At 39.3% G+C, this 72,089-nt stretch overlaps 2 protein-coding genes and 1 non-coding gene across 3 annotated transcripts; all 3 read right to left on the bottom strand.

Moving 5' to 3' along the window:
* Window positions 1-2,204: 2,204 nt before the first annotated feature.
* Window positions 2,205-9,242, bottom strand: LOC112730022 (DNA repair protein RAD5B). The gene is made up of 18 exons (XM_025780143.3): window positions 7,648-9,242; window positions 7,092-7,225; window positions 6,831-6,966; window positions 6,689-6,739; window positions 6,388-6,552; window positions 6,154-6,305; window positions 5,994-6,072; window positions 5,707-5,886; window positions 5,459-5,602; window positions 5,220-5,372; window positions 4,990-5,057; window positions 4,737-4,859; window positions 4,557-4,656; window positions 4,238-4,350; window positions 3,482-4,133; window positions 3,301-3,372; window positions 3,105-3,203; window positions 2,205-2,591 (listed from the first exon to the last, which is right to left on the bottom strand). The coding sequence occupies exons 1-18, from the start codon at window positions 8,434-8,436 to the stop codon at window positions 2,469-2,471; spliced, it is 3,333 nt and encodes a 1,110-aa protein (XP_025635928.1). The 5' UTR covers window positions 8,437-9,242; the 3' UTR covers window positions 2,205-2,468.
* A 15,613-nt stretch (window positions 9,243-24,855) lies between these two features.
* Window positions 24,856-27,007, bottom strand: LOC112730024 (uncharacterized). The gene is made up of 4 exons (XM_025780144.1): window positions 26,209-27,007; window positions 25,293-26,112; window positions 25,108-25,171; window positions 24,856-25,053 (listed from the first exon to the last, which is right to left on the bottom strand). The coding sequence occupies exons 1-4, from the start codon at window positions 27,005-27,007 to the stop codon at window positions 24,856-24,858; spliced, it is 1,881 nt and encodes a 626-aa protein (XP_025635929.1).
* Window positions 27,008-54,060: 27,053 nt separating this feature from the next.
* Window positions 54,061-54,168, bottom strand: LOC112731107 (small nucleolar RNA R71). Its single transcript, XR_003166899.1, has one exon. It is a non-coding gene; the product is annotated as a small nucleolar RNA R71 (small nucleolar RNA).
* Window positions 54,169-72,089: the final 17,921 nt, after the last annotated feature.

Genomic DNA, 72,089 nt, shown 5'->3' on the forward strand with positions numbered 1-72,089 from the left:
TCAAATCTAACATGAAAAAGTTCATAAGCCAATTTGGCAACATAAGTAATTAACAAGTAAAAGCATTAGAGTAACTAAAAGTAGAAGAGAACATAAAATTAAGGTAAACATTGAACCTGGAATGGAGTAATAACCATAGAGAAAAAGAAATCCTAATTTTAAAACTTAAGAGAGAGGAGAGAACCTCTCTCTCTCTCTCTAAAGCTACATCTAAAACCTAAAATTCTCTATTCTGAATGTTGTATCCATCGTTCTTCAATCGTCCCCGTTGATTTCCCCATTCTCTGGCTTATATTCTGTGTTTCTGGGCTTGGATTTGGGCCGAAAAAGGGTCCAGAAATCGCTGGGGGCGACTTCTGCAATTTTCTGCACGTAACGTCCGTCACGCGTGCGCGTGGGTCACGCATGCGCGTGGGTCACGCGTTCGCGTCATTTGGAGTTTTTCCTTGTCACGCGTACGCGTCAGTCACGCGTCCGCGTCGTTTGTGTTCTGCGCCAAGCACGCGTCCACGTCGTCCACGCGTGCGCGTCGCTGCCTTGTCTTCAAAACTCCATTTTTGTGCTTTCCTTCCATTTTTGTATGTTTCCTTTCTGTCCTCTAAGCCCTCGAGCCCTATAAAGCCTGAAATTACTTTAACACACAGATCACGGCATCGAATGGTAATAAAGGATAATTAAATTTAACATTTTTAAAGTATAGGAAACATGTTTTCACATATATCATAAAATAAGGAAGGAATTATAAAATCATGCAAATCCTATGAATAAGCGGGACAAGAATTGATAAAAACACTTAATTGAGTACAAGATGAATCATAAAATAGGGTTTATCAGTGACAATATCAAAGATAGAGTTAGAGCTTATGGAGAGAAAAAAGATTTATAATTGTTTGCTTTTTTTTTCTTTTGTAATAGAAAAAAGAAGAAAAGCGAAACACTCTTTTGATATTTGATAAAATGCACGAGGAAATTTTGAGCCAAACTGAGTAAGAGTATAACCAGTTAAAAATAGACACGACACGAAGCATATAGATCCAATAATTAAAGGGAAAATCCAACATGTGAACCACCAATTTCCCCTCTTAACGAGTGATTAGTTAGGCTAGGGTGCTTTTCTTGTTTTGATGTTATACTAATTGAGAATCCTGCAGGTATTCTTAATTTATCTAACTTTATTATCTTATATATAAACTTAGTCGCCCAGTTCTCACTTTCACTTTCTAATCTTACCTTATAAGTTCTAAAAAGCTAGGTTGATTAAATTATTTGTCTATGCAAGCAGAAGTACACAATAAAAGGCTTAGATTTCCTTGGCATCAAGGTATCTAGTTTTAGTCAAATTGGTAAAAAGAATCGAAATCAAACAACCTATGCCACGAGCTTTTTGACCAATAGCCATGGCCAATGGTGGTGTGGCATCATATTCCCCTTTAATCACAAACCTAACAATGTAACAACTTTCGACCCCAAAAATAATCTCTAATTATTAAATCGTTAATAGAACTATCTACTGATTTTATTAAAGATAAAAATATTTTCAAATATGATAAAAATAACAAAGATTACAATTTTTTTATAAATAATAAATCACTAATAAATTTAACAAATTATTTATATATTTGATTTAAAATTTTATAAAAATATTTTAAAAACCATATATATATATAAACGAGATCAAAATTTAAACTTCAGATTTTTTATTTTTTAAAATATTTTTGGATATTTACACCAAAAAAGCATAAAAAGTTCACTTATTATAAAATAACTAAATTTTAAGATAAAATATATGAATTTTATAACCATGCTTACAAAACATTTAATCAAAATCTGGTTTTTAAAATCTCTTAAAAACATATACTTAAGAGAGATATTTTAAAATATTTTAAAAATACTTTAGTCATTAACAAATTTATAAATTTAAAAGATATTTTTATTAGTTTAATAATTTAAGATAATTTTCGTATGTTTATCTTGCTCCACTATTTGAATTTAACAAGTTCATTTTTGAGGATTAGTGTTGTATTTTTTATTAATTAAATAAATTTTAATTTTCTATTTATTATATACTTAATAATTCAGATTTAAAATTTAATATTTAAGATTTAAAATTTATAATATTTTATTTATTTCCTTTTTTTTACTTTATAAAAGTTAATTTTGAGAAAATATCCCACTCCTTTGACGAAAGAGAAAAGCACCAAACATACTGCTAAATGCTAATAATACCTCAAGATTTGGGAAACAGCTTGCTTTTTTCTTTTTCGGTACAGACTTTTCTTTAGGTCATCCAATTCAGACTAACATATGAGAAAGAAGCTCCAATAATGGTTATACGACCCTACTCAACTATACAAAAAAATGTGCTTCATTTGAAGATGTAAAGCACTGAATTATAATAGTACCCCCGGAATATAAAATAGATAATAGACAATATTGACTCGAGTCATCTACCCCAAAATAATAAATTCTCATGTGAATAGCATTTTGAGATCTTGAATCCTAGCAGTCCGAACATCATCATCAGTAAGGGCACCCGCTATCATTCTCTCTTTTCTGGCCTGCAATTGTTGCAAGCGGTCTTCCACTGTGCCCTGTTCACAGTAACCAGAATCCATAAATCAACCAAAACGCTCCGGGAGGAGGGAATAAACTACAAAAGAATGTGCAAATTGAATCCTGGTGCAGAAAAGTTCAAGACACAATCTGACATGACATAAGAATTGGACGAAATAACTTGAAAAAAAAACGTGAAAAATGTGAAGGCGTCTTTTTGTCAATTAAGATACCAATGCTAAACCAAAAATTAAGGGAAAGAAATCAAAAGCAAAAATAGTTATTCTTGCATAAAGTTTGACTTTAAGTAGCTATCATTGTTTAGTAGTGTCAAAGGGGTCACCCTAATTAAAAATAAAAAAAAGGTGCAATACTGTTTAGGGTTAATATGCTATTGAGTAGCAATTTTGAAGATTCAAAGTCCAAAGCCAAAATCAGAACATTTGACTCATGACAAATTGGATTCTGGGTTTTTAAGCAGTTCAAGATAAAATGTAGTATTTGCTAACGTCTAACAGTTCTAAGGTAGGTGAGAAAATGCATTAGCTAACCTTGACAATGAATCTTCTAACAACAACCCTTCGCTTCTGTCCAATGCGATAAATTCTCATTATTGCTTGTTCCTCAACTGCTGGATTCCACCATGGATCCTATGTAAACATTAGAAAGAGTTAACACACTGAAAAGATACATGTTACATATATTGAGTAGAGGGGGAAGAAAGGGGAGCCGGTTTAGGCTATATACCATAATAAAAACATTTGAGGCTGCAGTTAAGTTTAAGCCAACCCCACCAGCTTTTAATGACATCAACAAGACCTGAAAACAAAAAACAAAAGGAATACGTAAAAATGAGTGTTGATATTCAGGCCTTCAGGAGTAATATTTTATCATTGTAAATGTTGTTTCAAATAGAGATTTCAGTTACCCTTATCTCTTTTGTATTGAATTCACTCAGAACATTCTCCCTCTGTTTCTGGGTCAATTTGCCATCGTATCTCAGAAAATCAATTCCTCTCCTTCTCAGTGGATTCTCCAACAGATCAAAGAACGATGTCCATTGACTGAACACAATACTTTTTTCACCAGGGGATGACTTCTGAATGTTTTGCAAGTAATCCAAGAGCTTTGAAACCTTTGAAGACTCTGTCATATTGTTTGCAATATCAACCTTGAACGTGCTTTCAGATGGACAAATAATGAGATCACTTTTCCTGAGTTGCTGACGACAGATTGCACATTTACCACCCTCAGATGTCCCCCAGTGACTGAATAGGCATTCTCTACAGAACCTATGTGCACAAGGAGTAAACACAGGATCATCTGGTGCCTCCATGCATATAGGGCATTCCAAGATTTCACCCTTTTGAATAAGCTCCAAGACCTCCTCAATGTATGCACGAGATTGCATGGAGCTCGAAGTAGAATCAGTATCGATAAGGAATTTTCTAGCGAGTTTATTCAACTCTGCTTGTTTCTGTGGATCATTTTGACTACTGCACATGTTAAGTGACTCAGCACTTGATTGCAAGAATTTTCTTGCAAGTCTGCTCAAGTCTGCATATTTCTCTGAGTTACCGCTGCATAAATAAGGCAATTCATCATTAAATAGACAGTATATGAGAGGAATGGATATTGGGAAGACAAAAAAGGTAGGGAGAAATTTAATGATTGCCTCACTCACCACATAACCAAAAATGGATGGTTACAACACCGTCTCAATTGCAATAGCAGGTCAAGGATATTTGCATAGTTGTGTAAAACCTTTCCTTGTGCAACATAATGATCAAATTGAACCTGTTTGATTGCATAAAAATGTTTAAGATTCATGACACAGATCCCAGACAAGAATATACTTAACAAATATCCAAACTGCTTAAGCAGAGGATCAATTTCAGGCATAAATTATAAAACAGTGAACAATTACTAATTTACTAAAAAGAATGTAAAACATATCAAAAGATAATCTCAATCACCATCAAGAGCCATTGCACAAAACTTACCTTAGATCTAGTGAAGAGGGCTTCATAGAAATCACGTTCAGATTCTGACTGTTCACACTCAACAAAATGAGTATCAACTGGTGGCAGGAGAAGAATGGGCCTGGAAAAATATTGCAATATAAGTATCATGATAAAAATGATTTTAGATGGCAAAAGAGAGAATTTAAGGGAAATGAGTACCTCCCGTGCTTATCCTTAGTTTCCTTAGTTCTTCTTAACATCATTGTCCTTAAGATGGCCTTTACCAATTTCAAGGCTGTTGGCTCGTTGTTCTCGTAAGGCCTTTGAATCAATTTATTCCACCTACACAGTTGCAAATTATAAAACAACGAATGAACCATTAAAAACCAGTACAGTTTCCACTAAAAGGCCTCTACCTAGAACAAACATTATCAACTTATATCAACTAGTAGGCCATATGTTCTTTACATACCATGCCCAGTTGCACCAAGGTTCAACACGCAAGAAGCACAACAGGCTGAATAGGTCTTCCAAGCTATTCTGAAATAGATAAAAACAAAAGCATAAGCAATGTGCCTGAAGGTGAGTCATTTCACATTTCAAAGAAAGACATAAAGTTTATTTCCACATGGAAGAATATCTCAACTTGAACTACAATGTAAATGGAAACATAATGTTCAACAGATAATCAGAAAGACAAACCTGAAGAGGGGTTCCAGTTAGACACCAGCGGCAGTGTGAGGTCAAAGCAAATGCAGCCATGGCACCCTGGCTTTTATGGGCTTTAATAGTATGAGCTTCATCTAGCACAACCCTGTACCACTGGACCCCGTGGTAGATACTATTCTCTCCATCCTGGTTTCAACAGTCACGGAGCACACAATATGAGAAAGCTTACTGTGCTTTTAAAGAAATGCAAGTATAAAGGAAAATATCCTTACATTTTTATATGCTCCTGACAGGACATTATATGTTGTTAAGACAACATCATGCCTTGCAAGCAACTCAGGATCAGTGGTTCTACCCCCACCATAATGAACAAATATGGAGAGACTGTCTTCTTTTGAATGTGTTTCAAGCTCATCCTGTATAAATTGAAAGCTTAAGAACTACTTTTGTAAATTATAAGATGATGCTGAAAATCAGTGGTGGTGATTTTTCCCTTGATGCTGAAAACAAGGATACTCACCTTCCATTGACCTAATAATGCCACCGGACAAACAATAAGAGTGCCACCATTAGGCCTATATATGCTCCTCCTCCTACAAGTGATAAGACTATCATTTTCTGAGTTAACCCTGCCTGTGTTAGTGAGAATCAGAGCAATTGTCATGACCGTCTTTCCAAGTCCCATTGAATCTGCTAGAATCTATATAAATAAAAAGTGTTTATAACATTATTTCATAATTAACACACTCCTCAAACTGTATAATATGTAGAAATCTGATAAGGCTGATAGTCTTGAAACAAACTAACCCCTCCTCTTGCCATCTGTGTAGCTCTTGGAATTGTGGTTGTTGCTTCTCCAGTGAAGATATTCACATAAATCATTCTTCTGTTAAGGATAATGTCAGGATTTGTTCCCCACTGATATTCATCGAAAGGATTTCATTTAGATTATTATTAGAGAACATACCCCTCACATATTTTGTAGGCAGACCAGCAAGGATTAAGATTACTCTCAGCACTATCGGCCCTATTCCCATTTTCTATCTCTGACATCCAATAGAGAGCTTGTTTCTGGTAAGGCTTTAGAACACACGTCAGTGTTCGTGGCGCATCCTTCTCCTATAGGTACAAGAATTGGACACACGTTGATAAGATGTGAAATATAAGTAACTGAAAATTTAAAAGCTGAAGAGCTTTTTACCTCCAGGTCATAGATTTCTGAAGCTCCAATGAGCTTATTCAAAGCCGACTCTGAAAGAGATTGTTCATTCTCATTCTGCTCCGGAATCTGTTGGACACCCTTTCCTGATTCAGCCACCTTTCTTTGCTTGATCATATGTAAGGCTACAGCTTCACCTGGGTCAACCTGGCAGCTTCAACAGAATTAGACTTCCGGGGAAGCATTTATTTCAAATGCATTTAAATAATTTTCTTAACAATTATTATGAAAAGTAGAAATAGTTAAAAAGGAAGGAACAGATTGTGTAGCATCTAGCAAATACCTCAGTATTTCTCGACCGCTTTTTGGAAACATCATCAGGGGTGAAATAGGCCTGGGAGAGGTTGGGGGAAATACCCTCGTTATAAATGCAAAATAAAGAAACTACCAAAACGAATGAAATATATAGGTCTATAATCTATTACCTTCTGATATGGTTTAATCTCTAGCATTTTGAACAGTTGAGGAAGTGGCTTGATGGTAGAGCTACGGTTGCGACAAGCTTCTATGCTCCACGAGTTTTCAACACATTCTGTGAATACAGATTGGTGAATATAAAAGCTGCAAACAAAAACAGGGGGTAAATTAACTATCTAGCTTCGTCTACAAAATACCGTATCAAGTTAAAGATAATCAAAAGGAAATAAATAAGGGATTATATGAACAATCAAGATTTTTTCACATACCTCACTAACAGCATGATTTCTTGCATCATTTTGAGGCTATGTGGTACACCTATGCATCGCCCTCGAACCTGAACAAACCCAGATTGCACAAGAGGAACTACAGTGTTCGCCCACTCCATTGGAAGCCTCCCAACCTACAGAATAGAATTCCAACCACACAACAAACGCAACACCGTCAGCTTCCAAATAATTTCACACCATAAACAGCTCTCAAAAAAAACAAAGCTAAAATGCACCAAAACTTGCCCAACAATTGTCATGTCAAGTAACGACTCGTTTTTAGCCAAGTTACAAATAAAATTCTACAAAATCATAAATTTCAATTATATCAATTTTGCTACATACGCCACATTGCAATGTCAACACATTTACACAAGTCTTGATGGGTTTAGTTCTAATAAAAATCGGATAAAAAAACCCTAAATTATTCTACTAAAAAACCGGTATTAATTCTTCATTTAAAAGGCCAAATTAACTAATAAAAAATGAATTTTAAAACTACAAACATCAGATGAAGATGTATTTATCTAATCAAACAATTAATATCAAATTTTACCAATCCGGAACGCTTAGTTGAGATGCGAACGAGGGATTGAGACTTGCGAGACGAATTAGATCGAGGGAAATCGAAGTGAACGATCTCATTATCTACCAATCGCCGCACTCCCTTCGCCATCGAAAGAGCAATCTCCACCTTTCTTCCCATCAGCAACCACCCTTGCGGCACATCGAACTCACCGTCCTCGAGTCCTGGAATCCTCTCTTCAACCTTCTCCTTCTTCACTTCAGCATTACGCGCTTGATTTAAACTCAGAATCGCTAGGTCGCCATCGTCGGCGACTACCGGTTCCTCCTTGACGCGAACAACAACGCTCTCAGCAACTGGTTTCATAGCCTCCTCTTCCGACGCAACTTTCGTGTTCGTAGCCTTTAGAAACTCCTCAAATGACATCATAGAGCGTTTACCTTCGCCTTCGGGCTCTTGTTGCACAATCTGCGTTTCCATCACCACCTCCGAAGTAGAATCTCCGTCGTCCTCGAAACGCGTTTCTTCTTGTATTTCAGAAGAAACGTGTTTCGAATCTGCTTCCTGTTCTTGCGGCTTTTCCTCATTCGCGTTGTTTCCGGTGGTTGTTTCGCTTCCTCTGGGTTGATTCGGCGAGTCGGCAGGGTTGTGAGGGGCAAGGACACGGGTGCTAGTGAGGGCGCGGACCACTGTGAGGGGCTGGGCGACAATGACAGGCTTGCCGTTGAAGGATACGACGTCGTCGCTTTTGGAAGGGGTTAGAACCTTCTGGAAGGCTCCTCCTCCTTCTTTTCCTTCAGTTACTGAATGTTCCTCCATTGGTTAAATTGTATAAGAGCCTTAAAAGGAAAAAAATGAAAATGGAGAAGTTTAAAAGAACAAAGCGGAGAGGTTATGACTTATGAAGACCATGAAAGTAGAGAGTAGAGAGTGGAAATGAGACTGTATAAAGGTGTTTCGCGTTTGAGGTTTATAAAGGAAGAATAGAATATGAAGTGGGCGGGATTTTAGAGAGTGAACGTGGCGCCAAATCCGTTTAACCTTTTGCCGCTGTTTTTAATTCTTTTTTTCCTTGGTTTATTTGCAAGATTTTACCGCAAAGGCGCAAATCCAATTTATCATTGCCTACCTTCGGGCGCAGTTTTGTGTGTGCGTGTGCGCTTTTTATTTTCTATGTGGAGGGCTGGAATGAGTTGAAGGTAGTTATGGAGGAGGAGGAGGGGGAGTTTTACTTTAATGTGGTATCAATGCAAAAGGAAATCAGACTGTGCGAATGGAGGACGGGAACTTGGATCCTCCGATTTGCATGCACTTAAGCGGACCGTCCGATTTTTGCATAGGCAAGCCATGTGTCGCTGAGTGCTTGCTCCTCACAAACGGTGCCCCTTTAACCCAACCAAATCCGGTGCATGCGTACTAAACGAGTTCAGTTTCATTTCCTCCCCCACCAACACACACAACTCCATCTTCTTTCTCCCTCAACGTTTTGGGCAGCTGCTGTGTGAGGAAACAAAGCTAAAATGTCAAGAAAAATTAAATTTAAAAATGTTGATCGTCCGGAACTCCACATTATAAAATATTTGAGCTACTCTGATTATGTATGTTTTTTTTTTAAATTTTAATTATTTTCTGCAGATTTTTAATTTTTTTTTAAATTTAGTTATATTTATGTTTGGTTGTTAGGATATTTATGGTTGTTAGGAGTTGATCTGAAGAATATATATATACGAATTAGTGTATAGATTTATTGATAGAAATTTAAAATTAATTATTTAAATAAATAAGGGGTAAGTGTAGTAGTTTATGGTTGTTAGTTGAGCTGAAGAACATATGTATGAATTAGTGTATAGATTTATTGATAGAAATTTAAAAATAAATGTTTAAATAAATAAGGTGTGTAATAGTTATTATAATTTGGTCAGAGTAATTTGTAATATAATAAGTTATAAAAAAATAATTTTTAAAAAATTTTGGAATAATTTTAGAAGTTATGGTTATTTATAGAAATTTAGGAACATATGATTAAATAATAGTTAGAATATATATATGTTTAGACGTGGTTAGTTGTTGTTTAGATTTTTTTTAATAACAGATTAGAAATAAAAAAATTAATATTAGAAATTTTTGTAATAATATTAGAAATTAGAGTTGTTAACTGTTGCAATTAAATTCAGAAATTTAGAAATATGTATTTAAATAATAGTTAGATAAGTGGGTTTAAATATAATTAATTCTTGTTTATAAATTTTTGGAATAATTTTTGTAATTAGAGTTAAGAATTTAACTGTAATGTTTAACTTTAAAATTTATGGTTATATGTTTAAATAATGGTTAGCAATATGTGTATTTAAAAATAAGTAATTGTTGTTTAGACGTTTATCCAATATAATAGATTAGTATTAAGAATGACATGTTTATAATTTTTTATAATAGTTTTAGATTTAATAATTAATTAGGTAACTGTTATAATTAATTAGGTAACCATTCTAATTAATTATAGTTTTAGTTGAGGTTTTTTTATTATTACATTAGAACAGTATTAATTACATAGAAAGTGAACCTATGTATTAGTAGTTATTATCTGCAGCAGCTTAGATATAGGTTCTATGTACATTAATTAATATTTGAGATAAAAATGTTATTACTTAGTAATTCGGATTCAATATAATTATATTCTTTAATTAGCTTTTTAAAATTATGTATGATAGTTGTGTAATTTGATTCGTGCTTTTGCTATGCTTTTGTAGGCCTCACGGATGATGACATGTGATCACCATGTCCCTCCGGATCGGTACGATGAGAGAGTGGAGGAGCATCTACGATCAACTGGGTTTTACCATGTTAGTCAGATTGGAGTAGTTTAATGCCAGAAAGCACTGGTAAATGCTTTAGTGGAAAGGTGGCACCCGGAGACACATACCTTCCACCTTCCAGTTGGTGAATGTGCCGTGTCACTGGAAGACGTGGCTATGATCTTTGGTCTTTCGATCGAAGGCCTTCCAGTGACTGGCATGACTTTGAGTAGTTTTGAGGCATTAGAGGCGGAGTGTCTGCATCAATTTGGGGTGGCGCCGAGAAAGTCGGATTGTCGAGGAAGTGGCATAAAACTGACGTGGCTACGGGATTTAAAAGAACGGTCACAGTTGACCGATGAGAACAGTATACAGGTGTACGTTAAGTGCCACATCATGTTGTTGATCGGTACGATCTTGTTTGGAGACAAGTCTGGGGCATCTGTCCACTGGAAGTATCTGCCTCTGCTGAGTGATTTTGCTAGTATTGGACAGTATAGCTGGGGTTCAGCCTGCCTAGCACACCTGTACAGGAGCTTATGCAGGGCCTCACGTTTTGATTGTAAGAAAATCGATGGGCCGCTGACACTTCTACTATGTTGGGCATGGATGCGCCTACCATATCTAGCACCGGTTCCTAGGGAACCTTGCAGTTTTTCGCTTGCCAATAGGTTAGACTATCTTACGTTTACTTGGTATCTTCATGTTTAGAAACCAATTGTGTTAATGAGATGCGTTATATTAGGTGGCGAAACTGGGAGCGTGGAGATCGAGTCTATAGATATCATAAGCTTGCTCATTTTCGGAAGGCCTTGGATGAACTCCAGGAGGCCAGGTGTGTTTGATATTTACATTATATGTGGGTCAGGTCTAGTGATTTACTTATTTGGATTTTAATTATTTGCTTGCTTTACTTTTACCAGTTTTTGTGGGTTGCATATTCTGGGATCGTGTTGATCCGGACATAATTCCTGCTGAGATCTACATGCACTCAGTGATTTGGAGTGCAACGGTGCCACTGGTATCTTCTGAGTGTATTGAATGACATGCTACCGACAGGTTTAGACGTTAGTTCGGTTTCGTTCAGGGAGTTTCTCATCAGGAACGGAGTCTAGACCGCGCACACGGAGAAGTATTAACTGGTCCTAAGAATCTGAACTGGGCCACAGCCACGTCTCATTCATTTTGGGTGATGCAGTGGACAAACAGGTATAATCACGTTCTTACGGATGAACCCATGATGCCACAGCAGCCATTAGATACTTATATGTACTGGTACCGTTCAAAGTATGGTGATCACTTGAACTTGTCGGATCTTGCGGTCCAAGAGGATGTTGAGGGTGACCAAGTTATGGATGATGATAATGAAGAGTGGTGCACGAAATTGTGATCTCTGGTAATGGCTCCAAAAACTTGGTGCTCTAATCTCAATTCATAATTTGTCACAACTTCGATACAACTAACCAGCAAGTGCACTAGGTCGTCCAAGTAATAAACCTTACGTGAGTAAGGGTCGATCACACGGAGATTGTTGGTATGAAGCAAGCTATGGTCACCTTGTAAATCTCAGTCAGGCGGATATAAAATAATTATGGAGTTTTCGAAATTAAATAATAAAAGAAGGATAGAAATACTTATGTAAATCATTGGTGAGAAATTCAGATAAGCGCATAGAGATGCTTTCGTTCCTCTAAGCCTTTGCTTTCCTGCTGCCTTCATCCAATCAATCCTACTCCTTTCCATGGCTGGCTTTATGTAAGGACATCACCGTTGTCAATGGCTACTTTGTATCCTCTCTGGAAAATGGTCCGATGCGCTGTCACTGCATGGCTAATCGTCTGGAGGCATCACCCTTGCCAATGGCTGCAATCCATCCTCTTGTGAAAATGGTCCAAATGCTCTGTCACAGCACGGCTAATCATCTGAGGTTCTCGATCATACTGGAATAGGATTCACTATCCTTTTGCGTCTGTCACTACGCCCAGCACTCGCGAGTTTGAAGTTTGTCACAGTCATTCAATCCCAGAGTCCTACTCGGAATACCATAGACAAGGATTAGACTTTTCGGACTCTCATGAATGCCGCCATCAATCTAGCTTATACCACGAAGATTCTGATTAAGAGATCTAAGAGATACTCATTCAATCTAAGGTAGAACGGAAGTGGTTGTCAGGCACGCGTTCCTAGGGAATGATGATGATTGTCACGTTCATCACATTCAGGTTGAAGTGCGAATGAATATCTTAGAAGCGGAATAAGTTGAATTGAATAGAAAACAGTAGTACTTTGCATTAATCTTTGAGGAACAGCAGAGCTCCACACCTTAATCTATGGAGTGTAGAAACTCTACCGTTGAAAATACATAAGTGAAAGGTCCAGGCATGGCCAAATGGCCAGCCCCTCTGATCTAAGAACTAGGCATCCAAAGATGTCTAATACAATAGTAAAAAGTCCTATTTATAATAAACTAACTACGAGGGTTTACAGAAGTAAGTAATTGATGCATAAATCTACTTCCGGGGCCCACTTGGTGTGTGCTTGGGCTGAGCTTGAATGTTACATGTGCAGAGGCTCTTTCTGGAGTTGAATGCCAGCTTTTGTGCCATTTTGGGCGTTGAACTCCACTTTGCAACTTGTTTCTGGCGCTGGACGCCAGAATTGGGCAGAGAGCTGGCGTTGAACGCCAGTTTGTGTCATCTAAACTCGGCCAAAGTATAGACTATTATATATTGCTGGAAAGCCCTGGATGTCTACTTTTCAAAGCAATTGAAAGCGCGCCATTCTGAGTTATGTAGCTCTAGAAAATCCACTTTGAGTGCAGGGAGGTCAGAATCCAACAGCATCAGCAGTCCTTCTTCAACCTCTGAATCTGATTTTTGCTCAAGTCCCTCAATTTCAGCCAGAAAATACCTGAAATCATAGAAAAACACACAAACTCATAGTAAATTCCAGAAATGTGAATTTAACATAAAAACTAATGAAAACATCGCTAAAAGTAACTAGATTCTACTAAAAGCATACTAAAAACAATGCCAAAAAGCGTATAAATTATCCGCTCATCACAACACCAAACTTAAATTGTTGCTTGTCCCCAAGCAACTGAAAATCAAATAGGATAAAAAGAAGAGAATATACTATAAATTCCAAACTATCAATGAAACATAGCTCCAATCAGATGACCGGGACTTGTAGCTTTTTGCCTCTTGAATAGTTTTGGCATCTCACTTTATCCATTGAAGTTCAGAATGATTGGCTTCTATAGGAACTCAGAGTTCAAATGGTGTTATTGATTCTCCTAGTTCAGTATGATGATTCTTGAACACAGCTATTTTATGAGTCTTGGCCGTGGCCCTAAGCACTTTGTTTTCCAGTATTACCACCGGATACATAAATGCCACAGACACATAATTGGGTGAACCTTTTCAGATTGTGACTCAGCTTTGCTAAAGTCCCCAATTAGAGGTGTCCAGGGTTCTTAAGCACACTCTTTTTTTTTTTTGCTTTGGACCTTGACTTTAACCGCTCAGTCTCAAGTTTTCACTTGACACCTTCATGCCACAAGCACATGGTTAGGGACAGCTTGGTTTAGCCGCTTAGACCAGGATGTTATTCCTTTAGGCCCTCCTACCCACTGATGCTCAAAGCCTTGGGATCCTTTTTATTTGCCCTTGCCTTTTGGTTTTAAGGGTTATTGGCTTTTTGCTCTTGCCTCTTGGTTTTAAGAGCTTTTGGCTTTTTCTGCTTGCTTTTTTCTTTTTCTTTCTATTTTTTTTTTGCCTATTTTTTTTATGCAAGCTTTGTTCTTTGCTGCTTTTTCTTGCTTCAAGAATCATTTTCATGATTTTTCAGATTATCAAATAACATGTCTCCTTATCATCATTCTTTCAAGAGCCAACCTATTTAACATTCATGAACAACAACTTCAAAAGACATATGCATTGTTCAAGCATACATTTAGAAAACAAGAAGCATTGTTACCACATCAATATAATTAAACTAAGTTCAAGGATAAGTTCGAAACTCATGTACTTCTTGTTCTTTTGAATTAAAACAGTTTTCATTTAAGAGAGGTGATGGATTCATAGGACATTCATAACTTTAAGACATAGTTACTAACTACTAATGATCATGTAATAAGACACAAACATAGATAAGCACTTAACATGAAAAACGAAAAACAGAGAGTGTAAGAACAAGGAATGTGTCCACCTTAGTGATGGTGGCGTTTCCTTCTTGAGGAACCAATGATGTCCTTGAGCTCTTCTATGTCTCTTCCTTGTCTTTGTTGCTCCTCCCTCATTGCTTTTTGATCTTCTCTGATTTCATGAAGGATGATGGAGTGCTCTTGATGTTCCACCCTTAGTTGTCCCATGTTAGAACTTAATTCTCCTAGGGAGGTGTTGATTTGCTCCCAATAGTTTTGTGGAGGAAAATGCATCCCCTGAGGTATCTCAGGGATCTCTTGATTTGTAGCCACATGTTCTACCACTGAGCTATAGACCCTTGAGATGAATCTTTCCATCTCCCATGACTCGGAGGTGGAAGCTTTTGTCTACCCTTCCCCTTTTCTGGAGGTTTCTCCGGTCTTAGGTGCCATCAATGGTAATGAAAAAACAAAAAGCTTATGCTTTTACCACACCAAACTTAGAATTTTGCTCGCCCTCGAGCAAAAGAAGAAAGAATAGAAGAAGAAGAATAAGATATGGAGGAGATGGAGGGATATGTGTATGGGTGTGAGTGGTGAATGGAAAATAGAAGGGATGACCATGAATGGAGAGAGAGAGGATGAGGTGGGTGGGGATCCTGTGAGATTCACAGATCCTGAGATGATCCTGTGGTATCCACAAATCCTGAGGTGTCAAGGATTTACGTCCCTGCACCCATTAGGCATGTAAAATGCCCTTGCACACAACTCTGGGCGTTCAGCGCCAGATTGGTGCTTGTTCTGGGCGTTGAACGCCCATTTGTTGCCCATTTCTGGCGTTGAACGCCAGAACCATGCTTGTTTTGGGTGTTCAACGCCAGCTCTTCTCCAGGGTGCAATTCTGGCGTTCAAACGCCCAGATGCTGCCCATTTTGGGTGTTCAGCGCCAGAACCATGCTCTATTCTGGCGTTGAACGCCAGCCAGATGCTTCTATCTGGCGTTTAAACGCCAGTGAGATCCTCCTCCAGGGTGTGATTTTTCTTCTGCTGTTTTTGATTCCGTTTTCAATTTTTATATTAATTTTGTGACTCCACATGATCATGAACCTAATAAAACATGAAAAACAATGAAAATTAGATAAATAAACATTGGGTTGCCTCCCAACAAGCGCTTTCTTAATGTCAATAGCTTGACAGTGGGCTCTCATGGAGCCTCACAGATGTGCAGAGCTTTGTTGAGACCTCCCAACACCAAACTTAAAGTTTGGATATGGGGGTTTGACACCAAACTTAGAGTTTGGTTGTGGCCTCCCAACACCAAACTTAGAGTTTGACTGTGGGGGCTTTGTTTGACTCTGCTTTGAGAGAAGCTTTTTATGCTTCCTCTCCATGGATGCAGAGAGAGATCCTTGAGTTGTAAACACAAGGTTATCCTCATTTATTTGAAGGATCAATTCTCTTCTGTCCACATCAATTACAGCTCTTGCTGTGGCTAGGAAAGGTCTTCCTAGGATGATGGATTCATCCTCATCCTTCCCAGTATCTAGGACTATGAAATCAGTAGGGATGTAAAGGCCTTCAACCTTTACTAACACATCCTCTACTTGTCCATAAGCCTGTTTTCTTGAATTGTCTGCCATCTCTAATGAGATTTTAGTGGCTTGCACCCCATAGATTCCCAGTTTCTCTATTACAGAGAGAGGCATGAGGTTTATCCCTGAACCAAGGTCACACAGAGCCTTTTCAAAGATCATGTTGCCTATGGTATAAGGTATTACGAACTTTCCAGGATCCTGTTTCTTCTGAGGCAATGTCAGTTGATCCAGATCACTTAGTTCATTGGTGAACAAGGGAGGTTCATCTTCCCAAGTCTCAATACCAAATAATTTGGCATTCAGTTTCATGATTGCACCAAGAAACTTGGCAGCTTGCTCTTCAGTAACATCCTCATTCTCTTCAGAAGAGGAATATTCATCAGAGCTCATGAATGGCATAAGGAGGTTCAATGGAATCTCTATGGTCTCTAGATAAGTCTCAGATTCCTTTGGTTCCTCAGAGGGAAACTCCTTATTGATCACTGGACGTTCCAGGAGGTCTTCCTCACTAGGATTCACGTCCTCAACCTCCCTTACAGGTTTGGCCATGGAGGTTATGTCAATGGCCTTGCACTCTCCTTTTGGATTTTCTTCTGTATTGCTTGGGAAAGTACTAGGAGGGATTTTAGTGATCCTTTTACTTAGCTGGCCCACTTGTGCTTCCAAATTTCTAATGGAAGACCTTGTTTCATTCATGAAACTCACAATGGCCTTAGATAGATCAGAGACTAAGTTTGCTAAATTAGAAATATTTTGTTCAGAGTTCTCTGTCTGTTGCTGAGTGGATGATGGAAAAGGTTTACTATTGTTAAACCTATTTCTTCCACCATTATTAAAGCCTTGTTGAGGCTTTTGTTGATTCTTCCATGAGAGATTTGGATGATTTCTCCATGATGGATTATAGGTGTTTCCATAAGGTTCACCTAAGTAATTTACCTCTGCTATTGCAGGGTTCTCAGGATCATAAGCTTCTTCTTCAGAAGATGCCTCTTGAGTGCTGTTGGATGCAGCTTGCATTCCATTCAAACTCTGAGAAATCATATTGACTTGCTGAGTCAATATTTTATTCTGAGCCAATATGGCATTCAGAGTATCAATTTCAAGAACTCCCTTCTTCATAGGCGTCCCATTACTCACAGGATTCCTCTCAGAAGTGTACATGAACTGGTTATTAGCAACCATGTCAATGAGTTCTTGAGCTTCTGCAGGCGTTTTCTTTAGGTGAATGGATCCACCTGCAGAAGTATCCAATGACATCTTTGATAGCTCAGATAAACCATCATAGAATATATCCAGGATGGTCCATTCTGAAAGCATGTCAGAAGGACACTTTTTGGTCAGCTGTTTGTATCTTTTCCAAGCTTCATAGAGGGATTCACCTTCTTTCTGTCTGAAGGTTTGAACATCCACTCTAAGCTTGCTCAGCTTTTGAGGAGGAAAGAACTTGGCTAAGAAAGCCGTGACCAGCTTATCCCAAGAGTTCAGGCTATCTCTGGGTTGAGAGTCCAACCACACTCTAGCTCTGTCTCTTACAGCAAAAGGGAAAAGCATGAGCCTGTAGACTTCAGGATCTACTCCATTAGTCTTAACAGTATCACAGATCTGTAAGAATTCAGTTATGAACTGAAAAGGATCTTCAGATGGAAGTCCATGGAACTTGCAGTTCTGCTGCATCAGAGAAACTAGCTGAGGTTTCAGCTCAAAATTATTTGCTCCAATGGTGGGGATGGAGATGCTTCTTCCATGTAAATTGGAATTAGGTGCAGTAAAGTCACCAAGCATTCTCCTTGCATTATTGTTGGGTTCGGCTGCCATCTCCTTTACTTGTTCGAATTTTTCAATAAAGTTGTCTCTGGATTGTTGTAATTTAGCTTCTCTTAATTTTCTCTTCAGAGTCCTTTCAGGTTCTGGATCAGCTTCAACAAGAATGCCTTTTTCCTTGTTCTTGCTCATAAGAAAAAGAAGAGAACAAGAAAAGAAGAGGAATCCTCTATGCACAGTAAAGAGGTTCCTTATTGTTAGTAGAAGAAGAAAAGGAATAGGGGTGAAGAAGAATGAAGAATCCAAACACAAGGGTAAGGATTGGAGCAGTGATGTGAGATAAAGTGAAGTGTTAGTAGATGAATAAATAATTAGAAGGAGATGAGGGAGAAGGATTTTCGAAAATTATTTTTGAAAAAGGGTTAGTGATTTTCGAAAATAGTTTTTGAAAAAGGTTAGTAATTTTCGAAATTTTAAAATCAAAAATTAAAATAATTAGTTAATTAAAAAGAATTTTTGAAAAAGAGGGAAGATATTTTCAAAAATTAGAGAGAGAGAGTTAGTTAGGTAGTTTTGAAAAAGATAAGAAACAAACAAAAAGTTAGTTAGTTAGTTGAAATAAATTTTGAAAAGATAAGAAGTTAGGAAGTTAGACAAGATATTTTGAAATCAAATTTTTGAAAAAGATAAGATAAGAAGATATTTTTGAAAAGATATAATTTAAATTAGTTTTTGAAAAAGATTTGATTTTTAAAATCACAATTAATGACTTGATTCACAAGAAATCACAAGATATGATTCTAGAACTCAAAGTTTGAATCTTTCTTAACAAGCAAGTAACAAACTTGAAATTTTTGAATCAAAACATTAATTGGTGATGTTATTTTCGAAAATTATGTGATAAAGATAAGAAAAGATTTTTGAAAAATATTTTTTTAAAATTTTCGAAAATAACTAAGAAAAATGAAAAAGATTTGATTTTTGAAAAAGATTTTGAAAAAGATAGGATTTTTAAATTGAAAATTTGATTTGACTCATAAGAAACAACTAGATTTTAAATTTTTTTGAAAAAGTCAACTCAAATTTTCGAATTTTATGAGAGAAAAAGGGAAAGATATTTTTTTTTATTTTTGAATTTTTATGATGAGAGAGAAAAATATGAAAATTATGCAATGCATGAAATTTTTAGATCAAAACAATGAATGCATGCAAGAATGCTATGAATGTCAAGATGAACACCAAGAACACTTTGAAGATCATGATGAACATCAAGAACATATTTTTGAAAAATTTTTAATGCAAAGAAAACATGCAAGACACCAAACTTAGAAATCTTTCATGTTTAGACTCTATGGATGCAAAAATGCACATGAAAAACAAGAAAAGACACAAAACATGAAAACATCAAGATCAAACAAGAAGACTTACCAAGAACAACTTGAAGATCATGAAGAACACTATGAATGCATGAATTTTTCGAAAAATACAAGATGAATATGCAATTGACACCAAACTTTCAACTTGACTCATGACTCAAACAAGAAACATGAAATATTTTTTGATTTTTATGATTTTATGATTTTTTTGTGTTTTCTTTTAATTTTTTTTCAAAAATCATTTTGAAAAAGAAAAATAAGGATTTCAAAATTTTTAATATGAATTCCAGGAATCTTATGCTCTTTAGTCTAAAGCTCCAATCAAAGGGTCAGGCATGGCTTAATATCCAGCCAAGCTTTAGTAAAAATATGAGTGTAATTCATTCAATTTTAAGCCAAAACCTCAGTCCAAAATAATTTAGACATGGTTTTATAGCCAGCATGCTTCAACATGCTTCATGAAACTCTGGAATTCATTCTTAAAAATTCTGAAGAAAAATGTATTTTTGAAAACATTTTTATTTTAAAATTTTTTTCAAAAAAAACGGAGAAATTTTTGAAAGATTTTTGAAAACTTTTTGAAAATAAAACAAAAAGAAAATTACCTAATCTGAGCAACAAGATGAACCGTCAGTTGTCCAAACTCGAACAATCCCCGGCAACGGCGCCAAAAACTTGGTGCACGAAATTGTGATCTCTGGTAATGGCTCCAAAAACTTGGTGCTCTAATCTCAATTCATAATTTGTCACAACTTCGATACAACTAACCAGCAAGTGCACTGGGTCATCCAAGTAATAAACCTTACGTGAGTAAGGGTCGAACCCACGGAGATTGTTGGTATGAAGCAAGCTATGGTCACCTTGTAAATCTCGGTCAGGCGGATATAAAATAATTATGGAGTTTTCGAAATTAAATAATAAAAGAAGGATAGAAATACTTATGTAAATCATTGGTGAGAAATTCAGATAAGCGCATACAGATGCTTTCGTTCCTCTGAACCTTTGCTTTCCTGCTGCCTTCATCCAATCAATCCTACTCCTTTCCATGGCTGGCTTTATGTAAGGACATCACCATTGTCAATGGCTACTTTGTATCCTCTCTGGAAAATGGTCCGATGCGCTGTCACTGCATGGCTAATCGTCTGGAGGCATCACCCTTGCCAATGGCTGCAATCCATCCTCTTGTGAAAATGGTCCAAATGCTCTGTCACAGCACGACTAATCATCTGAGGTTCTCGATCATACTGGAATAGGATTCACTATCTTTTTGCGTCTGTCACTGCGCCCAGCACTCGCGAGTTTGAAGTTCTTCACAGTCATTCAATCCCAGAGTCCTACTCGGAATACCACAGACAAGGTTTAAACTTTCCGGACTCTCATGAATGCCGCCATCAATCTAGCTTATACCACGAAGATTCTGATTAAGAGATCTAAGAGATACTCATTCAATCTAAGGTAGAACGGAAGTGGTTGTCAGGCACGTGTTCCTAGGGAATGATGATGATTGTCACGTTCATCACATTCAGGTTGAAGTGTGAATGAATATCTTAGAAGCGGAATAAGTTGAATTGAATAGAAAACAGTAGTACTTTGCATTAATCTTTGAGGAACAGCAGAGCTCCACACCTTAATCTATGGAGTGTAGAAACTCTACCGTTGAAAATACATAAGTGAAAGGTCTAGGTATGGCCGAATGGCCAGCCCCTCTGATCTAAGAACTAGGCATCCAAAGATGTCTAATACAATAGTAAAAAGTCCTATTTATAATAAACTAGCTACTAGGGTTTACAGAAGTAAGTAATTGATGCATAAATCCACTTCCGGAGCCCACTTGGTGTGTGCTTGGGCTGAGCTTGAATGTTACACGTGCAGAGGTTCTTTATGGAGTTGAACGCCAGCTTTTGTGCCATTTTAGGCGTTGAACTCCACTTTGCAACTTGTTTCTGGCGCTGGACGCCAGAATTGGGCAGAGAGCTGGCGTTGAAAGCCAGTTTGCGTCATCTAAACTCGGCCAAAGTATGGACTATTATATATTTCTGGAAAGCCCTGGATGTCTACTTTCCAAAGCAATTGGAAGCGCACCATTTTGAGTTCTGTAGCTCCAAGAAATCCACTTTGAGTGCAGGGAGGTCAGAATCCAACAACATCAGCAGCCCTTCTTCAACCTCTGAATCTGATTTTTGCTCAAGTCCCTCAATTTCAGCCAGAAAATACCTGAAATCATAGAAAAACACACAAACTCATAGTAAAGTCCAGAAATGTGAATTTAACGTAAAAACTAATGAAAACATCCCTAAAAGTAACTAGATTCTACTAAAAACATACTAAAAATAATGCTAAAAAGCGTATAAATTATCCGTTCATCAAAGAGTAGGAACCATAGTCACCACCACCTCCACCTCCACCTCCACCTCCACCTCCAGCGGCAGAAGAACAACCTCATTCCACAAGCCAGTATGTACCTCAGATACAATTTCCTACGTCATTCCCGATACATCAGCCACATTTTGACTCAGGAGAGGGAGGTTCTTTTAGCTAGTTCCTTGGGTTCATGGCCTTAGATGCCGGCCAAGCACAATATAGCCACCTGGCTGACTTCATGGCGGGTAGGTATTCGTTTGACATGAGGTATTCATTTTATACCTACTCGGGTGCTTCTGGAGGGTTTGTATCTGGTGATTCTAGTAGGAGTGATGGTGGTCGAGGAGTTCTTAATAGTCAAAATCCGAACCATGTTTCAATGACTATGATTGAAGAAAATGCTAAGACTTGTGATCATGAGACTGCTGAGTACTTAGTGGATGAGCCAGATGACGATGAAGACGACGAGGATGAGGATGACGACATGGAGGAGGAAGATGATGAGGATGAAGAATCCCGTAACGATAGAGGTACAATTATCATATAAGCTTTTCCCGTCAATTGATATTATCATAGTAAGTGTATAGCCAATTGATGATATTATGGTCATGTATGGTACATTGGTTAAGGTTGATGTTACTATATACCTGCTTGGCCAATTGATGATAGAATGTTTATGTTTGGTATGTTTTTGTTAGGTTGATTACACTATATACCTACTTGGCCAATTGATGATAGTATGTTTATGTTTGGTATGTTTTTGTTAGGTTGATTATACGATATGCCTGCTTTCTCAATTGATGATATTATGTTCATGTATGGTATGTTGGTTTATATTGATTATACTATACAGTTGCTTGGTTTGATGGTTGTTTATACAGGTGACACCTGCACTCCAGGTGAGACAGGCAAAGGCTACAATATCAGGATTGATCCCCCGCGTCGTAGCGCTAGTCGATACACTCCGTCCATGATCAAAAAGGCTGCGAAGAAATGCAAGAACATTGTGAACTTTGGAAAGTGGACAGTGAGAAAGTAGTTCTGGTGTAGTTAGTTTAGGGTATGTATCAATTATCGTTGATGTGTGAAAAATGATCCAACACAAAACTCACCGGCAAGTATACCGGGTCGCATCAAGTAATAATAACTCACATGAGTGAGGTCGATCCCACAGGGATTGAAGGATTGAGCAATTTTAGTTTAGTGGTTGATTTAGTCAAGCGAATCAAGTATTGGTTGAGTGTTTGTAATTAATAGAAGCTAAATTACATGAAATGTAAAGGGGAAAGGGAGAATTGCAGTAAACTAAAGAGCAAAGAAAGTAAAGAAGCTGAATCTTAAAGAGCAAGTAATATAAAGTGCAGAAACTTAGATTGCAAGAAATATAAATGGCTGAAGCTTAAAGTGTAAGAAATGTAAATTGCTTGAATCATAAAAGGGATTGGGAATGGGATTGCAGAATTTAAACAAGAACCAGTAAATTGCATTAAACATAAAAGAGGAAATTGAATTGCAATGAAGTAGATCTTAACAGAAGAGTAAAATGCCTTGAAGAATTTAAAAACAGGAAAGCAGTGCTTAATTTGCAGCAATGTAAAAGAGGGTGAAGATCTCAGGAGTGGAAGAGACTAGATAACAAGTCTAGATCTTAATTCCTTCCTTGATCTAAACAGAACAATTGCAAAAGAAAAGTAAATTGCAGAGAAAGTAGAAGATGACGCAGTAAATGGAAATTGGAATTCAATTATGCGGAAAATTAAACAAGATCTCAAGGTGAGATTGAAACAGAAGTTCTTCAATTCTTTACCCAAGATCCAAAGCAAGAAAAGTAAAGAGTGCTCAAGCAAGAACAAGGAAGAAGAGATATCAATTCTCCTTCCCAATTCTCTAAGAAAAGTAAAAGCTCAAAATTAAAATGCAAGTAAAAAGGAAAATTCAAAAATGAAGTCTAGAGGTGTTCAAAAAAGGTCCTAATTACATCAAACTAACTCCTATTTATACACTTTCTATTCTTGGATTTTGGAATTTGGATGGGCTTTTGATTTGGTGAAGAAATGAATTAAGTTGGATTTTTAATTGAATTTCAGCCCATGAAGAAATTTACTTCCAGGGGGATGCTCAGCTCACAAAGTGAGCTGAGCTTTGTGACTTAGTGTGGGGAGGCCTTGGTAGCGTGCTGTTGGATGCATCAGGGGAAAGCTCAGCTCACTTTGTGAGCTGAGCATTGGTGCCTTGGTGCCAATTTGTTGCGTGCTGCCCTTGGACCGTGTCATGCGTGCTGTGTTGCTCCTGGCCGTGTCAATTTTGTTGCGCGCTCCACTCCTGGCCGTGTCACGTTGTGCCTCATGCACCAAGAAGTAGCGCTCAGCTCTCCAAGTGAGCTGAGCCTTGGGATATCCAAGGGAAGGTCCTTGGTTCGAAACCCATGGGAGGCATGCGCTGCCCCTTTTCTTTGGTTGCGTTGATTCCTTGCTTCCTCAAGGTGTAGGGTTCGAATCTTGGGGATTGCATTTGGCCATTTTTAGCTTATTTTTCCTTGTGGATAGTGCCTCCCCCATCCCCCTTGGTCATGAGTTCAAGCCTTGGAGCATGCATTTGCAACTTATTTTCCTTGAATTATTTCTTGGGTGCTCTCGATAATGCTCACTTTGTTGTGCTCAGCTCACAAAGTGAGCTGAGCTTTGTACCTTGGTCCCTTGAGAGTAAGTGTAGCACTCACTTGGTGAGCTTGGTGCTCTTGGAGAGAGCTTCATGGTTTGTTGCGCCACACTTCCTCCTTTCTTGGCCACACTTTTTCTTCCTTGAGCCACACTCCTTAGGCTACGCTTTCTTCTTTTCTTCACCTACAATTAATCAAAACAACCAATCAAAGTATCTCCAAATTCACAAGGTTTATAAATCATTAGAAATCAATTAAATTTGGCTTAAACCTCATGATTTAGCATCAATTACATGGTGGTTGTTTGATTCAAAGAAGTCATGCTTTTTCATTCCAAATTACTTACTTAGGATGCAAGAAAGTGCATAAAACCAAATAAAAATAAAGAAAAAGGCTAGTAAAACTAGGCTAAGATGACTTGTCATCAATCGTACTTAATGTATACCTTAACTATTTATGTATGACTAAAGTATGATAAGTACCAACTAAGTATTGTATTTAAATGTTTCAGTTGATGTTCCTTATGTTCATTAAAATACAATGAAGCAGGTTACGATGGCAGTGTTATGATAACCGGACCGGACCGGATCAGTTCGTCCGGATAACCGGCAAACCGGACCCTATATCGGTCCGATTCGGCATTTGGACCATGTAAGGATAAAAACTGGTTTGAACCGGTATATTTAGGCATGAACCGTTGAATATCCAATGAACCTGTACTCTGACCGGTTCGATCATCAGTTCGGTTCTGGCAATAATGTACGATTGTTCAAATCTAATAAAGTACATTGACACAGGTTACAATGACTCGATCACCGTAAAGTACATTCACAAATGTTACACCGGTTAATACATCATAAAGTTCACTGATACAGGTTACGATGGTTCAAATACCATAAAGTACAATGACACAAAGGTAGCAGTGATTCATTTATCATACAAGGCATTGACATAGGTTACAATGCTTCAAATATCATATAAACCTACTGGGCATTATTGTCGGTACCTGGAGGACCTCCCTGATGGCATCTACTACGACTGTGTCCCTCAGCTCCACATTGCCTACACCTCCTCGGACGGCGTAGCATACGTGTGTCCATCTCATTCAAGAAGCGCGTCATCCTGGGCCGACCTTTGGAAACGCGTCTTAGGTACGGGTTCGGTACGAATCGGGGACCATTGTAAGAAGGCCACGTAGTAGGATTCCCTAATGGCCTAAACCTAGCCCGATACACGCGCCTGACCTGGTCCATCTTATATACGTCATGCACATATACCTGCCAATCTAGTCGTTGATTTGCACAACATGCAAACACATGCCGGCAAGGAATCCGGTCCACCTGGAACTCACCATAATCACATCTCTGACGACGGAGGTCAACAACATACTCCACCCTACTTGGCATCTCACGCACTTCAAATACCTCATTCTGCCTGTCAAAGCAATTAACCTGAATGTTTCCTGCTGCAAGCTGATTTGCATGAATTTTGGAGGTCACATGCTCCGTAAAAACATGGCCTGCATTAATCCTCGCCTCCACTTCTGCTCTTTTCCTTGTGAACAACTCGTTAAGTCTGTAGAACGTTGCTTTCACAAGTGCAGTGATGGAGAGATTGCGTGTACCCTTCAAGACTGAGTTGATGCACTCCACTAGATTAGTCGTCATGTGACCCCATCGGTAGCCACCATCGAATGCCAACGCATACTGTTCATGGGGAATATGGTTTAACCAGTTAGTATACGCCTCGCCCCGCTCTCGTAAATGCTGGTAACGCAATTCATACTCACGAACCATCCTCGAATATCCTAAACAATATCAGGTATCAAACAACAAATAAGTTTCAGGACGTATAGATTGTTCACAGTTTCATCAATAACTAGATTTGAAAGATACAATGTTACCTATATTGACGATAAGCTTTTGCAGATAGGGTGCCTTGAATTTTCTCAGAAAGTTCGATTCTATATGCCTGATGCAAAACATGTGGAAAGCTCTAGGAGGTGACCAAGCTCCGTGACTACGTTCCACAGCTGCATTTATGGACTCATGTCGATCCGATATCAGCCACACACCATCCCGAGTCACAACATGTTGACGTAGGTTACTGAGGAAAAAGTGCCAAGCATCAGAGGTCTCTCCCTCGACAATAGCAAATGCAATCGGCACGATATTGTTGTTACCATCCTGCGAAACGGCCACTAACAAGCAACCCTTATACTTTCCGTACAAGTGAGTCCCGTCCACTTGGACAACTGGCTTATAGTGTCTGAACGCTCTAATGCATGGGTAGTAGCTCCAAAAGACTCGATGCAATACCCGGATATCAGTTACCAAATCATCCCCTTGATATGCAGGCATAGTCTCAAAATGTACGACAGCTGATGGTTCCTTATGACACATGGCCTCGAACCATATGGGCAACGCTTCGTAGGATGCTTCCCAACCTCCAAATATCTTCTCAATGGACTTCTGCTTTGTCAACCATGCTTTTCGATAGCTGACCGTGTAGTTGAACTTCGATTGCACTTCTGCAATAACTGATTTTACCTTTAAAGAGGGGTCAGCCTCAACCAACGGCTTTATGGCTTCGGCAATCGTATTTGAATCCAGCTTGGAATGATCCTGAGAGATGGTTGCTTTGGTACAAGTGTGACTGCTGTTGTACCTCCTAATAACCCAACAGTGCTTTCTACTGATCATGCTAACTCCGATAAGCCAATCACACCCTGACCCATACTATGTACACTTCGCATAAAATGTTAACGGCTCCGACTTATACACACAGTAGTCTACAGATCTTCGGAGGGTATACTCCTTCATCGCCTGAATAACAGCTTCCCTGGAACTGAATTTTATCCCCACGGCGAACTCATCATCTGCGACAAAGGGAACTTCTGCCAAGAAGGCAGCCATACCATAAGTATTTAATACATGATTGTTTAATGACCAAAATTATATATTAAATCATCACTCACGTCATCAATTATGATATACCTAACGTTTACATTACGTTATTAACTAAATCTCCATTACATGAAAATACAAACACATTAAAACAAATTCTCCTCCATAACTAAAAATAAATACCTATACTTCCAGATAACTTCATGAATAATATTATAAATAATCAGTTATGATATCCTAATTAACTAAATAACTAAATAAATACAAATTAACCAAATAACTAAAAATAATTATTAATCACCTAAACAACTACAAATAACTACTATAACGAATGCTCATTAATAACTCCTTATTAGCTAAATAAATACACAGTAACTAAATAACTAAAAAAAAATATTAACCACCTTCATAAATAATCCATAATAAATACTCATTAACTAAATACTCATTAATAAATAAACTAATAAATAATCCATAATTAACTAAGTAACTAAATAAATATAAATTAACTAAATAATCCCTAATTATCTTTCTAAATACTCTAGGAAATACTTATTAATAAAGCCTAATTAACATATTAAATAAATGAATACTTGACCCTAGATACTAATTCACTTAAAGTATTTTTATTTTGAACTTGTCTAAATAACCTCTTTTGCAAATTAAACGAGTACCTGCACTCATATAGTCCGGAAACTCCGGAGCATGCATGGCTTCTAAATCCAAAACTCGCATGAAAGATGGCTCCTCAAATGACTCCTTGTTCGCGAGTGCATTTGGAACGTCTGCCACATTCGGAGCCACACTGCCGTCGGCTGGATCTACATCTCCATCTTCACCGACAACTTCGTAATTGCTTTCGAACTCTTCCTCACTCTCACTATTGTAGTCTTTTCGTAAAATATTTCGGTCGGCCTCAAATTGTTCGAATTCAATGTACAACTCGATGAAGGAAATTTGAGCACAATTTTCAATGTACATTGAAAACATCTCTTGCATGCTTGCTTCGTCGGTTACATATTTGGTCTGAAATTGGATGAATCCACCAAATACTGGTACAGGATATCTGTATAAAATACATGATATTTTTCTTGGCATCTCCGAATCTATCTTCTCACAAATCACTCCTTTAAGCTCTTCAAATGAAATTGTGAAGGGAATAACAACATCTGATGGATCTTCACAAATAAATTTTATTCCTTCAGGTGTCTGCAACAAAATCTGACCAAAATAATATACCTTCAAAAGAACTCTATCATCCATTCTTCCCACTCACTTAAACAAAAATAGAAATTTTACCATCAACTTTTTTCCCAACCCAAGTTACCCCATTACAGACCAGAGAAAGAAGAAGAGAACTCGAACAAGAAGAAGAAAGTTGGATCTGGTCTGCGGTCTTTGGTTCGCACACTTGAGCAACTATATATATACACACACAATTCGGACGGTCCGAGTGGTGTATACCCTAATTCGAAAAAATTATAAAATAATGAAAACTCACGGTCCGATTTCCATTAGTGTAAATTAAAAAAAAAATTTCTACAACCACAAAACGGACCCAGCGATTACTTTAACGAACCAAAAACAAATCAAACAAAGAAATCGGACCATCCGTTTTGCTGGGTCATATCGCACGGTCCGATTTCTCCTATGTGCTAGTGCAAAACGGACCCTCCGATTTGCTTACAAAATTTCCAATACATAGAAATCGGAGGTTCGATTACTTCCTTTCCAAATCTGACAAAACCTGTCCCACATTCGGGTGTAGCACCCCCTCAATCCATATCCCAACACAACACCAACCCCTCCTCCATAACCAAAAAAATGACCCGTGCGTGTGTGCGTGTGTGTGTTTTTTTTTCCTGGCTTGTATTTCAAAATTCTTCATTGATAATTGGGTAGTAAAATATACTTTCGTTTCTAATATTTTTGAATAATATTTTTCATATTTAATTTGATTTAGTTTTATCTTTAATGTTTAAAATAATTTTTTATTTTATTCTTATTATTAGATTTTGGACAATTAGTCTGTTGAGTTTGAAAAACTTAAATTATTATGATGATCAAATATTATTATATTAATTAAAAATTTATTAATTTGATAATTGCTTCAAATTGTTTGGTTGATCGATTTCGCTTATTGTACAGATTTTGCATTGGGCCAGAAATTAATCAAGCCAAAATTGGAACAATAATGACCAGCCTTATATAAATCCATTTTGAATCAAATGGTTAAACAAATTGGGCCAAGAAACATGTGTACAGCCCAAAACAATTTTCTTCTTAGGGTCCGTTTGGATAGGTTCATAAGTGACTTTTTTTAACTTTTAACTTATGAAAAGGTGTAGTATTAATATCAGGTACAATTTTCAAAACAAAATTGTAACTTTCTAAAAAGCTATTTTGGTGCTTAAGGAGAAGTTAAAAAAAAATGACTTCTCTCATAATAAAAAGCTTTTTATCACTTTTCTCTTAAAATAAGTACTTTTAGAACTAAAAAACTAAACACAAAATAACTTATTTATAAGCTACTTTTAATATAAGCATTTATTGTTTAAGCTATTTCTTCAAAAGTAACTTAATTAAGTTATTTACCCAAACTGGGCCTTAGACCAACAAAGCCTTGATCCGAATTGGAAGAAGAGAGAAAGATTCCAAGCAAGCCACGGTTACCTACTACATTGTGGAATGAAATCCAAAATTTAAATGAATTAATTGCTTGCATAGGTAACCGAAACATAAAATTAAATTGAGTTAATTTAGCATTGAAAGCCTTGTATCTTCTCTCTCCTCTCTCTCCTGCTTTTGGTTGTCAATCAGTCAAAAGAAAAAAAAAAACAAGCTATCAGAGAAAAGTTAACAGTGAAGCTATGGAAGAAGAAAAGGTTAGGATGATGATGGCCTTTGAAAAAGGAAGATCCGAAGCAAGATGTGGCTAGATTTTTGCCATTGAAGGCAAGATTTCAAGAAGAGCTTCAAGATCTTTCACGCCAAGAATGGAAAAGAATCTGCCTCAATGAAGAAGCAAATCTCAATGACAAAAGTGTACTTCCATTTTTGTGATTCTAAGAAAGAAGGTAGCTACTGGAGCTACGAAGAGGAAGAAGCAAATATGGAAAGCATGGAGCTGTCAAGGATCAGAGGTTCATCAAGGGTCAGAGTTCTTTCTTGGAGCCAAAGTCGAGATCAATGGCTCAAAGTGAAGGAACTTGATAAGAAGGGTTGAGAGAGGTACATGCATGTTGGTTTTGATTCGGTTTTCCCTCTCTCTTCTCTCTGTCCGAACCGCTGCTGTCTCTGGGTTGGAGAAAAAGTTGCTTGGTTGAACTGGTTTCAACCTTGGAAGCTTCCCCTTCTATATTAAGGGTGAACGGCCAAGGGTTGAGATTAAGGAGAGAAAGCACAGAGTTCTCATATCTATCCTAAGCTAACAGAGTTCTTCTCCCTCAATGGGTTTCATTTTGTTTTCTTTTTCTTGGAGTTGTCTGTCTAGGTCTCATGGTAAAAGGCAAACATGGTGAGGTTTGTAAGAAAAAGCCAGTGAGAGGAAAAAGGCAGTGATCAATACTAGAGAGAAAGCCATAGATGTCTCAGAGTCTCTTTGTACATCTGTATGTTGTGTTTCATGATCCTGTGGGGATTTTCTTGCAAGTTGGGTTAACACTTTGCGGTTGAAAGCTTGGTAAAAGTCTAAGTCAAGTTCAGATTTGGGGATAGAATCTGGATTTGTCCCAGATAGGATTGGGTAGATCCTAGGGAAGAATTGGTATATGTAATCTGATGATTATAGTGAAATTCCATCACTATTATGATGGAGACTGGATGTAGGCTGCATTGCACTTAGCAGCTGAACCAGGATACATTTGGGTGTGATTCTCTCTTTCTCTTCTACTCCTATTCTGTTTCTATTGCATTATAGACAAAAATGAAAAATATCTCCTAACCTGTTACGAGACAAAAAGAAAATGTCTCTTGACTTGTTATGAGACAAAAGCAGAAATATCTCCTGAAGTTTTTTTGAAAAAGAAGAAATTAATTTTCGGCAAAAAGGGGCTAAGATTAAACCCTCCATTCTCTTAGCCACTGATTACCATCATAGTCATTAGTCAATATTTTATTCTAATTTTACTCTTAATTATTTCTTTCTTTCTGATGAACTTTTTTTTAAATTTTACAAGTGCATCGAATCATATCAAGTAATACCATGATGAGTGGGTTATCGTTCTTATGAGGATTAATGGACTAAGCAAGCAATGGTTAACTGATTAATCAAGTTAGACAATTGAAATTCAGGTTTTTGAGGTATTCAGTATCAAAATAGAGAATTAAATGAAAGCAATTTGTAAACGGTTAAGAAAGTAATATGAATAAAAGCGTTAAGGTTTCAGAGATGTTTAAACTTCAGAAAGAATGCTTTTCACTATCTACTTTGAAATATGCAAAGAAGTATCCATGGCAAATTATAGTTAATCAAATCGCGATCCCTTAGTAGTTCAATTTCTCTTAACTTAACAAATCGTCAATTCCTTGATCAATTGGTTATGATAAGTGGTGAGGTATATTTACTAATTCAAAACCACACAATTCTTAAAAACTAAACCTAGTTGATTTTATGTCACTTATCAAACCAGTTTTAAAACTTAAAGAATTATGAGAAGAAGTTTTCAACCTTAATTCCAATAACTAACTTTTCCAAGGTGATAATAGAATTCAATTCGGATGAGAATTATTTTCCAATACATGCAAATCTTTGTGATGATGAACGAAAACTTGTTTTTTAAAAAAATATCAATGTATTAATCAAAAGTAGAAAAGCTATAACATTAGTCCATTTGAATCAACAGGGCTCCTAACCTTCGCTGAGGAGATCAGGGACTCATAATGTGCTGAAAACAAAAACAATGAATTGAAATGGCTGTCGGAAGAGAGCTTACATGTGGGTCTTTCCCCTTTTTAAAAGCTAACCCTAAACCTAAAAATTCAGAATTCAAAACTAAATCAAAGAAAACCGAATCAAAGAAAATCGAATCAAATCTAATCTAATGGATTCTTATCATATAGTTTTCCCTCTCAAATTAGGCTATTGGTAATTCTCTTCACAATTGGCAATCAAGGCTTGATATCATGGGCATGTGCTTAATCTTGGATCATCAAATTAAGTGCTTGACGTTTGGAGAGATTAGTAAAGAATTTAGGAGACCCTGGCAGTTGGCCTATAAGCTGTGTCTAACGCATGGCTTGTGCGTTGAATGCATGACCCAAAATTTGGGATCCTTGAGCCTCTGTTGATGGTGCGTTAGGCATATTGAAGCTTGCGTTGAACGCATGGAAGGTTGCTCAGCTACTGGAGGTTGCATTGAAGGCAAGAGAAGCTGCATTCAACACATGGACATGGAACGTTGAATGCATGGAAGTAGCTGCATTAGACGCATGGTTTGGTGCGTTAAACGCATGGTGGAGGCCTTACTAGGTTGAGCTGCGTTGGATGCAGCTTGGTGGTGCATTGAACGCAGGTGATGGTGCATTCATCGCAGGGTTGGTTTGGTGTAACACCCTATCATCCCAAGCCTTATCTAGTTGTAAAGCGAAGGATAATAGAATGCCACGACAATCCTAAAACATATACAATAATATATATAGAAAGAAGTAGTAATACTAGGATCCCGATATAAGGAACAGGAGTTCAAAGATAGATAAACAGAAGAAACAAATCATGAAGCATTCACACACGATATCTAAAGGCATAGTCATAAGAGATAAACAGAATAAAAGGAGTAAACATGTATATATATATATATATATATATATATATATATATATATATATATATATATATATATATATATATATATATAAGAGGACTAGTCACAGCCAGTAGAGTTTAGGCCGGCTAGTCGAAATAGAAATACAGCAGAGTTTTTGATGTTTAAAACAACTAATATCCTATCTCTCAGGGTTTTCAAAATACAAGCCTCTACGGCAACAAAATATAAAAAAAGTGAGAGACTACAAAAGTAAATCAAACAGGAAGCTGAACCATCCTCCGCTCTGTCCCTATCCGCAAACTCACCGAGGTAGGTTACGACCTGCATTTGAAAAAACAACAACAACATATGGTATGAGAACCGGAGGTTCTCAGCATGGAAACTGTTCCGAGGGTTGCCTGAAACTGTAGGTCGATCTCGGATGAGATCTTCTGCGCTGGTCGGAACCGATGTGTCCAGCTAGTGAATGGTGGCTGAAGCTGGTGCGTCTGACTTGTTTGGACTGGACGTGCTGCTGATCCTTTGTCACCGAAGGGTGGGGGGTACCTGCAAGAGACTCCGATGCTTAAGTTAGCATGGGTATTAAACAGGTGTTATGTAGAATCAGAGTATGAGTTATACCTGGGTGCTCCAGTGTATTTATAATGGTGAGATGTGACCTTTCGGATAAGATAAGTTAGTTATCTTATCGTATCTTTATCTTTTGAGTTCAGGTCAGCGTATCTTCAACGGAACCGCCTTTATCTCTATAGGCCTGGGTTGCCTTAGAATTTGGGTCGTATTCCTTGAGTTGGGCCCTCCTAGGGGCTCTCCTGTCGATTTGGCCGAGTTCTTCGTAACGAAGTCGGTCCGCTTGACCTTAACAGGTCGGTCGCTGCATCGTCGATCATCCCAGGTCGGATAGCTCGACCCAGGGTATGAACAGTGCCCCTGCTTGAGCTCGGTCTTCTTTGTCGAGGTCGAGTCCTTGACTTCGGTCCTTCTCGTAGCGAAGCCGAACTAAAGCATCTTGTCGACTTCTTTTGTAGCAGCTTTTGAATGTAGAACATTTTCCTCTACAAGCGCGTGCTTTTGTATTAGCGCTTTTTTGGGAATGCAAGCGGTTTTAATATCTGCATTTAATTGACATTTAATTGCCCCGTTTCCCCTAACTTCTCTATTTTTGAATTTTGTACTCAAGAAATGGTTTCTCTCCTTCACTCTTTTCGTAACTTATTCACATTTCATCTTTCATTCTCTTGCTTTCAACTTTTTTATTTTTCTGAAGCTTCTACCTGGAGTTTGCCGTTTTGCGTTTTAGCCTAGCGACGTTTGCTTTGTCACTTCATTTTTTCGTGGGAGAAGGGGTGATTCTGGTTTTCGCTTTTTGCTTCCTTGCTTTTCTTCGCAGTTTTCTCTTATTTCACAGGTTTGACTCTTCTTCCTTCCTTCCTCTACGCCATTTTTGTGTCTGTTTTGAGAAAGTTTGAATCTTTTTGTCTTTTTGCTGATCACTGTGTGTCTTATAGTTTCTCCATCTATTGCTTGATACTTTAAGAACTTTGCATGTTCTATGAATGCTTTTGTATTTGAAGCTTTGGAATGATGACTTTGTTTGATTCTGAAAAAAGGTTGCGTCTTTGACGATTTCTGTTTGGTATGTTCGATGTTGGTGCTTGTTCTTTGCTGATGATTTTTTGCTTGATTTCGAAAAAGTTTGTGCCTTTGCTGTTTTTCCGCTGATAAACTGTAGGAGCAATGCTTTTCCTGATAAATTGTAGGAGGGTGGACCTTTTGCATTTTTGCTTCCTTTGTTTTCTTTCTGGATTTTATTTTGATGAGCGCTGGGATGTAGGCTGTAGAAATAACTTAAAGACCTTGCTTGTTTACTGCCTCCAAGGGATGCCCCAAGACTTTTTGTCTTGAGTTTTGGGGTTTTCCCTTTTTTGTTTATCCGCCTGTCGAGATGTTTTGCCCCTTGTCCGAGATGTTTTTAAGTAATCAATTCTTCTTTTCTTTTTGTAGGATTTAGTTGACCTCATGTCTTCCCGAAATAACGTTGTAGAGATGTCTTCCCAGGTTCCTGCGGGTATGGCCGATTGGGTGGACTCCATGGTTCTCATGTGTGTCTCGCTGGTTGATTCTGAATTTTGTGCTCAGCTTAGGCAGTTTCATAGTGTCTGTAGTAATTCTGGTGATGAGAAGAACTATGAACTTGTCCCTCTCTCTTTTGACGAGAGAGTCTGCTTTTCAACTCGAGATGTTGATGGTCGCCCTTTCTTTTATGCTTGTGATTTTTTCTTTGGTCAGCTGGGTATCACCCTTCCTTTTACCCAATTTGAAACCGACCTGTTATGGTCTTGTAATGTTGCCCCTTCTCAACTTCATCCCAATTCCTGGGGTTTTATTAAAATTTTCCAATTGTTGTGCAATGGTTTTGGTATTCCTGCTTCCCAATCTCTCTTTTTCTATCTGTTTGTCTTGACGAAGCCCGGTGTGGTAAAAAAGAAGTCAGCTTGGGTCTCCTTCCGTTCTACCCAGGGAAAGAAGGTTTTTTCTATGTTCGACGAGTCTTTCCGTGATTTTAAAAACTACTTTTTTAAGGTCCGAGCTGTTGAAGGAGCTCAGCCCTTTTTCCTGGATGAGAATGACGAACCTGCTTTTCCCTTGGAATGGCAAAAAGACGTGAGGGTCTCCAGGAACTCGTGGGAGATGTTGGATGAGGCTGAGCGAGCCTTTGTGACTATCTTCGAAGAACGCTAGGGTCAACCTCCCCGTCTTGACACAAAGAAATTTCTAACCAATCCTTCTCTTCTTCAAACTGAACTGGGTATCTTGTGTTTCCTTTATTATTTGTTTATGTTGCTTGTAGCTGTCTTTCCGACTTGTCCGACTTGTAGTTGAATTTTCTGTTTTATTTGCAGAGGCAAAAGAATAGTGAATCCATGAAAGCTTTTAAGAGGGCGCAGAGGGCGACTGCTGCCAGAAATGTTGCAGCCAAATCGGCTGGGGAGGGGTCCTCCCAAGTGCGCGAGAAGCCATCAGTGCCGAGTTCTCCCGGGGTGAAGAAGGTGATCCCTACACCCCGAGTTCGTTTGGTGGATCCTCACCCTACTTCTGCTGCTCCCTCTGTTGCTCCTCCCAATAAAAAACAAAAGACTGCTGAGCCCTTTGACCTCGATGCTCCTGATTTTAATGCCATTGAATTTGTGGATCAGCAAATCGGTCCCTACGGCGCTCTCTCCATGGACGATGTGTCCATCCTCCGTTACTTGGAATTTATGGCCCGAAATCACGTGAAGATGGCGTATATGACGGCTGCCATATATCGGACTGCTCAGAATCTCCCTCTCCACGCCACTAAAGCGTTTATGGAGGAGGCGAAACAAGAGTTTGATCGGATGAAGGAGTTGAAAGAGGAACTTGAGATAAAGGTAGCCAAGCTGGAGAAGGACTTGAAGAACGAGGAGGCAAGTTCTCAATCACTGGCGGCTTCTTTGAGGTTGGCTGAGGACGCAGTCCTGATGCATAAGGAGAGTTATGTTGCATCTTATCGGGAGGTGATGCGCCTGAGGGGGGAGCTCGACAGTGTCCGGGAAGATTATTCTGAGCTTCAAAGTCTTCTCGTTGGCAGCGTGACTGCTGCTTATGAGAACTTGAGGGAGCAAGTTCAGGTCATTGCTCCCGAGGCCGATCTCACCTCTTTTAGCCTGGACAACGTTGTCAGAGATGGCAAGATTATTCCTGATGATGAGGATGGTGATGATGATGTTGTTCCCCCTGTGTCCTCTGCCAAAGTGTCAACCTCTTCAGTTTCTCCTGCTGCGCCTGACTCGGATTGCTAGATCCTGAACCGGGAGGATGGGACTGTGGACGCTGTGCCGATCCAGACTCGTCCTCTTTCTCCTTGTCCTGATGCTGCCAAGAAGGCTCCTGATGTTTGCTGATCTCTTTCCTGTAGTTGGCACGGCTTGTGGGCTTTTAAAACTTTTTTATTTATTTACTGACGCTTTCCTAGTTGCTTTTCTAGCAACTTTTATTTTGAAAAACAAAAAAAGGTAGCTCGCCATCCTTAGATTTTGCTGGCCTTCGAGGCTTTTATAACTTTTGTAGATTTTATATAATGCCTTTTGTTTTGACATTTTTTCTGTTTTCTGCTGATGTGTGATATCTTGCAGCTCGACCTCCTTGGGTTATTTTGTTGTTTGTAGCTTGAATCCTTTGAGGTTGTGATTGTGGGGTCCAATTTGTGACCAATTCCTTTGCATTGGTCCCCTTTGTTATTGTAATCCTCTTTTCTGGACCTTTGTCGGGTCTTTTTCAAGGATTGCTTTGATAACTTTTTGGTAGTAGGAGTCCGATTTGGTTATGTCGGTCTCCCTTAAGTTATTTGTTGTAATCCTCTTTCTTGGATCTTTGTCAGATCTCTTTCAGGGACTACTTTGATAACTTTTTAGTAGTAGGAGTCCGACTTGGTTATGTCGGTCTCCCTTAAGTTATTTTTTGTAGTCCTCTTTCTTGGATCTTTATCAGATCTCTTTCAGGGACTAGTTTGAAAACTTTTTAGTAGTAGGAGTCCGACTTGGTTATGTCGGTCTCCCTTAAGTTATTTTTTGTAGTCCTCTTTCTTGGATCTTTGTCAGATCTCTTTCAGGGACTACTTTGATAACTTTTTAGTAGTAGGAGTCCGACTTGGTTATGTCGGTCTCCCTTAAGTTATTTTTTGTAGTCCTCTTTCTTGGATCTTTGTCAGATCTCTTTCAGGGACTACTTTGATAACTTTTTAGTAGTAGGAGTCCGACTTGGTTATGTCGGTCTCCCTTAAGTTATTTTTTGTTGTCCTCTTTCTTGGATCTTTGTCAGATCTCTTTCAGGGACTACTTTGATAACTTTTTAGTAGTAGGAGTCCGACTTGGTTATGTCGGTCTCCTTTAAGTTATTTTTTGTAGTCCTCTTTCTTGGATCTTTGTCAGATCTCTTTCAGGGACTACTTTGATAACTTTTCGTTTTGCCCCGACTTGGTTATGTCGGGCCCTTCTAAGTTAAAGTAATCCTCTTTAATAGGGTTGGTCAGACCTCTTTCCAGGGTTTACTTATAACTTGGTTTGACTTGGTTCGACTTCTTAATGTTCGATCAGTCTTTAAGTTATTATTTTAGCGATCCGTAAGACCTCGTCAGGTTCTTTTTTAGATCACTTTCGATAACTTCTTACATTATTCTGTGTTCATCTTTGCCGATTTGTAGAAAGTGGTTGTCATCTCTAGATCGTCCTTTGGGTGAATCGCGTTTTCACCTTTATCGGACGGTTGCCTTTATCGTGATCGTGCAGTGAAATTCTTTTTCACTTTCTACCGATCTGTTGCTTTATAATCGGATGATGAATTCTTCAGATTAATGCGTCTTGAAATCTTTGTAGAATATCTAAAATATATTTTATTTAAAGGAAAAGTGCAAATAGATACATATGGGATTGTCTGAGTCTCAACTTGGTGCCTCATTAAAAAAACCTTTTCAGGAAAAAGAGTGCATCCAATGATGAGATCTTTTATCTCTTCTTAACTGTAGTACCTTCTTAGGTTGCAAGCGTGCGATGACCTGGGAAGCTCTCGTCCATTGAGTTCAGACAGTCTGTAGTAGCCCTTTCCAAGTACTTCTACAACTCGGCAGGGTCCTTTCCAGTTTGCTGCCAGCTTTCCTTCTCCTGGTCGAGTTGTTCCGATATCATTTCGGATTAGGATGAGATCATTCTCTGCAAAACTTCTCGGCACTACCTTTTGATTATATCTGGAAGCCATTCGGCGCTTTAGAGCTTCTTCCCTGATCCGAGCTCTTTCCTGGATCTCGGGTAACAAGTCGAGTTCTTCTCTCTGAAGTTGGGAGTTTGCTTCCTCATTGTAGTGAACTACTCTAGGCGACCCTTCCTCGATCTCTACTGGGATCATCACCTCTATTCCGTATGCTAATCGGAAGGGAGATTCCTTCGTGGTGGAATGTGGCGTTGTTCGATATGCCCATAGGACCTGTGAAAGCTCTTCTGCCCAGGCTCCTTTTGCATCTTGTAATCTCCATTTTAATCCGGCTAGTATGACTTTGTTAGCGGCTTCGGCCTGTCCATTGGCTTGTGGATGTTCAACGAAGGTGTACTGGTGCTTTATATACAAGTCGGCTACTAGTTTTCTGAAGCCTGCATCTGTGAATTGAGTGCCATTGTCTGTGGTTATTGAATATGGAACCCCGAACCTCGTGACAATATTTCTATATAAGAATTTCCGACTTTTTTGAGCGGTGGCATTGGCTAGGGGCTCTGCCTCGATCCACTTTGTAAAGTAATCTACCCCTACTATGAGGAATTTAACTTGTCCTAATCCCTGTGGGAAGGGGCCGAGGAGATCGAGTCCCCATTTTGCAAACGGCCAAAGTGAGGTCACACTGATGAGTTCTTCTGGAGGGGCGATGTGAAAGTTGGCATGTTTCTGACATGGTGGACATGTCTTTACAAATTCTGTGGCTTCTTTCTGTAGAGTTGGCCAATAAAATCCTGCTCGGAGTACCTTTTTGGTTAGAGCTCGTGCTCCGAGATGATTGCCACAAATGCCGCCGTGTATTTCTTCTAGCACTTCCCTTGTGTTGGAGGTCGGCACGCATTTTAGTAAAGGTATTGAGATTCCTCTTTTGTACAGGATGTTGTTTATGATGATGTAGTACTGTGCCTCCCTTTTTAACCTCTTTGCCTCCTTTTCTTCTGTAGGAGCGTTCCTGTTTTGAGGTAGTTGATTATGGGGGCCATCCATCCTTGGTCCTGACTTGTTATAGTCAGGACTTTTTCCTCTTCCGAGATTGACGGGTTCTGCAATATTTCCTGGGTGAGGCTTCTATTGTTGCCCCCTGGTTTGGTGCTGGCTAGTTTTGAGAGTGCGTCAGCTCGGGCATTTTGTTCGCGGGGTATGTGACAGATCTTATACTCCCCAATTTGTCCGAGCTGTTCCTTGGTTTTATCCAAATATTTTTCATTGTGGGATCTTTGGCTTGGTAGCTCCCTGTTATTTGTGATGTGACCACTTGTGAATCGCTGTAAATGTTGAGTTTTTGAGCTCCGACCTCTTTAGCCAGCTTCAAAATAGCTAATAATGCTTCATATTCCGCCTGGTTGTTTGAGGCCGGGAACCCGAACTTGAGGGAGAGCTCAACTTGGGTTCCTTGGTTGCTTTCTATTATCACGCCCGCACCGCTTCCAGTTTTATTTGAAGAACCGTCCATGTAAAGATTCCATTCTGTGGGGGTTTCTAGGGCATCTGTGAATTCTGCGATAAAGTCGGCCAGATACTGTGATTTGATGGCCGTCCGAGCTTCATATTGGAGGTCAAACTCTGACAACTCGACTGCCCATTGTAGAATTCTGCCTGCTAGATCTGTTTTCTGCAATATTCCTTTTATGGGCTGATTAGTTCGAACCTTAATGGTGTGAGCCTAGAAGTACGGGCGGAGTCGTCGAGATGTTAGGATAAGAGTATAGGCAAATTTTTCTATTTTCTGGTAGTTCAGCTCGGATCCCTGTAGTGCCTTGCTAATGAAGTAGACGGGTTGTTGCCTATTTTCGTCTTCTCTGACTAGTGCTGAGGCTATTGCCCGGCTCCCTACTGCGAGATATAATATGAGCGGTTCTCCTTCTCGTGGTCGAGATAGGATAGGTGGCCGTCCTAAGAACTCCTTGAAGTCTTGGAAGGCTTGCTCACATTCTGTCGTCCATTTGAACTGTTTTCCCTTTCTTAAAGTAGCATAGAAGGGGAGAGATCTTATCGCAGCTCCTGCTAAGAATCGGGATAGGGCGGCCAATCTCCCGTTGAGTTGTTGTACTTCTTTGACACAGGTTGGGGTCTTCATGTTGAGTATGGCTTGACATTTGTCTGGATTTGCTTCAATTCCCCTTTGTGTGAGCATGAAACCTAAGAATTTGCCTGCTTCTACTGCGAAGGTACATTTTGCGGGATTGAGTCGCATGTTGTGTTTCCTTATGGTGTCAAACACTTGAGCCAGGTCGGATAATAATGTATCTTCGGTTTGTGTCTTTATCAACATGTCGTCCACATAAACTTCCATAATTTTTCCAATGTGATCTGAGAAGACTTTATTCATTAGCCTTTGATAAGTAGCTCCTGCGTTCTTGAGACCGAAAGGCATCACAATGTAGCAGTAGTTTGCCTTTGGTGTTAAGAACGAGGTCTTTTCCTGATCTGGTGGATACATGGGGATTTGGTTGTATCCCGAGTATGCGTCCATAAACGAGAGGTATCTGTATCCGGAGGAAGCATCTACCAGAGCGTCGATGCTTGGGAGTGGGTATAGATCTTTTGGGCAGGCTTTGTTGAGATCGGTGTAATCGGTGCACATTCGCCACTTCCCATTTGATTTTTTCACCAAGACGACGTTGGCTAGCCATAGTGGGTACTTGACTTCTCTTATAAATCCTGCCTCCAGTAGTGCTTGTACTTGTTCTTCCACAGCTTTGGATCGTTCTAGCCCGAGTTTTCTTCGTCTCTGCTGCACTGGCCGAGATCCTGGGTAGACCGCCAACTTGTGGCACATTAGCTTAGGGTCTATGCCTGACATGTCTGCGGCTTTCCATGCGAAGAGATCGACATTATCTCGAAGGAATTGTATCAGTAATTCTTTTGAGTCTCCTCTTAGGGTCGTGTCAATATTGGTTGTTTTGTCCGAGGTGTCTCAGATTTGAATCGTCTCTATATCGCCTTCTGGCTGCGGACGGAGTTCTTCTCGTCGTTGGACTCCGCCCAGTTCAATTGTATGAAACTCTTCTCCCCTGCCTCTAAGGTTGAGACTTTTGTTATAACAGCGGCGTGCCATCTTTTGATCTGCTTTTATCGTGGCTATCCACTCTGTGGTTGGGAATTTCATGCAAAGATGTGGAGTTGAGACTATTGCGCCGAGTTGATTGAGTGTTGTTCGACCTATTAGAGCATTGTAGGATGAACTTACGTCGACCACAATGTAGTCTATTTTGAGGGTCCGAGATTGGTTCCCTTTTCCGAAGGTTGTGTGTAGGGATACGTATCCCAATGGTTGTACTGGGGTATCCCCTAATCCGAACAGGCTGTTCGGGTATGCTCTAAGCTCCTTTTCGTCTAAGCCGAGTTTGTCGAAGGCTGTTTTGAATAAGATGTCGGCAGAACTCCCTTGGTCCACTAATGTGCGATGTAGATTGGCGTTTGCCAGTATGACAGTGATGACCATGGGATCATCGTGTCCTGAGATGATGCCGGATGCGTCCTCTTTAGTGAATGTTATCGCAGGGATGTTGGGTGCTTCCTCCTTTCCCTCGACATGATATACTTCTTTGAGATATCTTTTGTGAGATGATTTGGAGATCCCTCCTCCTGCTAATCCGCCGTGTATCATGTGGACGTGTCTTTCTGGTGTCCGAGGTGATCGTTCAGTTCGTCCGTCATCTTCGTCCCTTCGTCTTTTTCTTTGGTCATCATCTCGGGTAGCCAGAAATCGATCTAATCTTCCTTCTCTCACCAATTTTTCTATGATATTCTTTAAGTCGAAGAACTCGTTGGTATTCACAATATTCCTTTCGGTTTCCCCTCCCCTTTTGCCTTTGAGTGGTCACGCTGGGGGGATTTTCTCTGTATGGCAGACTTCTTTGTACACGTCGACCAGGGATGCCCTGAGAGGAGTGTAATTATGGTACTTTTTGATTTTCTCCCCCTGTCGATCTTCTTTCTTTTTGGATTCCTTGTCTTTATCCCGGTAGGGGTTCCCAGATTTTGAGGTTTCTCCCAACTGAGCATTTTCTTCCATGTTGATGTATTTTTCTGCTCGTTCCTGTACTTCGTCTAATGAGATAGGGTACTTCTTTGATATAGATTGGCTAAATGGTCCCTCTCGTAGGCCATTAATGAGTCCCATGATGGCGGCCTCTGTTGGTAAGCTTTGTATGTCCATGTATGTTTTGTTGAATCTTTCCATGTAGTTGCGGAGGCTCTCCCAATCTCCTTGCTTGATCCCTAGTAAACTGAGGGCGTGCTTGGCCTTATCTTTCTGGATAGAGAATCTGGCCAGGAACTTTTTAGCCAGGTCGTCGAAGTTTGAGATGGACTTTGGAGGTAAGTTGTCGAACCATCAGATTGCTGTCTTCGTGAGAGTTGTTGGAAAAGCTTTGCAGGGAACAGCGTCTGAGGCGTCGGTAAGGTACATTCTGCTTTTGAAATTGCTGAGATGGTGGTTGGGATCTGTGGTACCGTCATATAAAGTCATATCCGGGAGTTTGAAGTCCTTTGGGATTTTGGTTTTCATGATCTCCCTGGTGAATGGATCCTGTTCTTTGCGTGAGCTTTCCTTAGGAGTGATCCGAGGGGCCTTTGATTTGAGATCGGCTTCTAATTGCTGTAATTTTTCTTCCAATTCTCGACGCCGCCGTACCTCTCTTTGTAGATCCTTTCTGATTTCTCGTTGTTGTTGGGTTTCTTTTTCAAGTTGCTTCAAGCGATCTTGAAGCGCTTCTATTGCTCCCGGGTTTGCTGAATTTTTATCTCCGTTGGATTCTGGGGTATCTTTTGGTGTGGTGTCCGTATTTTTATGCGGCGTTCTGTTTTCTAGATCTGAATCGTGGTCATTGTCCTGGGCGTCTGCCATGGTAATGAGATGACTTCCAGGTTCCCCGGCAACGGTACCAATGTTCCGAGGGTTCCCTGAAACTGTAGGTCGATCTCAGACTAGATCTTCTGCGCTGGTCGGAACCGATGTGTCCGGCTAGTGAATGGTGGCCGAAGCTGGTGTGTCTAACTTGTTTGGACTGGACGTGCTGCTGATCCTTTGTCGCCGAAGGGTGCGGGGTACCTGCAAGAGACTCCGATGCTTAAGTTAGCATGGGTATTAAACAGGTGTTATGTAGAATAAGAGTATGAGTTATACCTGGGTGCTCCAGTGTATTTATAATGGTGAGATGTGACCTTTCGGATAAGATAAGTTAGTTATCTTATCTTATCTTTATCTTTTGAGTTCAGGTCAGTGTATCTTCAACGGAACCGCCTTTATCTCTATAGGCTTGGGCTGCCTTCGGATTTGGGTCGTATTCCTTGAGTTGGGCCATCCTAGGGGCTCTCCTGTGGATTTGGCCGAGTTCTTCGTAACGAAGTCGGTCCGCTTGACCTTAACAGGTCGGTCGCTGCATCATCGATCATCCCAGGTCAGATAGCTCGACCCAGGGTATGAACAGTAACAGTGCCCAATAGATAATATATAAGGTTCCGAAAAGCCAAAGACAATCCTAGAACTTCACAACAATACAAAGTATTAAAGCTTAATAAAATATATAAATTAAACCATAAACATGGTAATCTAACTTAAGAAAGTTCTATTCTAATAGTCACTGCTGTCTGATGCGGATTTCGAATACCACAACTGAACTGGCAAGTACACCGGGTCGTACCAAGTAATACCTAAGGTGAGTGAGGGTCGATCCCATGAGAATTGATGGACCAAGCAACAATAATTGAGTGATTCACTTAGTCAGACAAGCAAAAAAATAGTGTTTTGGGTTCAGATTGCATTAAACAATAATTCAGAGAGTTTAAGAGGGAAAATAAATGTTTGGTGCAAAAAAATGTATGAGAGAACAGTTAAGGTTTCAGAGTTATTTATTTTTCTGAATTTGTATTTCTCACCAACTATTTTAATCATGCAGGATTCAATTCATGAAAAATTGTAATTGACTAAACCCTAATTTCTTAGTGATCTAGTCTCCTCTAACCTAATCAACCACCAATTCCTTGGTCACTTAATGTAGATTAAAGGTTTAAGTACAATTATAGTTTATAAGCCACAAAAACCCTAATTACCCAAATATAAAAGGATTATATATATCACATATCCCGTTAAGTCCAGGTAACTAGTGATTTAGGAGGAATTACTTTCAAGCTATTATTCAAGTGAGTTAACTTTTCCAAGAATCAACAAGAATTCATGTAGAACAAGAGTTATTTTCCAATACACTCATATTCATAAGATGAAGAACGAAAGTAATCATTGAATTTAAATCAATACAATAATTAAAATGGAATGACAATAGTATTAACCCATAGAATAAACAGAGCTCCTAACCTTAACAATTAAGGTTTAGTTGCTCATGGTTCAGAGAAAAACTAGGGTTCCAAAGTGTGTAAAGTGTAAAATGAGGTAGAAGAGAGGAAGCAACCCAAAGAGCTAAATCTTTTTCTTTTTATATCTAACCTAATTGATTTAGAAATAAAATAAAAGAAATAAAATAAAATAATATCTCAAACTCTAGAGGATTGTGTTTGGAATTAATAATAAACAAAAGAAAATAAAATAAAACTAATTATTAAGAAAATCTTCATCCAACGAAGTCGTCCTTGAAATCCATGTACGCGGTGCTGGCGCTAAATGCCAGGCTCGGCGTTTAACGCCTGATGAGTCCATATTTTTCGATATATTTTAGCCCAATTTGGATGGATTTCATCATATAAACTCACACTTAAGCACCAAAATAGCATACTTTTGTGTTTTTTCTCTAGATTATGCCTAAATGTGAAAACATGCAATTTTGAGCTTAAATTAGTGATTTTAATCCCACTTTTATGCCATTCGATGCCATGACATGTTTTGTTGAGTGATTTTAGGTCCTAGAGGCAAGTTTGGCAAGGAAGAAGTGGAAGGAAGCATGTACAAAGGGAGAAAGCATGAAGAAAACAAAGGAGGAGAGCTCAGTCATGCGTGCGTGCGCACAAGGATGCATGCGTACGCACAAGGATGCGTGCGTACGCACAAGGAGGAAATCAGCATGCGTGCGTGTGCACAACAACTTGTGCGTACGCACAAAACCCCAAGCAGAGCGAATCCAGAGCATCGCGAAGTGTGCGTGCGCAAAATCTTCTGTGCGTACGTACAAGTGGAGATTCGGCGAAGTGTGCAGACGCATACACCTGTGCGTCCGCACAGGTACCAGTGCATGCCTCCATTAAAAAGTCACATGCAGCGCGGTTTTAAGGGTCTCTAGGCCATTTCTGAAGTGATGAAGGCTGGTTTAAGAGGCTATATTAAGGGCATATCAACACATAACAAAGGGAGCTCACTTGTAGGGTAGAAATACATAGTAAGAGTAGGAGTAGTGTAGATTAGGAAATTCTCTCTTAGGGTTCTTAGTTAGGATTTGTAGCATTTTATACTTCAAATTTTGAGTTAGGATTATAGCAATTTTATTGTAAGTATTTCTTTAACTCTCTCTTTTACTATACCACTTGTTCTACACTTGGTTTTATTTTCATCTCCTTTGTCCATATTTACATAGTCTTGCAATTTTAGATTTCTAGTTGTTTAATTTGATATTTGATGGCTTTTATATGTTTGTTTGAGTTGCCTTTATTGATTTTGAGCATTTGTGGTTCATAGCTTTCATTAATTTACCAATTTTGCCATATTTTATGATTATGCATATTAGGTGTTCGATAAAATGCCAATTTTGATTATGGGGTAATTTCCACCCCTTGGCTTGGAGAAAATGAGTTTATGTATTACTAGAGCCATAATGTCCAACACTTAGTGATAATTCGTGGGTTGTTAGTTGTTATTGTATCCACTAACGCTAGCTTTTTACCAATTAATTTGGTAAGTTAGCTAGGATTTGTTGATTAATGACAATTATGCTCACTTGACTTATCCTTCGATCTTAAGGGTTGACTTAGTGAGATTTATCCATCACAATTATCATAGTTGTGGTTATGGCAAGGAAGGGATTCCATGACTCATCCCAAGTCAAGGTTTCATTTATGTTTTAAACCACTTTTCCATCAATTTTGAGTCTTACTTGTTTATATTACATACATATTTCTTTTGTTCTTTCATTGTTTATTAATTGCAAATTTTGTCTTGTTCTTTTATTTCTTTATTGCTTCCTTATCATTGAAAACCCATTGCTTTCTTGCAACCAAAATTGTATGCACTTGTTGGCACTAGTTCCTAGGGAGAACGACCCGAGAGTCTAAATACTCTCGGTTAATTTGATTTGAATTGTGACAATATCTTGGATTAATTTTTGATTAGGATCAATTGTTGGTTCGGAGCTATACTTACAACGGAAAATATATTTTGTGAAAAATCCGAAACCACGTTTGGTCATCTATAAAAATTTTGGCGCCGTTGCCGGGGAACTAGCGTCATGAGTGCTATATTTTGGTTGTTATAAATATGTCTATAATGTAGATAGATACTTTTTGGTTGCTTGTTTGCTTTTGTTGGTAATTAGGATTTTGTTTATTTTGTTAATTGATGTCTTTAGTTGTTATTTTCAATTTTCTCTATGAGTTATCACCCTCTTGGTTTGGAGTTTGGTTGTTATCATTTTGTAGGGCTTGATAACTTCAATTTTGGATTGCATCGTGGGATTGGAGCATTTATTTTGGGAGGAGCAACCTCCTCTATACTACAATGAGCAAAACCCTCCCCAATTTGCATTGCCAAACCAAGGATATGGTGGATTTCATCTTGATTATACACCTTCACCACCATATACCTATGATCCATACCCCCAACATAACCCTCAATCACCATATTTTCAAACACCACACCACCACCACCATACACCTTCTTACATACCATCTCAAAACATCTACCAACATGAGTCACCTTCCACATATACCACCCTTCTCCCAAACTACGAACCTTCTTTTTCGCCACAATATGAAGCTTTCCCACCCTTGGCCCAAGACCAACAAGACCTTCAAGATTTTCTCCACGAGCAAGAAGGATTCCGAAGCACACAAGGATAATTCATGGCTACTATAGCCGAAGCGGTGAACCGCTTGGTTCTACTACGCTCATCCGATCAAGGCACTCCTCTTGAAGAGTGTGAAGGAGCAATTGAAGGGTGTAGTGAAGAGGAGAGCATGAAGCCACAAGGGAAAGAAGAAGAGATAGAGCATGAAGTGAAACAAGAGGGAGAAAGTGGAGTATGTGAACCAGAGGAGAGAAAGAGAGATATGAGGGAGATTAATCAAGATGAGGATTCCATCATTCATGATTTTTTATCCTCCTTGGTCAATCCCTTAATGATCCTAATGAGCCTCTTCCCAATGAGTTTGAGAGAGTCATGGAGGTAGACTTCTCACAACCTCCATGTTATGATTTAAGTGATGGGAAAGAGGAAGTTGGTGAGAAAGCAATCCGGGTCCAAGAACATATCGAATGAGTGGCAATTTCACCTATGAGCTTCATTGGCCACGTGATAAACCCAGTTTTTAGGGTTTATCGTGTGTTGAATTAAGAGCATTTCGATAACCTTTCCTCATATTTATTCAATGAAATAGCATGATTTTGTGATTGTCTCCTTATTTGTGCTTAGATGTGAAAACATACTTTTTAAACCTTTAAATTGATGATTTTTATCTTCCTTTGATTCCACTAGATGCCTTGATGTATTTGCCAATGATTTTAGATTGAAAAGGGCTAGGAAAGGATCAAAAGAGTGAAAGGAAAGCATACAAAGTGGAGAAATCATGAAAAGACAAAGATTTGGAAAACGCCCATGGATGCGCGCGCGCACTATGCACTTACGCGCGGATCACGAAATGCTCTAGGGACGCGTACGCGCGCTGTGCGTGTACGCGCCGAAGGCCGCACGTGATTTTTAAAGAAGAACTCGTGCCTGGCGATTTTGGAGGGTTTCTGGCCCCATTTGGAGCTGAGTTTTGGCAGGAAAAGGCTATGTAGACCAAGGAATGAAGGGGAAGACATGAATATACACACAATACACTTTAGATCTAGTTTTAGTTTAGTTTTAGAGAGAGAAGCTCTCTCTTCTCTCTAGGATTAGGATTAGGTTTAGTTCTTAGATCTATGTTTTAATTCATGCTTTAATCTACTTCTACTCTTCAATTCTTTGTTGTTACATTAATCATTCTTCTATTGTTTGTTATAATTTCTTTTACTTTGTTTCTATGCTTTGTTGTAGATCTACTTTTGTTCATTCTATTTTCTTTCAATTCAATTTGAGGTAATTCATGATAATTGTGTTTCTTTTGATTGTTGTTATCAATTCCTTGCAATAATTGTTGTTAGATTCTATACTTATTGTTAATTTACTATGCTTTACTTTTGCGCCTTCCAAGTGTTTGATGAAATGCTTGGTTGGATTTTAGAGTAGAATTTTATGCTCTTGGCTTGGGAAGGTAACTTAGGAACTCTTGAGTTACTAATGTCCAAGTGATTGACGATTGGAAGCCATTAACTCTAGATCTCACTAATTGAATTGGTGGAGAACTAGGACTTATAGACTTGGATTGATATAGCTCATTTGACTTTCCTTTACTATTAGTTAGAGGATGACTTAATGAGATTGATCCTTGCCAATTCTCATGTTGTGGTTAGTGATTAGGATAGAGATCCTTGACCACCAAACCTTGCCAAGACCACTTTATCATTTACATTTCTATTGCCCTTTACTTTCTTGTTTCTTATCCAAAATCCCAAAATATACAACTCATAACCAATAACAAGAACACTACCCTGTAATTCCTTTGAGAGACGACTCGAGGTTCCAATATTTCGGTTTGTAAATTTAGGGGTTTGTACTTGTGACAAACAATCTTTTGTATGAAAGGAATATTTCTTGGTTTAGAGACTATACTTGCAATGAGAATTTATTGTAAATTCTAAACCATCAAAAATTCGTTTATCAAAATGGCGTCGTTGCCAGGGATTTGCAATGGTGTTATGTTATTGGTTATTGTATATATGTGAATAGTGTGAATAGGTTTGTCTTTTGCTTGTTTACTAGTTTTTGTTAGTTTTATTTTGCTTTTCCTCTATGAATTCTCACTGTGGCTATGAGTTTGGTTCTCACTATGTTGTAGGAAATGTGGACTTTAACGACAACATGTACCAAGGATGGAACACTTCATGATGGGAGGAGCCTCAAGGAATTGATCACTGCTATTGGCAACAACCTCCGGATACTTATAGGTATAATTCACATCCTAGTACATGTGAGTTCAATGGCTATGGTGACTCTTTTTGTGATAATCAAGTACCACCACCATATGCTTACGAACCTTATCCTCAACATGACTATCAACCATGCTCATGAGCCCATTTTAACTAATCACCTTCTTGTGACCCACATCCATTGTATGACCAATAACCCATGCCATTTTCTTGCGACCGTTATGAGCAGGAACCTTTAGAACCACCACAACCCTATCACGACTACTACCAAGAACCACCTCAATACATACCATCTCGACACCTTTATCAAGAAGAACCGCCTTCTCACTATGAACCCTTTCTCCAAAATAATAAACCTTCCTATCCACCCCAAGCCCCAATAGATGACTCTCTCACCTTGCTACTTCAAGGCCAAGCGGATATGCAAAGGAACACTGATGAGCGGATAATTTATACGCTTTTTGGCATTGTTTTTAGTATGTTTTTAGTAGAATCTAGTTACTTTTAGGGATGTTTTCATTATTTTTTATGTTAAATTCACATTTCTGGACTTTACTATGAGTTTGTGTGTTTTTCTGTGATTTCAGGTATTTTTTGGCTGAAATTGAGGGACCTAAGCAAAAATCAGATTCAGAGGTTGAAGAAGGACTGCTGATGCTGTTGGATTCTGACCTCCCTGCACTTAAAATAGATTTTCTGGAGCTACAGAACTCAAAATGGCGCGCTTCCAATTGCGTTGGAAAGTAGACATCCAGGGCTTTCCAGAGATATATAATAGTTCATACTTTGCCCAAGTTTAGATGATGCAAACTGGCGTTCAACGCCAGCTCTCTGCCCAATTCTGGCGTCCAGCGCCCGAAACAAGTTGCAAAGTGGAGTTCAACGCCCAAACTGGCACAAAAGCTGGCGTTCAACTCCAAGAATGACCTCTGCACGTGTAACATTCAAGCTCAGCCCAAGCACACACCAAGTGGGCCCCGGAAGTGGATTTATGCATCAATTACTTACTTCTGTAAACCCTAGTAGCTAGTTTATTATAAATAGGACCTTTTACTATTGTATTAGATATCTTTTGATCCTGGATTGTATCTTTTGATCATTTTTAGATCTCTAGACCTCCATGGGAGGCTGGCCACTCGGCCATGCCTACCCTCTATTCACTTATGTATTTTCAACGGTAGAGTTTCTACACTCCATAGATTAAGGTGTGGAGCTCTGCTGTTCCTCAAAGATTAATGCAAAGTACTACTATTTTTCTATTCAATTCAACTTATTCCGCTTCTAAGATATTCATTCGCTCTTCAACCTGAATGTGATGAACGTGACAATCATCATCATTCCCTATGAACGCGTGCCTGACAACCACTTCCGTTCTACCTTCGACTGAATGAGTATCTCTTAGATCTCTTAATCAGAATCTTCGTGGTGTAAGCTAGAATGATGGCGGCATTCAAGAGAATCCGGAAAGTCTAAACCTTGTCTGTGGTATTCCGAGTAGGATTCAATGATTGAATGACTGTGACGAGCTTCAAACTCGCGAGTGCTGGGCGTAGTGACAGACGCAAAAGGAGGGTGAATCCTATTCCAGCATGATCGGGAACCTCAGATGATTAGCCGTGCCGTGACAGGGAATCTTGGACCATTTTCACAAGCGGAGGGGATGTAGCCATTGACAACGGTGATGCCCTTGCATAAAGCCAGCCATGGAAAGGAGTAAGACTGATTGGATGAAGGCAGCAGGAAAGCAGAGGTTCAGAGGAACGAAAGCATCTCTATACGCTTATCTGAAATTCTCACCAAGGAATTACATAAATATTTCTATCCTTCTTTTATTAATTAATTTCGAAAACTCCATAACCATTTGATATCCGCCTGACTGAGATTTACAAGGTGACCATAGCTTGCTTCATACCAACAATCTCCGTGGGATTCGACCCTTACTCACGTAAGGTATTACTTGGACGACCCAGTGCACTTGCTGGTTAGTTGTGCGAAGTTGTGAACCATGGTATTGGCATCATGTTTTTGGCGCTATCACCAGGGAAAGAAAGAGCAATGAATTTTACATAATCAAAGTGTAATCACAATTTCTGCGCACCAAGTTTTTGGCGCCGTTGCCGGGGATTGTTCGAGTTTGGACAACTGACGGTTCATCTTGTTGCTCAGATTGGGTAACTTTCTTTTTGTTTTGTTTTCAAAAATTTTTCAAAAATCTTTCAAAAATTTCTCCTTTGTTTTCGAAAAAAAAAAAATCAAAAATATTTTTTGTGTTTCTTGTTTGAGTCTTAAGTCATGTTATAAGTTTGGTGTCAATTGTATACTCATCTTGCATTTTTTTCGAAAACTCTCATGCATTCATAGTGTTCTTCATGATCTTCAAGTTGTTCTTGGTAAGTCTTCTTGTTTGATCTTTGCATTTGCATGTTTTGTGTCTTTTCTTGTTTTTCATGTGCATTCTTGAATTCTTAGTGTCTAAGCATTAAAGAATTCTAAGTTTGGTGTCTTGCATGTTTTCCTTGCGTTAAAAATTTTTCAAAAATATGTTCTTGGTGTTCATCTTGATATTCAAAGTGTTCTTGGTGTTCATCTTGACATTCATAGCATCCTTGCATGCATCACATGTTTTGATCCATAACTTTCATGCATTGCATCATTTTTCTTGTTTTTCTCTCTCATCATAAAAATTCAAAAATCAAAAAAATATCTTTCCTTTTTTTTTTCTCTTAAAATTTCGAAAATTAGATTTGACTTTTTCAAAAATTTTTAAAAATCTAGTTGTTTTTATGAGTCAAATCAAATTTTCAATTTAAAAATCTCATCTTTTTCAAAATCTTTTTCAAAAATAAAATCTTTTTCATTTTTCTTACTTATTTTCGGAAATTATAAAAATGTTTTTCAAAAATGTTTTTCTTATTTTTATATCAAATTTTCGAAAATAACAATACCAATTAATGTTTTGATTAAAAAATTTCAAGTTTGTTACTTACTTGTTAAGAAAGATTCAAACTTTAAGTTCTAGAATCATATCTTATGATTTCTTGTGAATCAAGTCATTAATTGTGATTTTAAAATTCAAATCTTTTTCAAAAACTAATTTCTATCATATCTTTTCAAAAATATCTTCTTATCTTATCTTTTTCAAAAATTTGATTTCAAAATATCTTTTCTAACTTCCTAACTTCTTATCTTTTCAAAATTTGTTTCAACTAACTAACTAACTTTTTGTTTGTTTCTTATCTTTTTCAAAACTACCTAACTAACTCTCTCTCTCTCCAATTTTCGAAAATATCTCCCTCTTTTTCAAAATTTCTTTCTAATTAACTAATTATTTCAATTTTTAAATCTTAACTTTCAAAAATCACTAACTCTTTTTCAAAAACTATTTTCGAAATTTTCCCTCTCTCATCTTATTCTATTTATTTATTCATCTACTAACATCTCTCCCTCACCCACCAAAAATCCGAACCCTCTCTCTCTTTCTCTTTCTGAGTTCAGATTTTTCTCTTCTTCTTTTCTTCTACTAACAATAAGGAACGTCTTTACTGTGACATAGAGGATTCCTCTTCTTTTCTTGTTTTCTTCTCTTTCTTATGAGCAGGAACAAGGAAAAAGGCATTCTTGTTGAAGCTGATCCAGAACCTGAAAGGACTCTGAAGAGGAAACTAAGAGAAGCTAAATTACAACAATCCAGAGACAACTTGATTGAAAATTTTGAACAAGTAAAGGAGATGGCAGCCAAACCCAACAATAATGCAAGGAGAATGCTTGGTGACTTTACTGCACCAAATTCCAATTTACATGGAAGAAGCATCTCCATTCCTACCATTGGAGCAAACAATTTTGAGCTGAAACCTCAGCTAGTTTCTCTGATGCAGCAGAACTGCAAGTTTCATGGACTTCCATCTGAAGATCCCTTTCAGTTCTTAACTGAATTCTTGCAGATCTGTGATACTGTTAAGACTAATGGAGTAGATCCTGAAGTCTACAGGCTCATGCTTTTCCCTTTTGCTGTAAGAGACAGAGCTAGAATATGGTTGGACTCTCAACCCAAAGACAGCCTAAACTCTTGGGATAAGCTGGTCACGGTTTTCTTAGCCAAGTTCTTTCCTCCTCAAAAGCTGAGCAAGCTTAGAGCTGATGTTCAAACCTTCAGACAGAAAGAAGGTGAATCCCTCTATGAAGCTTGGGAAAGATACAAGCAACTGACCAAAAAGTGTCCTTCTGACATGCTTTCAGAATGGACCATCCTGGATATATTCTATGATGGTTTATCTGAGCTATCAAAGATGTCATTGGATACTTCTGCAGGTAGATCCATTCACCTAAAGAAAACGCCTGCAGAAGCTCAAGAACTCATTGACATGGTTGCTAATAACCAGTTCATGTACATTTCTGAGAGGAATCCTGTGAGTAATGGGACGCCTCAGAAGAAGAGAGTTCTTGAAATTGATACTCTGAATGCCATATTGGCTCAGAATAAAATATTGACTTAGCAAGTCAATATGATTTCTCAGAATCTGAATGGAATGCAAGCTGCATCCAGCAGTACTCAAGAGGCATCTCCTGAAGAAGAAGCTTATGATCCTGAGAACCCTGCAATAGCAGAGGTAAATTACATGGGTGAACCTTATGGAAACACCTATAATCCATCATGGAGAAATCATCCAAATCTCTCATGGAAGGATCAAAGGCCTCAACAAGGCTTTAATAATGGTGGAAGAAACAGGTTTAGCAATAGCAAGCCTTTTCCATCATCTACTCAGCAACAGACAGAGAATTCTGAGCAGAATCCATTTAGCTTAGCAAACTTAGTCTCTGATCTATCCAAAGCCACTGTAAGTTTCATGAATGAAACAAGGTCTTCCATTAGAAATTTGGAAGCACAAGTGGGCCAGCTGAGTAAAAGGATCACTGAAATCCCTCCTAGTACTCTCCCAAGCAATACAGAAGAGAATCTAAAAGGAGAGTGCAAGGCCTTTGAATTAATTACCATGGCCGAACCCACAAGAGAGGAGAAGGACGTGAATCCCAAGGAGGAAGACCTCCTGGGACGTCCAGTGATCAATAAGGAGCTTCCCTCTGAGGAACCAAAGGACTCTGAGGCTCATCTAGAGACCATAGAGATTCCATTGAACCTCCTTATGCCATTCATGAGCTCTGATGAGTATTCCTCTTCTGAAGAGAATGAGGATGTTACTGAAGAGCAAGCTACCAAGTTTCTTGGTGCAATCATGAAGCTAAATGCCAAATTATTTGGTATTGAAACTTGGGAAGATTAACCTCCCTTGTTCACCAATGAACTAAGTGATCTGGATCAACTGACATTGCCTCAGAAGGGACAGGATCCTGGAAAGTTCATAATACCTTGTATCATAGGCACCATGATCTTTAAGGCTCTGTGTGACCTTGGTTCAGGAATAAACCTCATGCCCCTCTCTGTAATAGAGAAACTGGGAATCTATGGGATGCAAGCTGCTAAAATCTCATTAGAGATGGCAGATAATTCAAGAAAATAGGCTTATGGACAAGTAGAGGATGTGTTAGTAAAGGTTGAAGGCCTTTACATCCCTGCTGATTTCATAGTCCTGGATACTGGAAAGGAAGAGGATGAATCCATCATCCTAGGAAGACCTTTCCTAGCCACAGCAAGAGCCGTGATTGATTTGGACAGAGGAGAATTGATCCTTCAAATAAATGAGGACAACCTTTTGTTTACAACTCAAGGATCTCTCTCTGCATCCATGGAGAGGAAGCAGAAAAAGCTTCTCTCAAAGCAGAGTCAACCAAAGCCCCCACAGTCAAACTCTAAGTTTGGTGTTAGGAGGCCACAACCAAACTCTAAGTTTGGTGTCAAACCCCCATATCCAAACTCTAAGTTTGGTGTTGGGAGGTTTCAACAAAGCTCTGCACATCTGTGAGGCTCCATGAGAGCCCACTGTCAAGCTATTGACATTAAAGAAGCGCTTATTGGGAGGCAACCCAATTTTTATTTATCTAACTATATTTTTCTTAGTTATATGTCTTTATAGGTTCATGATCATGTGGAGTCACAAAATAAATATAAAAACTGAAAACGGAGTCAAAAACAGCAGAAGAAAAATCACACCCTGGAGGAAGACCTTACTGGCGTTTAAACGCCAGTAAGAAGCATGTTTTAGGCATTCAACGCCAGAATAGAGCATGGTTCTGGCGCTGAACGCCAGAAATGCACCCTGGAGGAGAACTGGCGCTGAACGCCCAGAACAAGCATGGTTCTGGCGTTCAACGCCAGAAATGGGCCACAAATGGGTGTTCAACGCCCAGAACAAGCACCAACCTGGCGCTGAACGCCCAGAGTTATGTGCAAGGGCATTTTACATGCCTAATTTGGTGCAAGGTTGTAAATCCTTGAACACCTCAGGATCTGTGGACCCCACAGAATCACCTCAGGATCTGTGGACCCCACAGGATCCCCACTACCTCCACTCACTTCTTCTCACCCCTCTTTCACACAATCCCATAAACACTCTTCCCCAAAACCCTTCACCAATCACCTCAATATCTCTTCCCCATCACCTCTTCACCACTCACATCCACCCACTCTTTCCCATAAACCTACCTCATAAACTCCACCTACCTTCAAAATTCAAAATCACTTTCCCACCCACACCCACCCTATATGGCCGAAACCTCACCCCCCTCCCTTCCCTATATAAAGCCTTCCATTCTTCCTCATTTTCACACAACACAACCCTCTCTTCTCTTCTTGGCCGAAACACAACCCCTTTTCCCTCTCCTCCATTTCTTCTTCTTCTTCATCTATTCTTTCTTCTCTTGCTTGAGGGCGAGCAATATTCTAAGTTTGGTGTGGTAAAAGCATAAGCTTTTTGTTTTTCCATTACCATTGATGGCACCTAAGACCGGAGAATCCTCTAGAAAGGGGAAAGGGAAGACAAAAGCTTCCACATCCGAGTCATGGGAGATGGAAAGGTTCATCTCCAAAGCCCATCAAGACCACTTCTATGATGTTGTGGCCAAGAAGAAGGTGATCCCCGAGGTCCCTTTCAAACTCAAAAGAAATGAGTATCCGGAGATCCGACATGAAATTCAAAGAAGAGGTTGGGAAGTTCTATCAAATCCCATCCAACAAATCGGCATCCTAATGGTTCAAGAGTTCTATGCCAATGCATGGATCACCAAGAACCATGATCAAAGTAAGAACCTGGATCCAAAGAACTATGTTACAATGGTTCGGGGGAAATACTTAGATTTTAGTCCGGAGAATATGAGGTTGGCGTTCAACTTGCCAAACATGGAAGAGAACGCACACCCCTACACAAGAAGAGTCAACTTTGATCAAAGGTTGGACCAAGTCCGTATGGACATATGTGTGGAAGGAGCTCAATGGAAGATTGACTCCAAAGGCAAGCCGGTTCAACTAAGAAGATTGGACCTCAAGCCTGTGGCTAGAGGATGGTTGGAATTCATCCAATGCTCCATCATCCCCACTAGCAACCGATCTGAAGTTACTGTGGATCGGGCCATAATGATTCATAGCATCATGATTGGAGAGGAAATAGAAGTCCATGAAGTCATCTCTAATGAACTCTACAAAATAGCCGAAAAGTCATCCCCCATGGCAAGGCTAGCATTTCTTCATCTTATTTGCCATCTATGTTACTCAGCTGGAGCTTTCATAGGAGGAGACATTCCCATTAAAGAGGACAAGCCCATCATCACTAAGAAAAAGATGGAGCAAGCAAGAGAGCCCATTCATGGAGCTCAAGAGGCGTATGAAGCTCACCACCATGAGATCCTGGAGATGCCTCAAATGCATTTTCCTCCACAAAACTATTGGGAGCAAATCAACACCTTCCTAGGAGAAATGCACTCCATCATCCTTCATGAAATAAGAGAAGATCAAAAAGCAATGAGGGAGGAGCAACAAAGACAAGGAACAGACATAGAAGAGCTCAAAGACATCATTGGTTCCTCAAGAAGGAAACGCCACCATCACTAAGGTGGATTCATTCCTCGTTCTTATTTCTTCTGTTTTTCGTTTTCTATGTTATGTGCTTATCTATGTTTGTGTCTTCACTACATGATCATTAGTAGTTAGTAACTTTGTCTTAAAGTTATGAATGTCCTATAAATCCATCACCTCTCTTAAATAAAAACTGTTTTAATTCAAAAGAACAAGAAGTACATGAGTTTCGAATTTATCCTTGAACTTAGTTTAATTATATTGATGTGGTGACAATGCTTCTTGTTTTCTGAATGAATGCTTGAACAGTGCATATGTCTTTTGAAGTTGTTGTTTAAGAGTGTTAAATATGTTGGCTCTTGAAAGAATAATGACTAGGAGACATGTTATTTGATAATCTGAAAAATCATAAAAATGATTCTTGAAGCAAGAAAAAGCAGCAAAGAACAAAGCTTGCAGAAAAAAAAATTAGGCAAAAAAAAATATAGAAAGAAAAAGAAAAAGCAAGCAGAAAAAGCCAAAAGCTCTTAAAACCAAGAGGCAAGAGCAAAAAGCCAATAACCCTTAAAACCAAAAGGCAAGGGTAAATAAAAAGGATCCCAAGGCTTTGAGCATCAGTGGATAGGAGGGCCTAAAGGAATAAAATTTCGGCCTAAGCGGCTAAACCAAGCTGTCCCTAACCATGTGCTTGTGGCGTGAAGGTGTCAAGTGAAAACTTGAGACTGAGCGGTTAAAGTCAAGGTCCAAAGCAAAAAAAGAGTGTGCTTAAGAATCCTGGACACCTCTAATTGGGGACTTTAGCAAAGCTGAGTCACAATCTGAAAAGGTTCACCCAATTATGTGTCTGTGGCATTTATGTATCCGGTGGCAATACTGGAAAACAAAGTGCTTAGGGCCACGGCCAAGACTCATAAAATAGCTGTGTTCAAGAATCATCATACTGAACTAGGAGAATCAATAACACTATCTGAACTCTGAGTTCCTATAGATGCCAATCATTCTGAACCTCAATGGATAAAGTGAGATGCCAAAACTATTCAAGAGGCAAAAAGCTATAAGTCCCGCTCATCTGATTGGAGCTATGTTTCATTGATAGTTTGGAATTTATGGTATATTCTCTTCTTTTTATCCTATTTGATTTTCAGTTGCTTGGGGACAAGCAACAATTTAAGTTTGGTGTTGTGATGAGCGGATAATTTATACGCTTTTTGGCATTGTTTTTAGTATATTTTTAGTAGAATCTAGTTACTTTCAGGGATGTTTTCATTAGTTTTTATGTTAAATTCACATTTCTGGACTTTACTATGAGTTTGTGTGTTTTTCTGTGATTTCAGGTATTTTCTGGCTGAAATTGAGGGACCTGAGCAAAAATCAGATTCAGAGGTTGAAGAAGGACTGCTGATGCTGTTGGATTCTGACCTCCCTGCACTCAAAATGGATTTCCTGGAGCTACAGAACTCAAAATGGCGCGCTTCCAATTGCGTTGAAAAGTAGACATCCAGGTCTTTCCAGCGATGTATAATAGTTCATACTTTGTCCAAGTTTAGACGACGCAAACTGGCGTTCAACCCCAGCTCTCTGCCCAATTCTGACGTCCAGCGCCAGAAACAAGTTGCAAAGTGGAGTTCAATGCCCAAACTGGCACAAAAGCTGGCGTTCAACTCCAAGAATGACCTCTGCACGTGTAACATTCAAGCTCAGCCCAAGCACACACCAAGTGGGCCCCGGAAGTGGATTTATGCATCAATTACTTACTTCTGTAAACCCTAGTAGCTAGTTTATTATAAATAGGACCTTTTACTATTGTATTAGATATCTTTTGATCTTGGATTGTATCTTTTGATCATTTTTAGATCTCTAGACCTCCATGGGAGGCTGGCCACTCGGCCATGCCTACCCTCTATTCACTTATGTATTTTCAACGGTAGAGTTTCTACACTCCATAGATTAAGGTGTGGAGCTCTGCTGTTCCTCAAAGATTAATGCAAAGTACTACTATTTTTCTATTCAATTCAACTTATTCCGCTTCTAAGATATTCATTCGCTCTTCAACCTGAATGTGATGAACGTGACAATCATCATCATTCCCTATGAACGCGTGCCTGACAACCACTTCCGTTCTACCTTCGACTGAATGAGTATCTCTTAGATCTCTTAATCAGAATCTTCGTGGTGTAAGCTAGAATGATGGCGGCATTCAAGAGAATCCGGAAAGTCTAAACCTTGTCTGTGGTATTCCGAGTAAGATTCAATGATTGAATGACTGTGACGAGCTTCAAACTCGTGAGTGTTGGGCATAGTGACAGACGCAAAAGGAGGGTGAATCCTATTCCAGCATGATCGGGAACCTCAGATGATTAGCCATGCCGTGACAGGGAATCTTGGACCATTTTCACAAGAGGAGGGGATGTAGCCACTGACAACGGTGATGTCTTTGCATAAAGCCAGCCATAGAAAGGAGTAAGACTGATTGGATGAAGACAGCAGGAAAGCAGAGATTCAGAGGAACAAATGCATCTCTATACGCTTATCTGAAATTCTCACTAAGGAATTACATAAGTATTTCTATCCTTCTTTTATTAATTAATTTCGAAAACTCCATAACCATTTGATATCCGCCTGACTGAGATTTACAAGGTGACCATAGCTTGCTTCATACCAACAATCTCCGTGGGATTCGACCCTTACTCACGTAAGGTATTACTTGGACGACCCAGTGCACTTGCTGGTTAGTTGTGCGAAGTTGTGAACCATGGTATTGGCATCATGTTTTTGGCGCCATCACCAGGGAAAGAAAGAGTAATGAATTTTACATAATCAAAGTGTAATCATAATTTCTACGCATCAAACACCCTAGAGTTTGTGACTAATTTGACTAAGGTAGTGCATACTTTAGCCTACCAATGCTTGAACACTCAAGGTGCTTCCGTAGCCACATGTGAAAAACCAAAAGATGAGCAAAGCATGAAAGAGAGATTGGAAAATCCGGTGAAGAAGAAGGAAGAGTCGAGCTTTGTATTGGAGCAATTGGAGACGCCTAGGGTCATTGAAGAAAAGGAAGAAGTGGTTGAAGATCTAGGAGATGCGAAACCACCATGAAAGTCTCAACAACCTCTGGAGCGTATAAAGATTGAAGAATATGAGAAGGTTGATCAAGAGATGGACTCAATCATCAATGATTTCTAAAAATAATTGAATCCTCTCCCATGGGACATGAAATTAACGCTATTGAAGACAACTCAACACCAAATGATGTTGGTGGTCTCATTGAAGACTCTTCCATCAAAGGTGAAGTTGATATGGAAGTAGATTTCACACAACCTCCCAAATTTGACTCGATTGATGATGAGGAGGAATTGGAAGAAGTCAACAAGCAAGAAGAAGATAAAAGAAGTTGTCAAGAGGTGGAAATACCCGAAGAAGAGCATAAGGAAGTCGACCTTGCATTGTCTAAGTGTGGGGAGGTTTCCCTCCCTAAGCCACCATCCAACATATCAGTCGAGTAGGTAAAATTTTCAAACCTAAGCTTTACTTTCTCATTTGAATATGGCTTGATTGAAACGGATGGACAACTTAGAGCTTTTTGTAGAACTAAGGGTAAAAAGGAGTTGTGTAGTGGTTGGAAGTTTGGAATTAGGCTCATTGAGGACCAAGCTTCAAAGCATAGGGATTATGATTGGGTGAATGTTACTTTACATGGGTCTATGAAGAAGACTTGGTGTGCTAGAGAGAATTCTATTCGTCAACCACCCGAACGGACAACTTATGAAGATCAACAAGAAGACGGGTGTGAAAATAAGATATGGGATCCCGGTTCAAAGCACGAAGACCAACTATGGGAGCTCATATCTTGGCTGGAACTCCATCCAAACTTGGTGAAGATGGTTGGGATTTCTGTCGACCAGTTGAGGAGCAAGGATCCTTGGAGATTCAAGGATGAGTACAAGCATAAGCCACCATGACAAAGAGCTTCCCAAATGTCCAACTTAAGGACTTAAACTAAAAGTGTTAGGTGGGAAATACCCCACCATGGTAAACTCTTTCCACTCTCTTGCCTTTTAAATAATAAGTGATTTGAGTTACCATTGTAGATAATATTCTTCCCATATATTTGTTTTAATAAATTGGTCGTAGGTTGCTTGTAGAGCAAGTCTCCCTTGCTTATATTTGAAAATTCCCAAAAAGCCAAAAAGAATTTTTGTCACTTTGTAATTTTGGCCAATCTTGAGCTGTAGGTAGTGTTAGGAGGATTTTGAGCAGTTTTTGTTACTTCTGAAAAAAAGGGGTCAAGGACGCGTACGCACGCTGTGCGCATGCGCGTCAATACACGGATGCAGGCTCATACTTTTTCCAGAGAGTTGGGCCATCCTTGAACCTCCACTGAGCGAATCACACAATCTCATGCACGTGTATGCGCACTGCACGCATACGCGTCGATATACATATTTGGCAATGCACATGGACGCGCACATGCCGCGTGCGCACCAATGTGCTGACGCAGTTTCCAGGCCTACAACCCAAGAGTTGTGCCAACTCTGGGCTAGCATTAAGCCCTTAGCCCAACTCACCAGACACGGACGCGCACCATACGCGTCCGCGCCCATGCCTCCACAACTCATCTACGCGAAGGCGCACCTGGCGCTTCCGCGCCCATGCCTCCACAACTCATCTACGCGAAGGCGCACCTAGCGCTTCCGTGCCCCCTCTCCAATCTTCCATCCACGCGCACGCGCACTGTGCGCACATGCGTCCTAATACCCCAGGGACACGAGAACCCTATCAATCATGCACCCTCCTTATCCCCAACGTATCTCCCTCTTCGTCTACCTCAACTCACCTCCATAACCACCCCTCTCAGAGCTCACCACAGACCTGCCACCGCACCGGCGATGCCACCGCCACCATCAACTCCCTTTTTTTCCCCCTTTTCTTCTTCTCTTTCCCTCCGCCTCGCCTCTCATCACTCCCTCTGCCCTCTTCTGACATTCCACCTGTTTGCTCTCACCGCCACTCTCTTTCTTCGCCTCACATCACCGCCACCGCTGCGAGTCATCACCGCTACCTCTCCTGGGTGGCATCATACTATTTCTGCCCTCCTCTTCCCCCTGTCTATTCCCGATTCCATCACTGCCTCTGCTTCCAAGTTTCCCCTGCCCCATTGCTTTGTTTCTTTACTACTTTCATTAATTTTGATATGCTTAGATTAGATTAATTAGTTGAATAATCTTTTTTCTAGGCTAGTTAGATATGCATGTTTTATTTGATCCTAGGTTGTTAGGTAGCTAGGTTGTGGTTAGATGATCCTAGGCCTGATAATTGCTCCGTTTGTGTTTATCTGTTTGAAATGCATATTCTTTGTTTGCTAAGTGATGGTTGATGAGTTGTTCTGTATCCATCTTGATACTACTTTGCTGCTAATTCACTGCTGCCCTGCTGAATTCTAGTTGTTGAGTTATGTTTCATGCTGCCGGTGCATATGTATTGCATGCTTCTCTCTTGCTTGATGAGATTTCTAAATACATATGTGAATTTTTGCTGCTCTTTGCTATCTGGGAACATCCGATTTACTGTCGGAATGCTGCCCAAATTTCTAGAAATTGTTGTGTTCTTCGACTTACACCATATGCATTAAACTTGGCACTCTTGGTTTGAGAGTTACTTACTTCACACCAAGTTCAATCCCTAGGTCACTTTGGCTAGCATCTCTATAATTGTGTTGTTTCCTGTGATATGCATTGAACCTGCATGCACCTTCATCTCTCAAGTCACTCAATCATCTTTTACTCAAGTTTATGATTAAGCTTACCATTTGAGTTTAACTTGCAATTTTGTTGAATATAGTGCATTCATTTGCAATAATTGACACATTCAACTTGTGTAACTCTTTTTCACTCAAATTGATTCATAACTTGTCTTAGTTACACAAAATGCACTTTCATTTTGTCAACACCGATTATTGCAAACCTAGTGACCGCGACATTGATTGATGACTTACTTTTAATTAATTGCTTCTTTTGTAATCTCATATTTCATCATCAATGACTGCTTCTCCCTCATGTTTGTGAGTATGCTTGTTACCCATACTTGTGATTCATTGTGATTAAGCAAATGACCATCATACCCCTAACCTTTGAACCAGTTTTTCTAACTTTTAACCTGCCTAACCTGCTTATTTTCTTTTTAGTTTTCAACTAACTCTTTAACCATTATTTTTGGGTATGATGCTCATTGAGCTTAATGAACAAGCAATGTGCATATATTGCTTGAATTCTTGGTTTATAGCTTTTGTGTTGAATGCTAATTTCTGTTGCTTGTACTCCAAGTTTTCTTCCTTTTGACTCACTTCATGTTAATATGCCATTCCTTGCTTTCCATTCCCCTATTTGCCTAGTTGTTTATATCATGCCATATTTGCTTTCAGGATGGCCGATAGAGGAAAAGCAAAGGCTACTACCTCAAGAAAGAGGAAGAAATCTCAAGCCTCCACCCTCTCTCCTTATGCCAACTATGCAAAGAACCCATTTAATGAAGTGGATAAACAGAATCAGCAGCTACCGCCCACTAACATGTACACATTTCCCAATCTTTACTATGAGCTGCGCTTCCCTACCTATCGAAAGACAAAGCTGAACATTGAGAAGAAATTGGCCCTTCCCAACGACCTGAGGCACTCTATTAATATCCATATTCAGGGATTGGGCTTGGGCTTTGTTGATAAGGATTCGGGAAGAATAAACACTTCATGGGTCAAGGAGTTTTACTGCAACCTCTTCCGCACGACTCTTGAGTCAGTCCACCTACAGGGAGGACAGGTCTTAGTGACTGAGGCTGCTATTGAGGGTGTATTGCATTGTCTACCCCGGACTGGTGACACATGTGCATACCAAAAGGCAGAGATTGCGATAAATGCTATGACCTTTGATTATGAGGTGCTGAAGTACGTTATTGCCACACCGGACGCCCCTTGGGTGATGGACTCTATCAACCAAAGGCCCAAGGAGATATTATTTGCTTATTTGTCTAGAGAAGCTAGGACTTGGCAGCAGATATTCGCCCACTATGTCCTTCCTACTACCCATTTTTCCGAGATTCCGATGGATATGCTTCTTCTGATTGGCTGTGTCATGGAGGGGAAGGAGGTATACTTCCCCCGATTGATTAGGCGAGGCATGTGGCAAGCACACATTCGTGGCCTACTACCATTTCCCACATTGGTCACTAGCATGATTGAGTTAGCCGGTGCCCCATGGAATGACGATGACGTGACACCACCGCCCCCAGACGACGACGACAAGGAGGTTACTATTCCGTGGGGTACGTGGGTTCACGAGAAGCCTCCATCCAGGCGCCGCTCTCGAGCTAGAGCAGTAGTAGAGGCAGCTAGACCTTCATCTTCTACAGCAGCAGCAGGACCTTTCTCTTCTACAGCAGCAGCAGTAGCTCCTTTACCATCACCACCAGCACCCGAGCCGACATATTTGCTAGTACAACGCCTATTTCACTTCATGGAGTGTAGCGAGCGTCGTATCATGCGGTGTCTCGATCGCATAGACCAGGTGTTTGTATCACAGGGCATTGAGCTACCCCCTCTCCCCGACTCTCCCGCTTCCGATGAGAAGGATCACGAGGCAGAGCACGAGGAGGAGCATGTTGAGGAGCCGGTTCAGCAGGAGGCTCCTCTACAAATGTAGGCTACTCAGGAGACCCAGCAGCCTCCCGAGGAGCCAGTGCCCCAAACAGTGCCCCAGCCGGAGCCAGATGCGACTGTTGACCCTCACCATGAGCCCGATCACTAGCATCGAGGACGATGCTTCATCATAAGTGTGGGGAGGTCACCGTCATCGCCGTCGGTGGATTTGGTGAACATTTTCGGACACTATCACTTATTTCATCATATTTTGCTTTATTTTGCACTATTTTGGGATTATTTTACATATTTGCTATTGCAGACACTTTTATTTTGGTTGTTGCACACATTTATTGTATATATTGCATTTTAGCCTTTTGGTTGTTTTAACCTTTTGGTTGTGATTTGGAAAATGTTTTGAATTATTGAGAACTTAGTTAAACCCTTTGTGCATAAAAGAATTTTGTTTTGATTTAAAAAAGAGGGTAAACTAAGGGATCGTAGAATTTCTCAATCACAACATTACATTTGCATTTAGAATAAGCTTAGTCAAAACAATGAAATCTTTCCAAGGAATTTATCTATAGGGCACCACCACCCCAATTGATTGGAAAATTTTTGATGAACTTGCATGAATTCATAATTTGTAAAGCATGTTTCGAGCTAAGAACACAAGCTTGTGAGATTTGAGCCTAATTGTGTGGTTACATCTTATAACCACTTATTTCCCTTCTTGTGTGAAATTGTTCTCTTCCTATAATTGTGATCCTTGATTTGTTTAATTCTATATGTCTCATTATTCCTTGTATTCATATATTTATATGAATGAGGCCATTATTTCATTAGCTCACTTACCCAAATAGCCTACCTTTTACTCTCCATTGTCAACCAATTTTGAGCCTACACCTAACACAATTGTTCTTTATTCTAGCACATTACAAGCCTAAAGCGGAAAACAATAAAAATCCCTTGTTTGGATCTTTGATTGGCTTAGGCTAGTGAGAGTGTTTTATATTCAAGTTTGGGGAGGTTGGGAACATTGGTTGGGATAAAAGAGTGTTTTGTATTTCTATACTTGGGAATTGGTGCATACTCATGTATTGATTAAATGTATAGACCTTATGCATTGTTGCTCTTGTATGCAGCTTGAAAGAAAGAAAAAAACATAAATGTGAAAAAAAGAAAAGAAAAGAAAAAAAAGGAAAAAATAGAAAAAGAAAGAAAAAGAAGAAAAACAATAAAAAGGGGACAAAATGCCCCAAAGTAAAGTCCAATAAGAGTCAATGCATAAGTGTTGTGAAAATCAAAAAGAAAATGCATGAGTATGTAAAAAGTGAAGGATGGGTAGTTAGGTTAGTACTTAATTGTATAGGGTATTATATAGGTTAGGTGGGAAAGTTGGGCTAATCAAAGATTCAAATTCTAGTCCACTAATCCATATATGATCCTACCTTAACCCTAGCCCCATTACAACCTTATGGAAAGACCTCATGATACTTGTATGCATGCATTGAATGATTGTTGATTGTTAGATGAAGAACAAATTTTGGAAAGCATGATTAGGGGGGGAATTGAGTGAATCAACCCCTAAATACTTAAGTGAATAGAGCAGATACACATCCGGTGAGGGTTCGATTGCTCAATTACATGTATTCACCATAATCATTCTTGTTCATGCAAGTTTGTAAATCCTGGTTGGACTTGACTTCCAATGTTTGAACCCTTGTGCTTACACATATTCTCTTGGAAGTTGATTTGTTTTGACCAAGCATTTGTATCCATATAGATAGTCGCATTTAGATAGTTTAGTTGCATTGAATAAATGTCATACCCTTTGATTCATTCTTGGTTTAGCATGAGGACATGCTAAGGTTTAAGTGTGGGGAGGTTGATAAACCCCGTTTTTAGGGTTTATCTTGTGTTGAATTTAGAGCATTTTGATAACCTTTCCTCACATTTATTCAATGAAATAGCATGATTTTGTGATTGTCTCCTTATTTGTGCTTAGATGTGAAAACATGCTTTTTAGACCATTAAATTGATAATTTTTATCTTCCTTTGATTCCACTAGATGCCTTGATATGTTTGCCAGTGATTTCAGATTGAAAAAGGGCTAGGAAAGGATCAAAGGAGTGAAAGGAAAGCATACAAAGTGGAGAAATCATGAAACGACAAAGATTTGGAAAATGCCCATGGATGCGCGCGCGCACTATACGCCTACGCGCGGATCGCGAAATGCTCTAGGGACGCGTACGCGCGCTGTGCGCGTACGCGCCGAAGGCCACACGTGATTTTTAAAGAAGAACTCGTGCCTGGCGATTTTGGAGGGTTTCTGCCCCATTTGGAGCTGAGTTTTGGTGGGAAAAGGCTAAATAGACCAAGGAATGAAGAGGAAGACATGAATATACACACAATACACTTTAGATCTAGTTTTAGTTTAGTTTTAGAGAGAGAAGCTCTCCCTTCTCTCTAGGATTAGGATTTGGATTAAGTTTTGTTCTTAGATCTAGGTTTTAATTCATGCTTTCATCTACTTCTACTCTTCAATTCTTTGTTGTTACATTCATCATTCTTCTATTGTTTGTTATAATTTCTTTTACTTTGTTTCTATGCTTTGTTGTAGATCTACTTTTGTTCATTCTATTTTCTTTCAATTCAATTTGAGGTAATTCATGATAATTGTGTTTTTTTTATTGTTATGATGAATTTCTTGCAATAATTGTCGTTAGATTCTATACTTGTTGTCAATTTACTATGCTTTACTTTTGTGCCTTCCAAGTGTTTGATGAAATGCTTGGTTGGATTTTAGAGTAGAATTTTATGCTCTTGGCTTGGGAAGGTAACTTAGGAACTCTTGAGTTACTAATGTCCAAGTGATTGACGATTGGGAGCCATTAACTCTAGATCTCACTAATTGAATTGGTGGAGAACTAGGACTTATGGACTTGGATTGATATAGCTCATTTGACTTTCCTTTACTATTAGTTAGAGCATGACTTAATGAGATTGATCCTTGCCAATTCTCATGTTGTGGTTAGTGATTAGGATAGAGATCCTTGACCACCAAACCTTGCCAAGACCGCTTTATCATTTACATTTCTATTGCCCTTTACTTTTCTTGTTTCTTATCCAAAACCCCAAAATATACAAAATCATAACCAATAACAAGAACACTACCCTGCAATTCCTTTGAGAGATGACCCGAGGTTCCAATACTTCGGTTTATAAATTTAGGGGTTTGTACTTGTGACAAACAATCTTTTGTATGAAAGGAATATTTGTTGGTTTAGAGACTATACTTGCAATGAGAATTTATTGTGAATTCTAAACCATCAAAAATCCATTCATCACCACCATCAATATGCTCTCTTGGAAACGGATTACCAACTTAAGATCCTTCTTGGGTTGGTACATGGTGGAGGAAAGGATGTTGGTAGCTGGTGCGCAGAAATCGTGACGGTTCATTCCTTGCTAACGGCGCTAAAAACTTAATACGCACGTTCATAATCTTAGTTCTTTGTCACAACTTCACACAACTAACCAGCAAGTGCACTGGGTCGTCCAAGTAATAAACCTTACGTGAGTAAGGGTCGATCCCACGGAGATTGTCGGTTTGAAGCAAGCTATGGTCACCTTGTAAATTTCAGTCAGGCGGATTCAAATGGTTATAGAGCTTTAATAATTATAAGATAAATAAAACATAAACCAGGATAGAGATACTTATGTAATTCATTGGTGAGAATTTCAGATAAGCGTATAGAGATGCTTTCATTCCTCTGAACCTCTGCTTTCCTGCTGTCTTCATCCAATCATTCCTACTCCTTTCCATGGTAAGCTTTATGTAGGGCATCACCGTTGTCAATGGCTACATCCCATCCTCTCTGTGAAAATGGTCCAATGCGCTGTCACTGCATGGCTAATCATCTCTCGGTTCTCGATCATACTGGAATAGGATTTACTATCCTTTTGCGTCTGTCACTACGCCCAGCACTCGCGAGTTTGAAGCTCGTCACAGCATTCCCTTCCCAGATCCTACTCGGAATACCACAGACAAGGTTTAGACATTTCGGATCTTAAGAATGGCCGTCCATGGGTTCTAACTTATACCACGAAGATTCTAATATCTCGGACTCGGTCCCCTGTATTAGCTATCTAAGAGATACTCATTCTAGCTTGTTTGCATGTAGAACGGAAGTGTTTGTCAGGCACGCGTTCACAATTGAGAATGATGATGAGCGTCACATAATCATCACATTCATCATGTTCTTGGGTGCGAATGGATATCTTAGAGAAGGAATAAGCTTCAATTGAATAGAAAAATAATAGTACTTTGCATTAATTCATGAGGAACAGCAGAGCTCCACACCTTAATCTATGGTGTGTAGAAACTCTACTGTTGAAAATACATAAGTGATAATGGAGTTCATTGGTCTCGGCCCCAGACAGGGAACCAGAAGAACCAAGACTAAAAATGATCCGAAGATGTAAATACAATAGTAAAAAGTCCTATTTATGCTAAACTAGTTACTAGGGTTTACAGAAATGTGTAAATGATGCAAAAATCCACTTTCAGGGCCCACTTGGTATGTGCTTGGGCTGAGCATTGAGCTTTACACATGTAGAGGCTTCTCTTGGAGTTGAACGCCAGTTTATAACCTGTTTCTAGCGTTTAACTCCAGAATGCAGCATGGAACTGGCGTTGAACACCAGTTTGCGTCATCTAAACTCGGGCAAAGTATGGACTATTATATATTTCTAGAAAGCACTGGATGTCTACTTTCCAACGCAATTGAGAGCGCGCCATTTGGAGTTTTGTAGCTCCAGAAAATCCCCTTTGAGTGCAGAGAGGTCAGAATCCAACAGCATCTGCAGTCCTTCTTCAACCTCTGAATCTGATTTTTGATCAAGTCCCTCAATTTCAGCCAGAAACTATCTGAAATCACAGAAAAACACACAAACTCATAGTAAAGTCCAGAAATGTGATTTTTAATTAAAAACTAATAAAAATATACTAAAAACTAACTAAATCATACTAAAAACTATGTAAAAACAATGCTAAAAAGCGTATACATTATCCGCTCATCAGTAGCCAAAGGACTTCAAGGATCATCAAGACTTGGAGTTCAAGGATGGTGTAGAACACAATTGGGTGATTTTCGGAGAATGTTGGAGTGCTACAAGGGTCATTTGAGAGAGCATGGAAATCAACAAGAAGGTGAGTGGATGCCTAGAATATGGGATCCCAGAGGAGAGTCAAAGAGTAAGCATGGATGAAGGTTCAAGGAGGGGTGAAAAAATAAGCCACCCTAACAAGAATCTCCTCAATTAGTCCAACTAAAGGACTATAAACTAAAGTGCTAGGTGGGAGACATCCCACCATGGTAATATCTTTCTTACCCTTTCTCTTTGTTTATAGTCCTAGTTTATTGCATGTTTACTTGTCTTAGTTAGCTTAGGATTAGTTTAAATTTGAGTTTAGATATGTTAATTTGCATATAGATCATGATTTTGTGATGTTTTGAATGTTTTGGGGTTGAATTTTGTTGAGCTAAGGTTTAATACCTTAGAGTTTTGAAGAAATTTTTTTTTTTGCAAAACAGGGTATCTGTGCGTACGCACACTACGGTGCGTGCGCACACAACTGTGAGTTTCGCAACCTGTGCGAGCGCACAAGCCTGTGCGCCGCTTGTGCGCCCGCACACTCTGTGTATTGCCCTCTGTTTGCAGCGCCAGCACGGTCTGTGCATTGGCGCGCCCTTGTTTTCCTTGGTCTGTGCGTGCGCACCATCTTGTGCGTACGCACGCATGTTCTTTATTGCGCCCTCTGTGCGGCCGCACAGGATTGTGCGTTTGCACACGAGCTTGCGGCTCCTCTGGTAGGAGCATTAGCACAGCCTGTGTGCCTGCACCCCATACCCCTTTTCACTCATGTGCGTGCGCACGGACATGTGTGTGCACGCACACGAGATCCCTCCTTTACAAAAAAAAAGTGTGCCGTGCGTGCTGATACCAGGGCATCTTGGCCAGTTTCACTGACCTTTTCTTTACTATTTTTAGGTTAGTTTCATGCATTTCTTTAGGAAATAAGCTAGTTTTGGGTAAATATTCACTTATGCCTTGACTTAAGCACACATTGTGCATTTTACATGATTTCATGAGGATTTTGCATAAGTTTAGTGACAAATATTATGTTGCATTACTCATGACTTGGACTGGAGCTTTGATGCACTTTGTTGCTTGATTCCAGGACCAAAAAGGAGCAAGAAAGGGGAGGTAACTTGCAAGGATTAATGAGAAAAGTGATTGCCAATAACACTCTCAAAGAAAGCCATCAATGCCCACGTTAGAGAGTCACGTTAACCAAATTAACGTGAACTCTAACGTGGAGAAGAGAAGATGAGCCAACGTTAGTGACACTCAACATTGTCATTAACGTTGGCAATCACTCATAAGTGGCCACGTTAGAAGCCACGTTAACCTAGTTAACGTGGCCTCTAACGTTAAGGGGGAGGGAGAGAAGCCAACGTTAGTGACACTCAACATGGTCACTAACGTTGGCCTAT

This window comes from Arachis hypogaea, chromosome 12, assembly GCF_003086295.3.
Source record: "Arachis hypogaea cultivar Tifrunner chromosome 12, arahy.Tifrunner.gnm2.J5K5, whole genome shotgun sequence".
Classification (NCBI taxonomy): domain Eukaryota; kingdom Viridiplantae; phylum Streptophyta; class Magnoliopsida; order Fabales; family Fabaceae; genus Arachis; species Arachis hypogaea.

Coding starts and splice junctions, on each gene's coding strand:
- LOC112730022 (XM_025780143.3), bottom strand. CDS start 8,436: ATGGAGGAACATTCAGTAACTGAAGGAAAAGAAGGAGGAGGAGCCTTC. Junction 4,351..4,556: donor CCCTCTTCACTAGATCTAAG/GTAAGTTTTGTG, acceptor GCAATCAAACAG/GTTCAATTTGATCATTATGT. Junction 3,204..3,300: donor CCTCAAATGTTTTTATTATG/GTATATAGCCTA, acceptor ATGTTTACATAG/GATCCATGGTGGAATCCAGC.
- LOC112730024 (XM_025780144.1), bottom strand. CDS start 27,007: ATGATCAGTAGAAAGCACTGTTGGGTTATTAGGAGGTACAACAGCAGT. Junction 25,172..25,292: donor GGTACCGACAATAATGCCCA/GTAGGTTTATAT, acceptor AACCTGTATCAG/TGAACTTTATGATGTATTAA. Junction 25,054..25,107: donor TTTACGGTGATCGAGTCATT/GTAACCTGTGTC, acceptor CATTATTGCCAG/AACCGAACTGATGATCGAAC.